At 55.3% G+C, this 70808-nt stretch overlaps 3 protein-coding genes and 1 pseudogene across 4 annotated transcripts; 2 read left to right on the top strand and 2 right to left on the bottom strand.

Annotated features, from left to right (window-relative positions):
* Positions 1-5850: 5850 nt before the first annotated feature.
* Positions 5851-6810, bottom strand: LOC311200846 (olfactory receptor 14A16-like; the record flags this gene model as incomplete). Its single annotated transcript, XM_084275151.1, has 1 exon — positions 5851-6810. One exon carries the CDS (start codon positions 6808-6810, stop codon positions 5851-5853), a length of 960 nt encoding a protein of 319 aa, XP_084131277.1.
* A 41385-nt stretch (positions 6811-48195) lies between these two features.
* Positions 48196-49122, top strand: LOC311200982 (olfactory receptor 14A16-like; the record flags this gene model as incomplete). The annotated part of the gene is made up of 1 exon (XM_084275281.1): positions 48196-49122. One exon carries the CDS (start codon positions 48196-48198, stop codon positions 49120-49122), a length of 927 nt encoding a protein of 308 aa, XP_084131407.1.
* A 6884-nt stretch (positions 49123-56006) lies between these two features.
* On the top strand, positions 56007-56978 carry LOC311200845 (olfactory receptor 14A16-like; the record flags this gene model as incomplete). The annotated part of the gene is made up of 1 exon (XM_084275150.1): positions 56007-56978. One exon carries the CDS (start codon positions 56007-56009, stop codon positions 56976-56978), a length of 972 nt encoding a protein of 323 aa, XP_084131276.1.
* Positions 56979-67104: 10126 nt separating this feature from the next.
* On the bottom strand, positions 67105-68018 carry LOC311200992 (olfactory receptor 14C36-like; annotated as a pseudogene). Its single transcript has one exon. The product of its transcript is annotated as an olfactory receptor 14C36-like (transcript).
* Between the last annotated feature and the right edge of the window lie 2790 nt (positions 68019-70808).

Below are 70808 nucleotides of genomic sequence, written 5' to 3'. Positions count from 1 at the left end.
AAAATCAGGGTCATCAACCAGCCGGTTGATACTCTCCATCCTGAGGTGTGGGATAAATGTACTAAAGTTTTAGCTGAGGAAACTATGTCCTCCGGCAGTGGGAAAAATCTGAAATCGTGGGGGAGGGTCGTGCAGGCACTCTGGAAAGCGATACAAGAGCAGGACACTTGGAGGGCGGTGAAAGAATATTTGTTGGTCACCACAAAATTGGGAATTGGGGCGGCCACACAAACTAAGCCTGCCAAGCCCAAAGATCGAGAGGGCGATACGCCGCCTCCATCCCCGAAGCCCGATCCACTCACGGAGAGTCAGGAGCAAGCTGAAACTTTTGTGGCGGGGCAGGAGCAAGCTAAAACTCTTACAGCGGGGGGAGGAGCGAGCGAAATCTTTCTGGGGTGGGCTAGCCGAGGAGGCCAGGGCTGCCACTAAGATATCAGAATCTCATCAAGTCTGCTCAGAGCCACCTCCCTATATGCTCAAAGGTGGCGCTGACAGTGGAGAAGGGCGGGGAAAGCATACTTTTGGCGAGAAAATGGAGGAAATTCCAGAGCTGCCTGGATCACGTGAAAAGGAAGGGGAAGAGAAGGGTGGGTAGAGGTAGAGAAGGAAGGGACAAGAACAAGAGCGACAGGCGGAGAGCCAATCAGAACCCACTCAAGAAAAGGGGTGGGTCAAGGGGGAGGGAACAAGGATCCACCCACAAAGATGGTGGGCAGGGTCGGAGCCTGACAAAAAGAAGGGTATCACCGGAAATGGCCAGTCAGTCGAGTTCCGGATCCGACTCGGACACTAGTCAGGGCGAGCAGCTCACAACCGATTGTGACTCAGAGGAGGAAATGAGAATAGACAAAATCATACGCCAAAATATTCGCATCCAAAATAAAAAAGAATTATTAGAGGAAAATATTCCTCTTATGGATTGGAAAAAAATACAAATTGCGTGTGCCAATTGGACCCCATCAGCCGCGTCAGCGTTCCTGGTCCGGGTGATGCCTGGGAGACAGAGGGCTCACTCACCAATAAACCCTAAGGATATACAAGCGATCGTTACAGCAATTGCGGATAAGGGGCTTAATTCGGCCATGGTCTCCACTCTCATAGATGGGGTTTTTGGAGGAGATGTCCTACTTCCCTTTGATATAAAGCAAACTTGTAGACTGATTTTTGACGGGGCAGGAATGATCGTTTTTTAACAAGAATGGGAGGAGAACTGTGCGAGGCTACTGGCCCAAGCAGTTGGGGACAATCATGCTCTGCGTGGCTCTAGCCTGCAGCGGCTAATGGGTACAGATCCAGCAATGCTTACCCCTCAGGCACAAGCACAGGGCTTACGGGCCCCTGAGGTCGCGGCAACTACTTGCGCAGCCAGAGAAGCTATTAGCGCAGTCTCTAGAGCCAGCACTAGCCCATAACCATGGGCCACAACAAAGCAGAGTGAAAGCAAAAGCTTCACACAATTTGTGGATCGCCTCCAAGCAGCAGTAGACTCGTCAGCGCTGCCTCCGGAAGCAAAAGGCCCGGTCGTAGCAGAATGCTGACGTCAGCAGTGTAATTCGGCAACCAAAGAAATTCTCCGATCACTACCAGCATGGTCAAACATTGTGGACATGATTAAGCATGTTGCGAGGGAAGAACATTCAGTTCCAATCCAGGCAGCTGTTCACGCCCTAGTAGCCAATGCAGTGGTGTGTTTTAAATGCAGTCAGGCAGGCCACATCGGGAGAAATTGCCCTCAATCTGGATACTTGTCAACAGCGCTCCCGCCGTGCCAAACTCAGCCCAGGAGACAGTGATGGGCTTGTGGAAGGAGGGGACATTTTGCCAAGGATTGCGGGGGTAACAAGCAGGGAAAATTCCGGGGGAGGGGACTGCCAGGCCGCACCCAGCCCTCTCCCGAGTGGGACATGAGGTGGCCCAACTACACCAGCCACAAATGGGGCAAGGCGTTTCCAAACTCATTGCCCCCTCAAGAAGCGACCAGTTATATAGCCCAACAACATTCCAAGCAAACCTGCCTCCACCTCAGGGACTGCAGGAACCACCCTTTGGGGACAGGACCCCAAGGTGGCCCTGGCCGTAAGATGTGATGACCCGCCAGTGGTATGGGGAGTCTGCTCCCTTTACAATGCTTTAAATGACACCACCATCCGTGTCCCCTTTTTAATTGATACTCATTCACCACAGGGCTTGGAGGACCTTCTCCCCCTACATCACCGACCTCATTGTCTGCAAAGTCCCTTACACTTTCTCACTCCTTTTTCTGGTGGCAAAAATCAGCTGCTGATTTTTATTTTCCTTCTTAAAAATATTGTCACAGAGTTGCTCTTAAAAATGCTCTGCTCCACATCGCCAATACATTGTCTCTGCCCCTCTGCCATGGCAATGCTGTTGTCCAGTTCTTCTGTGAAATCCCAGATCCTCAAGCTCTCCTGCTCAGATGCCTACCTCAGTGAAAATGTAGTCAGAGCTTGTCTAGCTTTTGGGTGTTTTGTGCTCATCGTGGTGTCCTATGTGCAAATCTTCAGGGCTGTGCTGAGGATCCCATCGGAGCAGGGACAGGACAAAGCTTTTCCACCTGCCTCCCTCACCTGGCTGTGGTCTCTTTGTTTGTGAGCACTGGTGTGTTTTCCAATCTGAAGCCCCCCTCCACGTCCTTCATATTTCTGCACCTGGTAGTGACATTTCTTCACTTAGTGGTTCCACCAGCAGTGAACCACATCATTGACAGCTTGATATCCTAAGGATCGCTTTTCAGCAGACTGCCTGGACGTATGCACTTCACTTGGCCTACAGGTTTCCACCTCTGCTTGCTCTTAGGTCTTTCAGATGATGCTCAGTCTCTGGTGTCTGCTTTGAGCTTCAGAGAGTTGGAAAACATCCCATCTTTCAGTACTCATGAACTGTTCTGGCAGGAGGTCAGTGTGTTTGTAAGCGACCTTTCTATGTATCTGATTTAAACTGTTCTGGGAGAGACTGTGAGGAAAAGTGTTGGGAGTCCCAGGAGGCCAGCTGGAGAACTGTTGGTCTCCAGGAAGAGCAAGGTTCTCCATAAAAGGTTGGATCTTAAGAAACTGCCTTTCCTGCCTGTCCAGATCTCCTTAGCAGACCGATATCCATCACAGAATGCTGCTGTCACTCCTTATATCAACTGAGCCATGCCAGAAAATACCTGTGACTGGAAAAAGCTCCTTCATGGGAAATTCCTTTGGAATCTTCATCACTAAAGACCTAACTAAAGTCCAAGTAGTTGTAGAAGTCTTGAGTTCTCTAATTTGTTTTTTTTTTTTAAATTTTGAGACATTCTTGTAAGGGCTTTCTGGATGTTAATGAGCCCCATGGTGTCTTTTCTTCTGAGTCCACAGACCTCAGATACCAAGTGGAGAGTGAAGAAACCTCTCAAGAAGTTCAGTCAGGAGTAATGCCCAAAGTACCTTGAAGCATTAACAGGCCCCACTGGGAGCCGTTACTGACAAAGCCTCCCCATGGGCTCCTTAGAGCAGAGAACTGGAGGCCATGAGGACAAACACAGGCAAAGCACAGGCAGCTCTGATGCTGAGGACACCCTGGCTTGCTCTGATGAAGCAGAAATGCCAAGTGCTGATCCCCAGCCCCTGGCCAGGGAGACTCTGACCCCCACCTGTGTCTCAGGGCTCTTCCTTGGGATGTGGGCTGTGATTCCAAGGGATGGACAGTGGTATAACAAATGGTGTCCTCCCCTGCCATGGATGTAAGGAGGCAATGATACTCCATGACTGTGAGGACAATGTGTCTCCTCTGAGGCCTCTATGGCAGGGATATCAGCTCTAGTCAAGGAGTCAAAGACCTGGCTGGCACCCTTCTCCATCTGCACCACAGCCCATACCACACTGCCCCATGCCTGTGCTGTTTCCCTGCAGGCTGTAGGCACCCAACCCCCTTCCCCACCTTGATCTCACTCCATGATGTCCCTGCCTGTGCTGCTGTTTTTCCTTCCTCATCAGCTGTTCCCACAAACACAAAGCCACCAGCTCATCCACATTTCCTCCAAGTGACTTCAAGCACCACAGCACTGCCCTCAGAGTGACATTTCTTTATCCTCATGGCAACTCTGACCTTCAAAGCTGCAGTTTCACCTTGACTTCCTTTCTTATGTTTTCTTCATGTAGCACAAGAGGGCTTCCCCAGGCTAAAGAAGCCCAGGTCTGTCATCCTCTCCACACAAGACCCCTACCCGTATCTTGGCAGACTTTCTGCCCATGTGACAGTTCCTCCCCATTCCTCCAGACCGGGGAGCCCCACACTGGGACTGGCTGCTCCAGAGGTGGCCTCACCTGTGCTGAGTCCAGATGGACCAGAAGGGCACTTGTCTGCGTGGCCACGTTCCTCCCAGTGCAGCCCAATGTGCTCTTGGCCAGATTCCTGTTCAGCACCTCTGACTGCTATGGCATCCCCTGCAATGCCCAAATTCTTCTCCTTGCAGCGACTTCCCCATCTAGTCATGTCTGAGCTGCCTTGATGTGTGGGTGTTGTGCTGGAACCTTTTGTCATGGTATCTCCCTAGAAGATTTAGAAGATTTGAGAGAGAGAGAGAGAGAGAGAGAGAGAGAGAGAGAGAGAGTGCAGCAGGGGAAGGGAGTGTGGATTTCCACCTCCCCCAACTAAGAAGGAAAACAACTCAGGAGGAACTGACTGAAACCACATTCCCCGAGTCCCTGCCCCTCCCTGTGTCACTGTGGGGTGGATGACAGGAGAAAAATCATGACTAAAGTGAAGTCTGCTAAGAAGGGAGGGATGGGGGAAGGTGCTTCAAGACCTGGTCACTCTTCTCATTACCTGACTCTGGTGTCACTGGGTGTGTAGCTGTTGTGTAATAAATTACTTTTCTTTCCTTTATTCTGTGTTGAGTCTGTTTTGCCCGTGACACTAATTGCAGAGTGATACCTCTCTGTCCTTATGTCAAATCCTAAGCCTCCCAGTACATATGTTTTCCCCTTTCTGGATGAAAAGGGGAGTGATAGGGGGATTTTGATGGGCATTTGGCCTCTAGCCAGGGCCAAACCATTTCAGTCCTCCACAGACTGTGGAGGGGCATAAAGTGCCTGTATTACACATGAAAAACATGTTAGGGAAGACATTCTGGGATGTTCCTTCTTCAGACAAAGGCAAACCCATTGATGGGGTTGCTTTTGCTCAGGGATTTTGGTCCACTTGGTGGGGGATGTGAAAGAATGGGGAAGTCCAGTGTGTACCCAAAGGGGTTGTAGTTCTAGGTAAGGATAGACAATAAATTTTTGGTGTATAACTAAATGGGTCCATGGCAGATGTTCTACATAATAGATCGGTGATGTTATGAGCGTCCCCAATACTCTGAAAATGTAAGATCTGGCCATGTTGTGGATGGTGTGGAAACAGGGGTGGATAATGTCCTGGTTCTGGCAGTCTGTCTTTGCTGTCAGACAGCACTCTGTCAGGTCAATAAGGTACCCTGTGTTAGCACTGGCTGTCAGTGTAACTGGCCAATATTATTCTACCTTCATGGTGAATTTTGTCAGCAAACTGTCCTTATCCCCTTCTGTCAAGGTGGGAAAGCATTAACATTACAGGCAAGTCCTCAATTTGTTCAGCTGATGAAAATGTTCTTGTAATTTTTTTATTAATAAAAGGGTAAAAAAAAGAGGAAAAAAATGGCTCTGTGGAAGCAGACATGATGCAAAGAAAGCACAGCTCGACATTACATGGAAGAGCAGGAGATACTGCATTAAGAATGAGATGAACGTTGACTGTGTTTTTATAGCTTAACAAAACTAGACTGAAACCAAAAAAGAACAACTAAAACCCCTATTAAAAATGAACTGATCAGGAGTTACATTTTCAGTGGTATGCAGAAGACAAGCAGTTTATTGCTGCATAGAAACATCCAGTCATGAGTTTCCACATGGCATCCTTGAGCTCCTGGTTCCTCATGCTGTAGATGAGGGGGTTCACTGCTGGTGGAAACACTGAGTAAAGAAATGCCAATACCAGGTCCAGAAATAGGGAGGAGATGGAGGGGGGCTTCAGGTGGGCAAACATACCAGTGCTGACAAACAGGGAGACCACGGCCAGGTGAGGGAGGCAGGTGGAAAAGGCTTTGTGCCGTCCCTGCTGCGAGGGGATCCTCAGCACAGCCCTGAAGATCTGCACATAGGACACCACAATGAACACAAAACACCCAAAAGCAAAACAGGCACCGACCACAAGGACTCCAATTTCCCTGAGGTAGGCATCTGAGCAGGAGAGCTTGAGGATCTGAGGTATTTCACAGAAGAACTGGTCAACAGCATTGCCATGGCAGAGGGGCAGTGAAAATGTATTGGCTGTCTGCAGCACAGCACTGAGAAACCCACTGGCCCAGGCAGCTGCTGCCATGTGCACACAAGCTCTGCTGCCCAGCAGGGTCCCGTAGTGCAGGGGGTGGCAGATGGCAACGTAGCGGTCATAGGCCATGACAGTGAGAAGACAGAACTCTGTTGCGAACAAAAACACAAAGAAGAAGAGTTGGGCCACACATCCTGTGTAGGAAATGGCCCTGGTGTCCCACAAGGAATTGGCCATGGCTTTGGGAACAGTGGTGGAGATGCAGCCAAGGTCATTAACAGCGAGGTTGAGGAGGAAGAAGTACATAGGGGTGTGGAGGTGGTGGTCACAGGCTATGGTGATGATGATGAGGCCATTGCCCAGGAGAGCAGCCAGGTAGATGCCCAGGAAGAGGCAGAAGTGCAGGAGCTGCAGTTCCTGTGTGTCTGCAAAGGGCAGGAGGAGGAACCGGCTGATGGAGCTGCTGTTGGACATCTGCTGCTGTCAGATGTGGAGACCTGTCCAAGGAGGGAAATGCAGTGAGAAATTGGGAAATGCTTCTTTGAGGAAAACTCTTTCTACTTCTCATGGAATGCCCTCATCATATCAGCACTGCGGGGCTGTCAGGACGTACCAAATCCCCACTGTCAAGGCATTTCTGGGAGCAGCTCCTTCTCCCTCCCTAACAATTTTATTGCTGCCTGGAGCTGTCCCTGGAATTACTTCTCTTTGCACATGTCACCTCCTGCTCTGTGCTCACTGACCTTATCCAAACTGCCCTGTGCTCAGCTCTGCTCTGCAGAGCCCTCCTGGCATCAGGGCACTGCCCTGGGAACCTCTGTGTGTGCAGGGCTCAGGAGAAGCTCTGACAAGTCTTAATGACCAATGAGTTTGCACTGCCTGCTGCAAAGTTATCAAGAAAAGCTCAACTCCCACTTCCCACCCAGTCACCAAGAGCAGAAAATTCAAAGCAAAGTCTCTTTACCTGTCTCCTCCAGTGAGGTCTCAGCCTCACAGGTCTCCCTCAGTGCCTACAGGCAGTGTCCCCAGCCCTGTGTGCTTGGCAGAGGAGCTGCTCCTGGGCAGAGCTGTCTCTCTGCAGAGCTGCCAGTTTGCCATGAGCTCCCTCCATCCCAGGAGCCTGGCCCAGCTCAGCTGGAGAAGACCAGTATTTCTAGGCTCCCTCCTGGTGTCTCAGGCCTCATGGGGATCATTCTATGACCTCATCTCTGAGATCATTCTGCCTGGGAGCAGAATGATCACGACAGGGAGAAATCATGCAGAGAGAAAGCTCAGGGGGAGGTCATGCAGCTGTTACTCTCACTGGCAATACAGACTTGACAACAACAATAAAATCAATCTAATTCATTTCTCAATCCAAAGAGAGCAGAGAAATGAGAACAAAACCTAAAGAAATGAAATTTTAAACACCCACCTACAACCCTCCCTTCTTATCCCAGGGTCCACTTCACTCTTTAACTCTCTACTCTCTACTCTCTCTGACTGAGAGGCACTGGGGGACAGGGAATGGGGGTTGGGGTCTGTTCATCACACATCGTCTCAGCTGCTCCTTCCTGCTCAGGGGGAGGACTCCTCACTGTCTCCCCTTGCTCCAGCATTGGGTCCCACCCACGGGAGACAGTCCTCCATGAACCCCTCCAACGTGAGTCCTTCCCACATGGCTTCAGATCATCACAGGCTGCTCCAGGGTGGGTCACTTGAACGGGGTGCCGTCCTTCAGCAACAGACTGCCCCAGCGTGGGTCCTCCACAGCCCTGCCAGCAAACCTGCTCCAGCACAGGCTTCCTATGAGGTCACAGCCTCCTTCAGTGTCCTCACATGCTCAACCTTGGGGACCTCTACAGGCTGCAGGTAGAATCACTGTTCCACATCGTCCAGCATGGGCTGTGTGGAAACACCCTCATTCACCATGGGCTTCTCCACGGGCTGCAGGGGAATCTCTGCAATGACGCTTGGAGGACCTTCTCCCCCTACATCACCGACCTTGTTCTCTGCAAATTCCCTTACACTTTGTCACTCCTTTCTCTGGTGGCAAAAAGGAGCTGCTGGGTTATTATTTCCCTTCTTAAAAATCCTGTCACAGCGTTGTGATTCACAGTGCTCTGATCACCACAGCCAATACATTGTCACTGCACCTCTGTGAGGTCAATGCCTGTGACCAGTTCTTCTGAGAAATCTCCCAGATCCTCAAGCTCTCTCACTCATGGTCCTACCTCAGTGAAATTGTAATCAGAGCATGTCTAGCTTTTGGGTGTTTTGTGTTCATCGTGGTGTCCTATGTGCAGATCTTCAGGGCTGTGCTGAGGATCCCCTCGCAGCAGGGACGGCACAAAGCCTTTTCCACCTGCCTTCCTCACCTGGCCATGGTCTCCCTGTTCCTCATCACTGCTGTGTTCACCTACCTGAAGCTTCTCTCCATCATTTGCACCTGGTAGTGACAATATTTAGTCAGTGGTTCCTCCAGAATTAAAATTTCCCATCTACAGCATGAGGAACCAGGAGCTCAATGATGCCTTTTGGAAAGTGATGACTGGATGTCTCGAAGCAGCAACAAACTGCTCACTCTGCCTATCACTGGCCATGTAGCTCATGTTAGGACCAGTCTGTATTTAGTAGGGTTTTTAGCTGTTGGGTTGGGGTTTTTTTCCCCTCCTAGTTTGTCTCAGCTTTAATAACATGGACCAGCTTCATCCCATTGCTAATGCAGTATCTCCTGGTCTTGTGTGACCCAGACACTGCGTAATGATGAGCTGTGCTCTGTTTCCATCATCTCTGCCTGAAAGGTGCACAACTTTTTCATCCTTGTTTTCCCCCTGACATTTATAAAAGTTTTACAGCAGAACCACTCAACTATGTTTCTGAAATGACAGTGCTTTCCCACTATGACAGAAGGGGAATTTCCTGGAACTGTACCAGAGAATCATAGAATCACTTAGGTTGGAAGAGACCCTTATGATCATTGAGTCCAACCAAAGCCTACCCCTGCCTAGTCCAGCTCTAGGCCATGTCCTCAAGCACAACATCTATAGGAACCTCTTAAATCCCTCCAGGGATGGTGACTCCACCACTTCCCTGGGCAGCCTGTTCCAATACTTGACTAATGTTTCAGTAATGAAATTCTTCCTGATATCCAACCTAAATCTCCCCTGGTGCAATTTGAAACCATTCCCTCTCATCTTATCACATGTTACCTGAGAGAAAACACTGGCTCTCACCTCTCTACATTCCTCCTTGCAGGTAGTTGTAGAGAGCAGCAAGGTCTCCCCCTTCAGACTCCTTTTCTCAAGGCTAAAATGCCCCAGTTGCCTCAGCTGCTCCTCAGAGGACTTGTGCTTCAAATCCTTCATGCACTTTGTTGCCCTTCTCTGGACACTCTCCAGCATCTCAGTGTCCTTCTTGTAGTGAGGGGCCCAAAACCGGACACAGCACTCGAGGTGCAGCCTCACCAGAGCTGAGGATAATGGAACAATCACTTCCTACTCCTGCTGGTCACACTGTTCCTGATCCAGGCCAGGATGCTGTTGGCCTTCTTGGCCACCTGGGCACAGTGCTGGCTCATGTCCAGCCAAGGTATCCACGGACACCCCCAGGTCATTCTCCTCCAGGGAGCTCTCCAACCACTCTGACCCAGGCCTGTAGCGTTGCCTGGGGTTATTCTGATCAAAATGCAGGACCTGGCACTTGGCCACAAGAACCCAAGAACCTCATACAATTGGCCTCAGCCCATCGATCCTGCCTGTCCAGATCACTCTTCAGATCCTACGTGTCATCCAGACAATTAATACTCCCACACAATTTGGTGTCATCTGCAAACTTACTGAGGGTGCACTCGATCCCCTCGTCCAGATCATGAATAAAGATGTTAAAGAGGACAGGTCCCAGCACTGAGTCCTGGAGAACACACCTTGTGACCTGCCACCAGCTGGACTTAACTCTGTTCACTACAACCCTTTGGGCCTGGCTGCCCAGCCAGTTTCTAACCCAGCACAGAGTGCACCCATCTAATCCATGAGCGGTTAGTTTCTCCAGAGGGGGAAATGCTTTGGCAGACAGCTTTTAAGGCTTCACTGAAATCTAGGTAGACCACATCCACAGCCTTCCCCTCATCTCCTGAGCAGCAGGTCACCTTGTCATAGAAGGAGATCAGGTTGGTCCATCACGATCTGCCTCTCCTACACCCATGCTGACTGGGCCTGATCACCTGAGTGTCCTGCATGTGTTCCATGATGGGACTCAAGATGATTTGTTCTATCACCTTCCCCAGCACTGAGGTCAGGCTGACAGGCCTGCAGTTCCCTGGGACCTCCCTCTGGCCTCACTTCAGGATGGGCGTTGCAGCTGCTTGTGGTTTTTTTCTCCTCTGTGTGATTCCCAGAGGTTCTGTGACCATCGCAGATTCGCTCGGCCCTGGTCAGCAGCACCTATGGCCTTGAATTGGCCGATGTTTGCTCTTCAGGACCTGCAGAGAGCTCCAGCTGTTCCTTACATGAGACATTTTCTGCAGCCCCAGTTCTCTCCCAGCACCCAGCTACACAAAACTGCGACACTCACAAACTCCTTACCTCACAGTCCACTTAACTCACAGTCTGTCTAATTCCTTACCTCACAAACTATCTCTCAGTCAAACTCCTGACCTCACAATCTATTTCTCAGTCAATCTTTTTACCTGACAGTCTGTCTATGAATCAATCTCTTTACCTCACAAACTCCTTAACTCAAAATCCCCTTTACCTCACAATCCCCTTACCTCAAAATCTATTAGTTACTCTCCTTACCACACAATCTATCTCATTCAATCCCCTTACCTCACAATCTGTCTGTCAATCAATCCTGTGACTTCATAATCCCCCTCTCAGTCATCATACCTCACAATCCCCTTACCTCACAATCCCCTTACCTCATAATCTATCAATCTCATTAACTCACATCTATCTATCAGTCCATGTTCTTACCTCACAATCTATCTATCAATCTCCTTACCTCACAATCTCCTTATGTCACAATCTCTCTATCAGTCCCCTTACCTCACATCTATCTATCAGTGAATCCCCGTCTACCGGCTTACCTCACTATATATCAGTCAATCCCCTTACCTCACCTTTCAATGTATCAGTCAATCCCCTTGCCTCACAATCTATCTACTAGTCACAGAGTCACAGAATTGTAGGGGTTGGAAGGGACCTCACGAGATCATCAGGTCCAACCCCCTGTCAAAATAGCTTCCCTAGGACAGGTCGCACAGGTCAGTGTCCAGAGGGGTCTTGAATATCTCCAGAGAGGGACACTTCACAGCCCCCCTGGGCAGCCTGTCCCAGGGCTCTGTCACCCTCACTGTGAAAAAGTCTTTCCACATGTTGGTGTGGAACTTCCTGTGCTCAAACTTGCAGCCATTGCCCCTTGTTCTGCCCCCACAGACCATTGATAAGAGGCTGAAAATTTTCCCCTGTGTCCTACACTTCAGATACTTATAAACATTAATAGGATCACCTCTTAACCTTCTTTTCTCAAGGCTGAATAGTCCCAGCTCACTCAGCCTTTCCTCATAGGGCAGATGCTCCAGGCCCTTAATCATCTTTGTAGCCCTTCTCTGGACTCTCTCCAGGAGATCCCTGGCTTTTTTGTCCTGGGGAGCCTAGAACTGGACACAATACTCCAGGTGGGGCCTGACCAGGGCAGAGTAGAGGGGGAGGATCACCTCCTTAGACCTGCTGGCCACGCTTCTCTTGATGCCCCGCAGGATCCCATTGGCTCTCTCAGCCACCAGGACAGACTGCTGGCTCATGGCCAACCTGTCATCAACCAGGACCCCCAGGTCCTTCTTTGCAGAGCTCCTCTCCAACAGGTCATCCCCCAGCCTGTACTGATTCCAGTGGTTATTCCTTCCCAGGTGATGATGTCAGGCACTGTTAGGAACGATCTCTTGGTAGGGACAGACATGAGTCCCAAGGTTACTGGGGCTGCTACTGGGCTGCGTGGGATGATCTCAGGACAGGAACATATTTCTGCCCTCAATCCTCTTGTTTGGGAGCTACTGCTGGACCTTTATCAGTTTAAATATGGACACTGTGAGCACACGGAATGACAGAGGCATCGTTAGGACCATTCCCTTGCCAAGGAAAGACCTGAGGGTCGTGGTTTTACCCCAGCTGAGAGCTGAGATCCAGGCAGCTGCCTGCTCTTTAAAGGAAAAGAGGAGGGGGAGAAGTGATGACCAAAAGCCTCCCCATTTCACTGGGCACTGGACGACCACTGGGCCCTGTGGTGTGCCAGGACACATCCAAGTGGCTCCATGACACAGCACGTCTGTATCTTCTCACTTTGTCGTCCTGAAATTGCTCCCTCTGATTTTCTGCTCTAATCAGCATTCAGGGAGGCACGTGTCAATGTTCTGAAGGAGTTTCATCACCCACAGCCCTTAGCAGCTTCTACTAAACCTCCAGGAATCTTCATTCTTGCCATGGCCCTCCACACTCTGTGATTTTCCCCTGGAAGCTTGTTAGTGTGCAGCCACTATCATCAGTTTATTCTTGCCTCTCAACTTCTGTACAGTTGCAGGGGGACTTTAAGGAGACACTGTCTTCTAGAAAGAGTCTTGCTGATGTTATGATGGCAGCTAACACAGGATACAGCACAAGTCCATTTCTTTCTCAGTCATGACTAACTAATATTTTCAGCATCAACAAACATTTTCATTTGACTGTAAAATGTTGCCCAAAACCCCTCCAATTTCATTTTCTAAAGATGGGCCTGGGGTCAGGGGACACAGCCAAGTAGAAGGGACCATAGGAGGCTGGGCAGGGTTTTCACTAGGGACAGGAGTTGGTGACAAGGCTCTGGGCAGGAAATTTGGCCAGGAATAAGGCCAAAGTAGGTGCTGGAGCTCTGCCAGAAAAGCCTGAGAAATTTCTTCACATTTAAAAAGATACAAGTACATTTTCACTGACTGAATATTTCCAACCAATCAACTGTTGTTTTCCACAATCAGACTAAGTTAGGAACTCGGGGGATAAGTATGAAACATAGTAGGAAAAACACACATCCTCCTGAGTCCTTGGGGGTGTCAGAACACTGTCACACTGTGCACTGAAACTTGCCTTTTGGGTATTTCCACCTGCCCTGAGGAAACCGACTGTGTCTCAAGGCCTCTTTTCAGCAGACTCTCTGGCCATGTGCCCTGTCCTTTGCTTTTGGGATTTACTCCACCCCCTGACAGTTTTTTACTCATACTTGGGGAATGTGTTTTATTTCTTTTATAACTTTTTTCAAAATGAGGAAGAATTCTGTTTCTATTCCCAGCCAGTCCTCAGGGTAAACAGGGTGGGAATTGCAGCAAAGGGGCTGCAACATTCAGCTGCAGGCTCAGTGCAGAAGCCTGATGGAGGAAAGGAGAGCAACTCCCAAGCATCCCTTGGAGACATGGTGGAGTTGGGGAGGTGTAGAGGAAGGTCATCTAAGCAGTGTGAGATATCAGGGAGACAGCTGTTGTGAGCTTTCCACACCTGCTTAGGAGATCCTCTGGTTCCCTATCAATTGGAGAAAGCTCCTGTCACTTCTGTAATTTGAAAAACTAAAAAGCCTGAAAATATTGAAACATCTTTTTTTTTTTTAATGAAGTGCTCACTGATATCTTCCACTTTAATTAGAGTCCTGAAACATCTTCAATTAGCTGTACAAGTCTTGAAACCCTGAAGAAAAGACACATAGCTCGTTAGGGCTTTTTCAATTTTAATGAGCCCCGTGGTGTATTTGGTGCTGATTCCATGAACTGCAGATCCTGTGAGGAGATAGAAGCAGTCTCTCCAAGAGTTAAGGTCAGAAGAAAAAGCTGAACTGCTGTAGAGTGTTAATTGGCCCCACTGAGGCCCATTACTGAGAAAGCCTCTCTCCTCATGAATGGGTTAGAGCAGAAAATTGGAGTCTGTGATTTAAGGTAGACTAAGGCACTGTGCAGGTGGATGTGATGCTGAGTAAAGCCTTGATGTATTTTAGCAAGCAGAAGAGCCAGCCCCACAGAAGTGGGATTCTGCCCCCTGCACTGCCTCTGGGCTCTTCCTGGGCATGTGTCACATGGGGTGTGTGATGCAGCGTGTGGTACAAGGGTACCACAGCTCCCAGCATCCTGAGGGGGTGCAAGGAAGCAATGAGGCCCCAGTTCTGTGAGATTAGTATGTTTGGTGGTTTATGCCTGGCTGGAGGCCAGACGCCCACCAAAGTCAATCTATCACTCCTCTTTTTTTGGACAGGGGAGAAAATAGATATAGAGAGGCTCAGGAGTCAAGATAAGCACAGGGAGAGATCATCCTGTAATCAACAACACGGCAAAACAGACTCAACACAGAGTGAAGGAAAGAAAACTCTCTGATTGATGACACTGCACTACACAGACAGTGACACCAGAGTCGAGTCAGAAGCTTGACCAGATCTCAAAGCACCTTCCCCCACCCCTCCCTTCTTAGCAGACTTTAGTCAGGATTTTGCTCCCTTCTCTGGTGGCAAATGCAGCTGCTTGTGTTTCTCTTTCTCCTGTATGTGATTCCCAGAGGCGCTGTGACCATCGCCAATTGGCTCGGCCTTAGTCAGCAGCAGCTCTGGCCTTGAATCGGCCAATGTTTACTCTCTGGGGTCTGCAGAGAGCTTCTGGCTGCTTCTTACAGCACCCATTTTCTGCAGCCCCCACTCTCTCCACCAGCCTCACCTCTAATTTACCCCCAAATTCTATTAATTTTTCCCAGAATTCTCATAATTTTTCCACAAATTCCTTAATTATCTTTTAAATTTCCTTAATTTACCCCAAAATTCCCTCATATTTTCCACAAATTCCTTCATTTCCCCCAAAATTCCTTTATATTCCTCCAAAACCCTCTAATTTTTCCAGCTGGGACAGTGGTTGAGTACAGAGGGGCTTCAAGACACCCGGGGGGTCCCTGCGCCTCCTCTACAAGGCCTCTGGCTTTGACTTCAGCAGCACCCACATATTCTGGGCTCACCAGGCCCCCGGTAAGGGGCTGGAGTGGGTCACACACATTAGCAACGATGGTAGCAGCACTGACTACGGGTCATCGGTCAAGGGCCGGTTCACCATCTCCAAGGACAACTCCCAGAGCACGGTGATGCTGCAGATGAACAGCCTCAGGGATGGTGACACGGCCACCTACTACTGAGCCAGAGCTCCTGGTGGTGCTACTGGTGGTGCTGGTGGTGGCCTTGACCCCATCCCTGTATCCCCACCTCCCTGGAGAACCATTTTGTCCCATTCTCGATCTCTTTTAAGTCAACTTGGAGTGTTTCTGGCCAAAATCTCCCCCAGGTTCCTTCAGAACCCAACTGTGGGGCCCACCGATCCCTTGAAGGAAAACTTGGCGGCACAAGAACAGGCTGTCCCAGGCTGTGGGAAGAGGAGTCGGCCAGGAAGGAAGCCAGCTTGGCTGAGGAGAGAGATCCAAGAAGTCGCCTCCACGTCCGTGTCCTCATCCTTCAAGGGGAGTAAGTCTGGGCTGAGCCTTTGCCATGGCTCCTGGGGTCAAGGTTTGGGTTGGGGTTTGGGGCAAATACGGCTGAGCAATGAGGGGAACGGTCAAAGGACCCAGCCATGACCATTCCACCCCAACCCTCCACTGGTCACGCCAGCCATCTGCCCTTGGAGCAACGCGTGGCCCAGCTTTGGCGTCCTGCTCCCAGCTCGGCCTCCTCCAGCTCTGTCCCAGTTCTGGGTCGCTAGGTGCTGGGAGAGAAGAGGGGCTGCTCAGACCAAGTGCTGTGCTTGGGGGGGGCTTTGACCCAGAGGTTCACTCCCTTTCCCATCTTCTTACCGTGGCTTTTACATGGCCTCTGGGAAGCTGGCAGGCTTGGGGACTCATCCTGAATCCTCGAAAAGCCAGAATCAAAGCCTCAGCAGGCCCCCAGCTGACCCTCACCCCCCGGGCAAAGGGCTGGGGGCATTTGGGGGGCCAGGGCCAGCTCCTCTTGGTCTCCCAGGCGACGCCAGGCACTGACTTTGCCCAGGTGGTGGCACGTGGTTGGCTGCCCCTTGCACCGTCACCTCTCGGCACTGTGATGTCATCACACGTCACACTCACCCTCCACTATAACTTGGGGTGTTGCGGCTGTGGGGCTGCCAGAAGGCCAGGAGCAGCCGTGGCAGCAGGAGCCATGGCTGGGTACCGCTGCAGCCACAGCTGGAGCAGCCGCCGGCAGAGACCCCGCTCCAGGCGCACCCGGCAGACACACAGCCGGAGAAGGGGGAGGCAGCCAGCTGCCAGCCACAGGCAGCAACACCAAGGGAGGCCATGGAAATGGGGGCCTGTCCCCAGGCGTTGTGGGATGTCCTGGGGCTGCGGGCGGTGGGCGACGCAAGGGTGGCCGGGCAGCAAGGAGCGAGGCAGGGGACTCACAGATTCCCTTTTTACCCAGGGCGCCGCTCTGTCCTGCGCCGCTGCACCCCCATGCAGAGGAGGAGGAGGAGGAGGAAGGCACTGTAAGTGCAGCGCCCGCAGTCTCCTGCAAATAATTTGACTAGTAAAGGCTGAGGGAAAGAAGGAATTCAGGACCTCAGCCTTGTCCTCATCCCTTGTCACTCCTGTTCCCCCTGCGTCCAGTCAGGGCTGGAGATTCCCCTTGACCCTCCTGTTCCTGTTCATCTCCCTAGAGAAGGACTTTGATTCTCTGGTACAGAACTGGCCAGGCTGAGTCCCAGTTGGGCTTCAGCCCTTCTGACTTTCTCCCCATGTGATCTCCCCACATACGGCCGGTCAGGTAAGGCCCAGTCAGCAAGGCGGCCGGTCAGGCAAGGAGACCGGTCAACATGGCGGCCAGTAAGGCAAGGAGACCGGTCTACATGGTGGCTGGTCAGGCAAGGTATCAGGTCAGGTAGGCAGCTGGTCAGGCAGGGAGGCCGGTAACCAAGGCAGTTGGTCAGGCAGGTGTATGGTCAGGCAAGGTGGCCAGTGAGGCAGGGAGGCCGGTCAAACAAGGTGTCTGGTCAGGCAGACGGCAGGTCAGGCAAGGCGATCGGTCGCTGAGGCGGCCGGTCAGTGACGGTGGCCAGTGAGGCAGGTGGCCGGTCAGTGAGGCAGCCAGTCACTAAGGCAGCAGGTCACTCAGGTGGCCGGTTGGGCAAGGCGGCCGGTCAGGCCAGGAAGCCAGTGTGCATGGTGGCCACCTGACCCGCCACCTGACGTGACCTGTCACCTCCCCTGACCCACCGTGAACAGCACCTATGGAGACAGCTCAAAGGTTTTCTGTCAAACTAAAGCCCTCAGAGCCACAATGCTAGGGGCTGCTTGTGGGCTGCCTGGGGAGGTTTCAGGCCAGCTATGTCTTTCAGTCCTGGCTCCTTTGGTTTGGGAGTTATTGCTGGACGTTCGGCATGTTTTCAAGGGAGCACTTCTGAGGCCGTGAACAGCAACTACAGAGAGAGCTCGAAGGTTTCCTGGCAAACAAAAGCCCTAAGAGCCGCCTACCTGACCTGAACGGCGGCCTTGCCTGACCAGCCGCGTAACCTGACTGGGCACCTTCGCTGACCTGACCAGCCGCCTTGCCTGACCTGACCAGCTGCCTTGACCGACTGGCCGCCTGACCTGACCTGCATGGCCGCCTGAACCGACCGGCCGCCTTGTCCAACTCGATAGGCCGCCTGCCCGACCGGCCGCCTGAACTGACCGGCTGCCTTACCCGACCTGACCAGCTGTGCGATCTGACTGGTCCCCCTGTCCTACGGGCCGCCTGACCTGACCTGACTGGCCGCCTGAGCTGACCGGCCACCTTGCCCAACTGGCCACTTGATCTTAGCTGACAGGCCTCCTGACCTGACCAGCCGCCATGCCCGACCAGCCTCCTTGACCGACCTGACAGGCCAACTGACCATCCGCCTCTCCCAACCTGACCGGCCGCCTGCCCGACCTGCCCGGCCGCCCGACCCACCAGACTGTCCACTGCCCGACCAGCCTCCTGACCTGACCGGGCTCCTTGCCCGACCTGACCGGCCGCGTACCCGACCGGCCACCCTACCTGACCAGCCACCTCGCCCGACCTGACCGGCCGCCTGACCTGACCTGACCCAACTGGCGGCCTGACCTGACCGGCCGTCTTGCCTGACCTGACCGGCTACGCGATCTGACCGGCCACCTGCCCGAACTGACTGGCCGTGTGACCCGACCGTCCACCTGAACTGATTGGCTGCCTTGCACGACGTGACCGGCTGCCTCCCTGACTGGCTGCCTGGCCTGAACTGACCAGCCACCTGACCTAACCACCCGCCTCGCCCGACCTGACCACCCGCCTGCCCGACCGGGCCGCCTGACCTCACCTGACCGGCCACCTGACCTGACCGCCCGCCCGAACTGACTGGCCGCCTGCCCCACCTTACCGGACGCCTGCCTGACCTGACCAGCCTCCTTGCCCAACATTACCGTCCGCCTGACCAACCCGCTGCCTTCACGACCTGATCGTCCGCCTGAGTGACCGGCTGCCTGTCCTGACCGGCCACCTGACCTGACTGGCTGCCTTGCTCTTCTTACTGGCCTCCTACCCGACTGGCTACCTGACCTGACCTGACCAGCCGCCTGACCTGACAGGCCTCCTTGCCCGCCTTGCCAGACCAGCCACCTGACGTGACCGGCCGCCATGCCTGACTCGATGCCTGACCTGACCTGACCGGCCTCCTGACCTGACAGGCTGCCTGCCTGACCAACGGCCCGACCTGTCCGGCCATCTTGCCCAACCTGACTGGCTGCCTGCCCGACCTGCTGCCTAACCTGACAGGACTCCTTGCCTGACCTGACTGGCCGCGTGATCTGGCCTGCCGCCTGCCAGAATTGACCGGCTGCCTTGCCCGACCAGCCGCCTGACCTGACCGGCCACCTCGCCCGACCTGACCTTCCACCTGACCTGACCAGCCGCCTGACCTGACCTGATCTGACTGGCCACCTTACCCGAATTGACCAGACGCCTGCCCGACCTGACGCCTTGCCCGACCTGACCGGCCACCTGCCCGACCGGCATCCTGACCTCACCGGTCGCCTTGCCCGACCTGACATGCCGCCTGCCCAACCAGCTGACTCACCTGAGCGGCTGCCTTGCCCGACTGGCCGCCTGACCTGACCTGACTTTCCACGTGACCTAGCAGTCCGCCTTGCCTGACCGGCCACATGACCTGACATGACCAGACACCTGACCTGACTGGCCGCCTTGCCCAACCTGATCGGCTGCCTACCTGACCGGACGCCTAACCTGACCTGACCTGACCGGCCGCCTGACCTGACCTGATCTGACCAGCCACCTTACCCGAATTGACCAGATGCCTGCCCGACCAGCCGCCACACGTGACCGTACAACTCTCCCGACCTGACTGGCCACCTGACCTGACCGGCCGCCTGACCTGACCTGACCTGACTGGCTGCCTGACCTGACCGGCTGCCTCACCTGACCTGTCCGGACCGGCCACCTTGCCCGAACGGACCAGCTGCCTGACCTGACCTGACCTAACCTGACCGGACGCCTGACCTGCCCATCCGCTTGACCTGACCGGCCGCCTGACCTGACTTGACTTGACCGGCCGCTTGACCTTTCCGGCCACCTTGCTGGACCAGCCGCCCCACCTGACCGGCCGCCTTCCTGACCTGAACGGCCGCCTGACCTGACTGGCCTCTCTGACCGGCTGCCTTTCCCGAACAGCCGCCTGACCTGACCTGACCAGCTGCTTGACCTGACCGGCCACCTTGCCTGACAGGCTGCCTCCCCGACTAGCCGCCTGCCTGATCTGACCGGTTGTCTTCCTTTACCTGACTGGCCACCTGACCGACCGACCACCTGACCTGACCTGACCTGACTGGCCCACTCCCTGACTGGCCACCTGACATGACCTGACCTGACCTGCCGCCTGACCTGTCCAGATGCCTGACCTGAACTGACGTGACCGGCCGCCTGACCTGATAGGCTGCCTTGCCAGACTTGAATGGCCGACTACCTGACTGGCCGCCCGACGTGACTGGCCGCCTTCCCAGACTTGTCTGGTCGCCTGCCTGACCGGCTGCACTACCTGACCGGCTGCCTTGCCGGACCGACCAGCTGGCCTGACCAGCCGTCTTCTCTGACCTGACTGGCCACCTGTCCAACAGACGGCCCAACCTGACCAGCCACCTAGCTCGACGTGACCGGCCTCCTGCCCGATCGGCCCCACGGCGTGACGAGCCTCCTTCCTGATTGGCTGCCTGACCTGACCAGCTGCCTTTCCTGACTGGCCGCCTTGCCCGACACAACCGGCTGCATATCCAACTGTCCGCATTCCCCGACCGGCCGCCTGCCTGACCGGCAGCCTGACCTGACCGGATGCCTAACCTGACCTGGCCAGAATGGCCACCTGACCTGACCGTCTGCCTTGCCTGACCTGACCGGTCGCATGCCCGACCAGCCTCCTTGACCGACCTGACAGGCCAACTGACCATCCGCCTCTCCCAACCTGACCGGCCGCCTGCCCGACCTGCCCGGCCGCCCGACCCACCAGACTGTCCACTGCCCGACCAGCCTCCTGACCTGACCGGGCTCCTTGCCCGACCTGACCGGCCGCGTACCCGACCGGCCACCCTACCTGACCAGCCACCTCCCCCGACCTGACCGGCCGCCTGACCTGACCTGACCCAACTGGCGGCCTGACCTGACCGGCCGTCTTGCCTGACCTGACCGGCTACGCGATCTGACCGGCCACCTGCCCGAACTGACTGGCCGTGTGACCCGACCGTCCACCTGAACTGATTGGCTGCCTTGCACGACGTGACCGGCTGCCTCCCTGACTGGCTGCCTGGCCTGAACTGACCAGCCACCTGACCTAACCACCCGCCTCGCCCGACCTGACCACCCGCCTGCCCGACCGGGCCGCCTGACCTCACCTGACCGGCCACCTGACCTGACCGCCCGCCCGAACTGACTGGTCGCCTGCCCCACCTTACCGGACGCCTGCCTGACCTGACCAGCCTCCTTGCCCAACATTACCGTCCGCCTGACCAACCCGCTGCCTTCCCGACCTGATCGTCCGCCTGAGTGACCGGCTGCCTGTCCTGACCGGCCACCTGACCTGACTGGCTGCCTTGCTCTTCTTACTGGCCTCCTACCCGACTGGCTACCTGACCTGACCTGACCAGCCGCCTGACCTGACAGGCCTCCTTGCCCGCCTTGCCAGACCAGCCACCTGACGTGACCGGCCGCCATGCCTGACTCGATGCCTGACCTGACCTGACCGGCCTCCTGACCTGACAGGCTGCCTGCCTGACCAACGGCCCGACCTGTCCGGCCATCTTGCCCAACCTGACTGGCTGCCTGCCCGACCTGCTGCCTAACCTGACAGGACTCCTTGCCTGACCTGACTGGCCGCGTGATCTGGCCTGCCGCCTGCCAGAATTGACCGGCTGCCTTGCCCGACCAGCCGCCTGACCTGACCGGCCACCTCGCCCGACCTGACCTTCCACCTGACCTGACCAGCCGCCTGACCTGACCTGATCTGACTGGCCACCTTACCCGAATTGACCAGACGCCTGCCCGACCTGACGCCTTGCCCGACCTGACCGGCCACCTGCCCGACCGGCATCCTGACCTCACCGGTCGCCTTGCCCGACCTGACATGCCGCCTGCCCAACCAGCTGACTCACCTGAGCGGCTGCCTTGCCCGACTGGCCGCCTGACCTGACCTGACTTTCCACGTGACCTAGCAGTCCGCCTTGCCTGACCGGCCACATGACCTGACATGACCAGAGACCTGACCTGACTGTCCGCCTTGCCCGACCGGCCACCTTGCCTGACCTGACCGGCCGCCTGACCAGCCGCCTTGCCCAACCTGATCGGCTGCCTACCTGACCGGACGCCTAACCTGACCTGACCTGACCGGCCGCCTGACCTGACCTGATCTGACCAGCCACCTTACCCGAATTGACCAGATGCCTGCCCGACCAGCCGCCACACGTGACCGTACAACTCTCCCGACCTGACTGGCCACCTGACCTGACCGGCCGCCTGACCTGACCTGACCTGACTGGCTGCCTGACCTGACCGGCTGCCTCACCTGACCTGTCCGGACCGGCCACCTTGCCCGAACGGACCAGCTGCCTGACCTGACCTGACCTAACCTGACCGGACGCCTGACCTGCCCATCCGCTTGACCTGACCGGCCGCCTGACCTGACTTGACTTGACCGGCCGCTTGACCTTTCCGGCCACCTTGCTGGACCAGCCGCCCCACCTGACCGGCCGCCTTCCTGACCTGAACGGCCGCCTGACCTGACTGGCCTCTCTGACCGGCTGCCTTTCCCGAACAGCCGCCTGACCTGACCTGACCAGCTGCTTGACCTGACCGGCCACCTTGCCTGACAGGCTGCCTCCCCGACTAGCCGCCTGCCTGATCTGACCGGTCGTCTTCCTTTACCTGACTGGCCACCTGACCGACCGACCACCTGACCTGACCTGACCTGACTGGCCCACTCCCTGACTGGCCACCTGACATGACCTGACCTGACCTGCCGCCTGACCTGTCCAGATGCCTGACCTGAACTGACGTGACCGGCCGCCTGACCTGATAGGCTGCCTTGCCAGACTTGAATGGCCGACTACCTGACTGGCCGCCCGACGTGACTGGCCGCCTTCCCAGACTTGTCTGGTCGCCTGCCTGACCGGCTGCACTACCTGACCGGCTGCCTTGCCGGACCGACCAGCTGGCCTGACCAGCCGTCTTCTCTGACCTGACTGGCCACCTGTCCAACAGACGGCCCAACCTGACCAGCCACCTAGCTCGACGTGACCGGCCTCCTGCCCGATCGGCCCCACGACGTGACGAGCCTCCTTCCTGATTGGCTGCCTGACCTGACCAGCTGCCTTTCCTGACTGGCCGCCTTGCCCGACACAACCGGCTGCATATCCAACTGTCCGCATTCCCCGACCGGCCGCCTGCCTGACCGGCAGCCTGACCTGACCGGATGCCTAACCTGACCTGGCCAGAATGGCCACCTGACCTGACCGTCTGCCTTGCCTGACCTGACCGGTCGCATGCCCGACCAGCCTCCTTGACCGACCTGACAGGCCAACTGACCATCCGCCTCTCCCAACCTGACCGGCCGCCTGCCCGACCTGCCCGGCCGCCCGACCCACCAGACTGTCCACTGCCCGACCAGCCTCCTGACCTGACCGGGCTCCTTGCCCGACCTGACCGGCCGCGTACCCGACCGGCCACCCTACCTGACCAGCCACCTCCCCCGACCTGACCGGCCGCCTGACCTGACCTGACCCAACTGGCGGCCTGACCTGACCGGCCGTCTTGCCTGACCTGACCGGCTACGCGATCTGACCGGCCACCTGCCCGAACTGACTGGCCGTGTGACCCGACCGTCCACCTGAACTGATTGGCTGCCTTGCACGACGTGACCGGCTGCCTCCCTGACTGGCTGCCTGGCCTGAACTGACCAGCCACCTGACCTAACCACCCGCCTCGCCCGACCTGACCACCCGCCTGCCCGACCGGGCCGCCTGACCTCACCTGACCGGCCACCTGACCTGACCGCCCGCCCGAACTGACTGGCCGCCTGCCCCACCTTACCGGACGCCTGCCTGACCTGACCAGCCTCCTTGCCCAACATTACCGTCCGCCTGACCAACCCGCTGCCTTCCCGACCTGATCGTCCGCCTGAGTGACCGGCTGCCTGTCCTGACCGGCCACCTGACCTGACTGGCTGCCTTGCTCTTCTTACTGGCCTCCTACCCGACTGGCTACCTGACCTGACCTGACCAGCCGCCTGACCTGACAGGCCTCCTTGCCCGCCTTGCCAGACCAGCCACCTGACGTGACCGGCCGCCATGCCTGACTCGTTGCCTGACCTGACCTGACCGGCCTCCTGACCCGACAGGCTGCCTGCCTGACCAACGGCCCGACCTGTCCGGCCATCTTGCCCAACCTGACTGGCTGCCTGCCCGACCTGCTGCCTGACCTGACAGGACTCCTTGCCTGACCTGACTGGCCGCGTGATCTGGCCTGCCGCCTGCCAGAATTGACCGGCTGCCTTGCCCGACCAGCCGCCTGACCTGACCGGCCACCTCGCCCGACCTGACCTTCCACCTGACCTGACCAGCCGCCTGACCTGACCTGATCTGACTGGCCACCTTACCCGAATTGACCAGACGCCTGCCCGACCTGACGCCTTGCCCGACCTGACCGGCCACCTGCCCGACCGGCATCCTGACCTCACCGGTCGCCTTGCCCGACCTGACATGCCGCCTGCCCAACCAGCTGACTCACCTGAGCGGCTGCCTTGCCCGACTGGCCGCCTGACCTGACCTGACTTTCCACGTGACCTAGCAGTCCGCCTTGCCTGACCGGCCACATGACCTGACATGACCAGAGACCTGACCTGACTGTCCGCCTTGCCCGACCGGCCACCTTGCCTGACCTGACCGGCCGCCTGACCAGCCGCCTTGCCCAACCTGATCGGCTGCCTACCTGACCGGACGCCTAACCTGACCTGACCTGACCGGCCGCCTGACCTGACCTGATCTGACCAGCCACCTTACCCGAATTGACCAGATGCCTGCCCGACCAGCCGCCACACGTGACCGTACAACTCTCCCGACCTGACTGGCCACCTGACCTGACCGGCCGCCTGACCTGACCTGACCTGACTGGCTGCCTGACCTGACCGGCTGCCTCACCTGACCTGTCCGGACCGGCCACCTTGCCCGAACGGACCAGCTGCCTGACCTGACCTGACCTAACCTGACCGGACGCCTGACCTGCCCATCCGCTTGACCTGACCGGCCGCCTGACCTGACTTGACTTGACCGGCCGCTTGACCTTTCCGGCCACCTTGCTGGACCAGCCGCCCCACCTGACCGGCCGCCTTCCTGACCTGAACGGCCGCCTGACCTGACTGGCCTCTCTGACCGGCTGCCTTTCCCGAACAGCCGCCTGACCTGACCTGACCAGCTGCTTGACCTGACCGGCCACCTTGCCTGACAGGCTGCCTCCCCGACTAGCCGCCTGCCTGATCTGACCGGTCGTCTTCCTTTACCTGACTGGCCACCTGACCGACCGACCACCTGACCTGACCTGACCTGACTGGCCCACTCCCTGACTGGCCACCTGACATGACCTGACCTGACCTGCCGCCTGACCTGTCCAGATGCCTGACCTGAACTGACGTGACCGGCCGCCTGACCTGATAGGCTGCCTTGCCAGACTTGAATGGCCGACTACCTGACTGGCCGCCCGACGTGACTGGCCGCCTTCCCAGACTTGTCTGGTCGCCTGCCTGACCGGCTGCACTACCTGACCGGCTGACTTGCCGGACCGACCAGCTGGCCTGACCAGCCGTCTTCTCTGACCTGACTGGCCACCTGTCCAACAGACGGCCCAACCTGACCAGCCACCTAGCTCGACGTGACCGGCCTCCTGCCCGATCGGCCCCACGGCGTGACGAGCCTCCTTCCTGATTGGCTGCCTGACCTGACCAGCTGCCTTTCCTGACTGGCCGCCTTGCCCGACACAACCGGCTGCATATCCAACTGTCCGCATTCCCCGACCGGCCGCCTGCCTGACCGGCAGCCTGACCTGACCGGATGCCTAACCTGACCTGGCCAGAATGGCCACCTGACCTGACCGTCTGCCTTGCCTGACCTGACCGGTCGCATGCCCGACCAGCCTCCTTGACCGACCTGACAGGCCAACTGACCATCCGCCTCTCCCAACCTGACCGGCCGCCTGCCCGACCTGCCCGGCCGCCCGACCCACCAGACTGTCCACTGCCCGACCAGCCTCCTGACCTGACCGGGCTCCTTGCCCGACCTGACCGGCCGCGTACCCGACCGGCCACCCTACCTGACCAGCCACCTCCCCCGACCTGACCGGCCGCCTGACCTGACCTGACCCAACTGGCGGCCTGACCTGACCGGCCGTCTTGCCTGACCTGACCGGCTACGCGATCTGACCGGCCACCTGCCCGAACTGACTGGCCGTGTGACCCGACCGTCCACCTGAACTGATTGGCTGCCTTGCACGACGTGACCGGCTGCCTCCCTGACTGGCTGCCTGGCCTGAACTGACCAGCCACCTGACCTAACCACCCGCCTCGCCCGACCTGACCACCCGCCTGCCCGACCGGGCCGCCTGACCTCACCTGACCGGCCACCTGACCTGACCGCCCGCCCGAACTGACTGGTCGCCTGCCCCACCTTACCGGACGCCTGCCTGACCTGACCAGCCTCCTTGCCCAACATTACCGTCCGCCTGACCAACCCGCTGCCTTCCCGACCTGATCGTCCGCCTGAGTGACCGGCTGCCTGTCCTGACCGGCCACCTGACCTGACTGGCTGCCTTGCTCTTCTTACTGGCCTCCTACCCGACTGGCTACCTGACCTGACCTGACCAGCCGCCTGACCTGACAGGCCTCCTTGCCCGCCTTGCCAGACCAGCCACCTGACGTGACCGGCCGCCATGCCTGACTCGATGCCTGACCTGACCTGACCGGCCTCCTGACCTGACAGGCTGCCTGCCTGACCAACGGCCCGACCTGTCCGGCCATCTTGCCCAACCTGACTGGCTGCCTGCCCGACCTGCTGCCTAACCTGACAGGACTCCTTGCCTGACCTGACTGGCCGCGTGATCTGGCCTGCCGCCTGCCAGAATTGACCGGCTGCCTTGCCCGACCAGCCGCCTGACCTGACCGGCCACCTCGCCCGACCTGACCTTCCACCTGACCTGACCAGCCGCCTGACCTGACCTGATCTGACTGGCCACCTTACCCGAATTGACCAGACGCCTGCCCGACCTGACGCCTTGCCCGACCTGACCGGCCACCTGCCCGACCGGCATCCTGACCTCACCGGTCGCCTTGCCCGACCTGACATGCCGCCTGCCCAACCAGCTGACTCACCTGAGCGGCTGCCTTGCCCGACTGGCCGCCTGACCTGACCTGACTTTCCACGTGACCTAGCAGTCCGCCTTGCCTGACCGGCCACATGACCTGACATGACCAGAGACCTGACCTGACTGTCCGCCTTGCCCGACCGGCCACCTTGCCTGACCTGACCGGCCGCCTGACCAGCCGCCTTGCCCAACCTGATCGGCTGCCTACCTGACCGGACGCCTAACCTGACCTGACCTGACCGGCCGCCTGACCTGACCTGATCTGACCAGCCACCTTACCCGAATTGACCAGATGCCTGCCCGACCAGCCGCCACACGTGACCGTACAACTCTCCCGACCTGACTGGCCACCTGACCTGACCGGCCGCCTGACCTGACCTGACCTGACTGGCTGCCTGACCTGACCGGCTGCCTCACCTGACCTGTCCGGACCGGCCACCTTGCCCGAACGGACCAGCTGCCTGACCTGACCTGACCTAACCTGACCGGACGCCTGACCTGCCCATCCGCTTGACCTGACCGGCCGCCTGACCTGACTTGACTTGACCGGCCGCTTGACCTTTCCGGCCACCTTGCTGGACCAGCCGCCCCACCTGACCGGCCGCCTTCCTGACCTGAACGGCCGCCTGACCTGACTGGCCTCTCTGACCGGCTGCCTTTCCCGAACAGCCGCCTGACCTGACCTGACCAGCTGCTTGACCTGACCGGCCACCTTGCCTGACAGGCTGCCTCCCCGACTAGCCGCCTGCCTGATCTGACCGGTCGTCTTCCTTTACCTGACTGGCCACCTGACCGACCGACCACCTGACCTGACCTGACCTGACTGGCCCACTCCCTGACTGGCCACCTGACATGACCTGACCTGACCTGCCGCCTGACCTGTCCAGATGCCTGACCTGAACTGACGTGACCGGCCGCCTGACCTGATAGGCTGCCTTGCCAGACTTGAATGGCCGACTACCTGACTGGCCGCCCGACGTGACTGGCCGCCTTCCCAGACTTGTCTGGTCGCCTGCCTGACCGGCTGCACTACCTGACCGGCTGCCTTGCCGGACCGACCAGCTGGCCTGACCAGCCGTCTTCTCTGACCTGACTGGCCACCTGTCCAACAGACGGCCCAACCTGACCAGCCACCTAGCTCGACGTGACCGGCCTCCTGCCCGATCGGCCCCACGACGTGACGAGCCTCCTTCCTGATTGGCTGCCTGACCTGACCAGCTGCCTTTCCTGACTGGCCGCCTTGCCCGACACAACCGGCTGCATATCCAACTGTCCGCATTCCCCGACCGGCCGCCTGCCTGACCGGCAGCCTGACCTGACCGGATGCCTAACCTGACCTGGCCAGAATGGCCACCTGACCTGACCGTCTGCCTTGCCTGACCTGACCGGTCGCATGCCCGACCAGCCTCCTTGACCGACCTGACAGGCCAACTGACCATCCGCCTCTCCCAACCTGACCGGCCGCCTGCCCGACCTGCCCGGCCGCCCGACCCACCAGACTGTCCACTGCCCGACCAGCCTCCTGACCTGACCGGGCTCCTTGCCCGACCTGACCGGCCGCGTACCCGACCGGCCACCCTACCTGACCAGCCACCTCCCCCGACCTGACCGGCCGCCTGACCTGACCTGACCCAACTGGCGGCCTGACCTGACCGGCCGTCTTGCCTGACCTGACCGGCTACGCGATCTGACCGGCCACCTGCCCGAACTGACTGGCCGTGTGACCCGACCGTCCACCTGAACTGATTGGCTGCCTTGCACGACGTGACCGGCTGCCTCCCTGACTGGCTGCCTGGCCTGAACTGACCAGCCACCTGACCTAACCACCCGCCTCGCCCGACCTGACCACCCGCCTGCCCGACCGGGCCGCCTGACCTCACCTGACCGGCCACCTGACCTGACCGCCCGCCCGAACTGACTGGTCGCCTGCCCCACCTTACCGGACGCCTGCCTGACCTGACCAGCCTCCTTGCCCAACATTACCGTCCGCCTGACCAACCCGCTGCCTTCCCGACCTGATCGTCCGCCTGAGTGACCGGCTGCCTGTCCTGACCGGCCACCTGACCTGACTGGCTGCCTTGCTCTTCTTACTGGCCTCCTACCCGACTGGCTACCTGACCTGACCTGACCAGCCGCCTGACCTGACAGGCCTCCTTGCCCGCCTTGCCAGACCAGCCACCTGACGTGACCGGCCGCCATGCCTGACTCGTTGCCTGACCTGACCTGACCGGCCTCCTGACCCGACAGGCTGCCTGCCTGACCAACGGCCCGACCTGTCCGGCCATCTTGCCCAACCTGACTGGCTGCCTGCCCGACCTGCTGCCTGACCTGACAGGACTCCTTGCCTGACCTGACTGGCCGCGTGATCTGGCCTGCCGCCTGCCAGAATTGACCGGCTGCCTTGCCCGACCAGCCGCCTGACCTGACCGGCCACCTCGCCCGACCTGACCTTCCACCTGACCTGACCAGCCGCCTGACCTGACCTGATCTGACTGGCCACCTTACCCGAATTGACCAGACGCCTGCCCGACCTGACGCCTTGCCCGACCTGACCGGCCACCTGCCCGACCGGCATCCTGACCTCACCGGTCGCCTTGCCCGACCTGACATGCCGCCTGCCCAACCAGCTGACTCACCTGAGCGGCTGCCTTGCCCGACTGGCCGCCTGACCTGACCTGACTTTCCACGTGACCTAGCAGTCCGCCTTGCCTGACCGGCCACATGACCTGACATGACCAGAGACCTGACCTGACTGTCCGCCTTGCCCGACCGGCCACCTTGCCTGACCTGACCGGCCGCCTGACCAGCCGCCTTGCCCAACCTGATCGGCTGCCTACCTGACCGGACGCCTAACCTGACCTGACCTGACCGGCCGCCTGACCTGACCTGATCTGACCAGCCACCTTACCCGAATTGACCAGATGCCTGCCCGACCAGCCGCCACACGTGACCGTACAACTCTCCCGACCTGACTGGCCACCTGACCTGACCGGCCGCCTGACCTGACCTGACCTGACTGGCTGCCTGACCTGACCGGCTGCCTCACCTGACCTGTCCGGACCGGCCACCTTGCCCGAACGGACCAGCTGCCTGACCTGACCTGACCTAACCTGACCGGACGCCTGACCTGCCCATCCGCTTGACCTGACCGGCCGCCTGACCTGACTTGACTTGACCGGCCGCTTGACCTTTCCGGCCACCTTGCTGGACCAGCCGCCCCACCTGACCGGCCGCCTTCCTGACCTGAACGGCCGCCTGACCTGACTGGCCTCTCTGACCGGCTGCCTTTCCCGAACAGCCGCCTGACCTGACCTGACCAGCTGCTTGACCTGACCGGCCACCTTGCCTGACAGGCTGCCTCCCCGACTAGCCGCCTGCCTGATCTGACCGGTTGTCTTCCTTTACCTGACTGGCCACCTGACCGACCGACCACCTGACCTGACCTGACCTGACTGGCCCACTCCCTGACTGGCCACCTGACATGACCTGACCTGACCTGCCGCCTGACCTGTCCAGATGCCTGACCTGAACTGACGTGACCGGCCGCCTGACCTGATAGGCTGCCTTGCCAGACTTGAATGGCCGACTACCTGACTGGCCGCCCGACGTGACTGGCCGCCTTCCCAGACTTGTCTGGTCGCCTGCCTGACCGGCTGCACTACCTGACCGGCTGCCTTGCCGGACCGACCAGCTGGCCTGACCAGCCGTCTTCTCTGACCTGACTGGCCACCTGTCCAACAGACGGCCCAACCTGACCAGCCACCTAGCTCGACGTGACCGGCCTCCTGCCCGATCGGCCCCACGACGTGACGAGCCTCCTTCCTGATTGGCTGCCTGACCTGACCAGCTGCCTTTCCTGACTGGCCGCCTTGCCCGACACAACCGGCTGCATATCCAACTGTCCGCATTCCCCGACCGGCCGCCTGCCTGACCGGCAGCCTGACCTGACCGGATGCCTAACCTGACCTGGCCAGAATGGCCACCTGACCTGACCGTCTGCCTTGCCTGACCTGACCGGTTGCATGCCCGACCAGTCGCCTGACCTGACCGGCCACCTGACGTGACCAGACCGGCCGCCTGACTTGACCGGCCGCCTTGCCTGACCGGCCAGCTTATCTGACCGGCCGCCTGATGTGACCTCTACCTGACCGTCCGCGTGACCTGACCGACCGCCTTCCCAGAGTTGACTGGTTGCCTGCCTGACCGGCGAGCTGATCTGACCGGCTGCTTTGTCCGACGGGACCGGCAGCCTCTCTGACCAACGGCCCAACCTGACTGGCCCCCTTGCTCGATGTGACCGGCCTCTTGCCCAATCAGCCCACCGACGTGACCGGCCTCCTACCCGATTGGACGCCCGACCTGACCGGCCACCTTGCCCAAATGGCTGCCTTGCCCAACCAGACTGGCCACCTACCCGACCGGCCACCTTGTCCAACAGGCCACCTGCCTGACAGGCCACCTACCTGACAGGCTGCCTGACCTGACCGGCCACCTTGCCCAACCTCACCGGCCACATGACCTGACTGGCCACCTTGCACAACCTGACAGGCCACCTGACCTGACTGCCCATCTTGCTTGACTGGCCACCTGCCTGACCTGACTGGCCGCCTGACCTTACCTGACTGGCCGCCTGACCTGACCTTACCTGACTGGCTGCCTGACCTGACCTGACCATCCGCCTGCCTGAATGGTCGCCTTGCCAGACTTGACCAGCAACCTGCCTGACCGGCCGCCAGCCCTGACCGGCCACCTCACATCACCGGCCAACTTACCTGACCGGCCATCTTGTCAGACTTGACCGGTCGCCTGCCCGACCAGGCACCCGACTTGACTGACTGCCTGACTGGCCGCACTACCTGACCAATCGCCTGACCTGACCGGCAGCCTGCCCGACCTTATCGGCCGCCTTCCCAACCGGCCGCCTAACCTGACCGGCTGACTTGCCCAACTTGACAGGCTGCCTGTCCGACCAGCTGCCTGAACTGAGTGGTGGCCTTGCCCGACATGACCGGCCGCCAGCTCGACCGGCCGCCTGCCCGAACGACCGCCTGACCTTTCCGGCCGCCTGACCTGACCTGAGTGGCCGCATGACGGTCAGGTCGGGCAAGGCGTCCGGTCAGGACAGGTGGCCAGTCAGGTCAGGTAAGGCGGCTGGTCAGATCAGGTCAGGCGGCCAGTCGGGCAATGCGATCGGTCAAGTCAGGACGCTGGTTGGGCAAGATGGCCGGTCAGGTCGGGCAGGCAGCACGTCAGGCCGGGTAAGGAGGCCATTCGGGCACACGGCCAGTCAGGTCGGGCAAGGCGGCTGGTCATGTCGGGCGGCCGGTTGGGCAGGCTTCCAGTCAGGTCGGGCAAGGCGGTCGGTCATGTCAGACGGCTGGTCAAGCAGGCGGCCGGTCGGGCAAGGGGGCCAATCAGGATGGCAGACGGTCTGGTCAGGTCAGACGGCCAGTCAGGTCAGGTCAGGTGGCCAGTCGGGCAGACGGCTGGTCAGGTTGGGCATGGCAGCCCGTCAGGTCAGGAATCCGGTCAGGTCAGGTCAAGTCACTCAGCCGGTCAGGTCAGGTGGCCGGTTGGGCAAGGTGGCCTGTCAGGTCAGGTTGCCAGTCAGTTCAGGCAAGGCGGCCGGTCAGGTCAGGTCATGCGGCCAGAAGGGAGAGTCGACCAGTCAGGTCAGGTGACCAGTCGGGCAAGGCGACTGGTCAGGTCAGGCTGCAGGTCGGGAAGGCGGCCGGTCAGGTTGGTCAGGCGTCTGGTCAGGTGGGGCAGGCGGCTGGTCATGTTGGGCCGTCGGTCGGGCAGGCGGCCAGTCAGATCGTGCAGGCGGCCAGTAAGGTCAGGTCAAGTGGCCGGTTGGGCATGGTGGCTGGTCAGGTCAGGTCAGGCGGCTGGTCAGGTAGGGCAAGGCGGCCAGGACTGAAAGACATAGCTAGCCTGAAACCTCCCCAGGCGGCCCAAAAGCAGCCCCTAGCATTGTGGCTCTGAGGGCTTTGGTTTGCCAGGAAACCTTTGAGATATTTCCATAGGTGCTGTTCACAGCCGCAGAAGTGCTCCACAGTTGCTGTTCACGGCGTGTCAGAGGAGGCGACAGGTCACGTCAGGCGGCGGGTCAGGTGGCCACCATGCACACTGGCTTCCTGGCCTGATGGGTTGCCTTGCCCAACCGGCAACCTGAGTGACCTGCAACCTGGCAGGTACCTCCCAGGTTCCCGGCCCAACGAAAGCCCCCAGAGCCAAATGGAGAGGGGCTGCTTGGGGGCCCCCTGGGGCCCCTTCAGGCCAGCTAGGTCTTTGGGTCCTGGCTCCTTCGCTTTGGGAGCAGTTGCTGGACGTTGGGCATGTTGGCCGGAGAGTTCTTCTCGTGCCGCGGCCTGCCACCTGGCAGGTACCTCCCAGGATCCCGGCCCAACGAAAGCCCCCAGACCCAAATGGAGAGGGGCTGCTTGGGGGCCCCCTGGGGCCCCTTCAGGCCAGCTAGGTCTTTGGGTCCTGGCTCCTTCGCTTTGGGAGCAGTCGCTGGACGTTTGGCATGTTGGCCGGAGAGTGCTTCTCGGGCCGCGGCCTGCCACCTGGCAGGTACCTCCCAGGTTGCCGGCCCAACGAAAGCCCCCAGACCCAAATGGAGAGGGGCTGCTTGGGGGCCCCCTGGGGCCCCTTCAGGCCAGCTAGGTCTTTGGGTCCTGGCTCCTTCGCTTTGGGAGCAGTCGCTGGACGTTGGGCATGTTGGCCGGAGAGTGCTTCTTGGGCCGCGGCCTGCAACCTGGCAGGTACCTCCCAGGTTCCCGGCCCAAGGAAAGCCCCCAGACCCAAATGGAGAGGGGCTGCTTGGGGGCCCCCTGGGGCCCCTTCAGGCCAGCTAGGTCTTTGGGTCCTGGCTCCTTCGCTTTGGGAGAAGTCGCTGGACGTTGGGCATGTTGGCCGGAGAGTGCTTCTCGGGCCGCGGGCTGCAACCTGGCTGGTACCTCCCAGGTTCCCGGCCCAACGAAAGCCCCCAGACCCAAATGGAGAGGGGCTGCTTGGGGGCCCCCTGGGGCCCCTTCAGGCCAGATAGGTCTTTGGGTCCTGGCTCCTTCGCTTTGGGAGCAGTCGCTGGATGTTGGGCATGTTGCCCGGAGAGTGCTTCTCGGGCCGCGGCCTGCCACCTGTCAGGTACCTCCCAGTTTCCCGGCCCAACAAAAGCCCCCAGACCCAAATGGAGAGGGGCTGCTTGGGGGCCCCCTGGGGCCCCTTCAGGCCAGCTAGGTCTTTGGGTCCTGGCTCCTTCGCTTTGGGAGCAGTCGCTGGACGTTGGGCATGTTGGCCGGAGAGTGCTTCTTGGGGCGCGGCCTGCAAGCTGGCAGGTACCTCCCAGGTTGCCGGCCCAACGAAAGCCCCCAGACCCAAATGGAGAGGGGCTGCTTGGGGGCCCCCTGGGGCCCCTTCAGGCCAGCTAGGTCTTTGGGTCCTGGCTCCATCGCTTTGGGAGCAGTCGCTGGACGTTGGGCACGTTGGCCGGAGAGTGCTTCTTGGACCGCGGCCTGCAACCTGGCAGGTACCTCCCAGGTTCCCGGCCCAACGAAAGCCCCCAGACCCAAATGGAGAGGGGCTGCTTGGGGGCCCCCTGGGGCCCCTTCAGGCCAGCTAGGTCTTTGGGTCCTGGCTCCTTCGCTTTGGGAGCAGTTGCTGGACGTTGGGCATGTTGGCCGGAGAGTTCTTCTCGTGCCGCGGCCTGCCACCTGGCAGGTACCTCCCAGGATCCCGGCCCAACGAAAGCCCCCAGACCCAAATGGAGAGGGGCTGCTTGGGGGCCCCCTGGGGCCCCTTCAGGCCAGCTAGGTCTTTGGGTCCTGGCTCCTTTGCTTTGGGAGCAGTCGCTGGACGTTTGGCATGTTGGCCGGAGAGTGCTTCTCGGGCCGCGGCCTGCCACCTGGCAGGTACCTCCCAGGTTCCCGGCCCAACGAAAGCCCCCAGACCCAAATGGAGAGGGGCTGCTTGGGGGCCCCCTGGGGCCCCTTCAGGCCAGCTAGGTCTTTGGGTCCTGGCTCCTTTGCTTTGGGAGCAGTCGCTGGACGTTGGGCATGTTGGCCGGAGAGTGCTTCTCGGGCAGCGGCCTGCAACCTGGCAGGTACCTCCCAGGTTCCCGGCCCAACGAAAGCCCCCAGACCCAAATGGAGAGGGGCTGCTTGGGGGCCCCCTGGGGCCCCTTCAGGCCAGCTAGGTCTTTGGGTCCTGGCTCCTTCGCTTTGGGAGCAGTCGCTGGACGTTGGGCATGTTGGCCGGAGAATTCTTCTCGTGCCGCGGCCTGCAACCTGGCAGGTACCTCCCAGGTTCCCGGCCCAACGAAAGCCCCCAGACCCAAATGGAGAGGGGCTGCTTGGGGGCCCCCTGGGGCCCCTTCAGGCCAGCTAGGTCTTTGGGTCCTGGCTCCTTCGCTTTGGGAGCAGTCGCTGGACGTTGGGCATGTTGGCCAGAGAGTGCTTCTCGGGCCGCGGCCTGCAACCTGGCAGGTACCTCCCAGGTTCCCGGCCCAACGAGAGCCCCCAGACCCAAATGGAGAGGGGCTGCTTGGGGGCCCCCTGGGGCCCCTTCAGGCCAGCTAGGTCTTTGGGTCCTGGCTCCTTCGCTTTGGGAGCAGTCGCTGGACGTTGGGCATGTTGGCCGGAGAGTGCTTCTCGGGCCGCGGCCTGCCACCTGGCTGGTACCTCCCAGGTTCCCGGCCCAACGAAAGCCCCCAGACCCAAATGGAGAGGGGCTGCTTGGGGGCCCCCTGGGGCCCCTTCAGGCCAGCTAGGTCTTTGGGTCCTGGCTCCTTCGCTTTGGGAGCAGTCGCTGGACGTTTGGCATGTTGGCCGGAGAGTGATTCTCGGGCCGAGGCCTGCAACCTGGCCGGTACCTCCCAGGTTCCCGGCCCAACGAATGCCCCCAGACCCAAATGGAGAGGGGCTGCTTGGGGGCCCCCTGGGGCCCCTTCAGGCCAGCTAGGTCTTTGGGTCCTGGCTCCTTCGCTTTGGGAGCAGTCGCTGGACGTTGGGCATGTTGGCCGGAGAGTGCTTCTCGGGCCGCGGCCTGCAAGCTGGCAGGTACCTCCCAGGTTCCCGGCCCAACGAAAGCCCCCAGACCCAAATGGAGAGGGGCTGCTTGGGGGCCCCCTGGGGCCCCTTCAGGCCAGCTAGGTCTTTGGGTCCTGGCTCCTTCGCTTTGGGAGCAGTCGCTGGACGTTGGGCACGTTGGCCGGAGAGTGCTTCTTGGACCGCGGCCTGCAACCTGGCAGGTACCTCCCAGGTTCCCGGCCCAACGAAAGCCCCCAGACCCAAATGGAGAGGGGCTGCTTGGGGGCCCCCTGGGGCCCCTTCAGGCCAGCTAGGTCTTTGGGTCCTGGCTCCTTCGCTTTGGGAGCAGTTGCTGGACGTTGGGCATGTTGGCCGGAGAGTTCTTCTCGTGCCGCGGCCTGCCACCTGGCAGGTACCTCCCAGGTTCCCGGCCCAACGAAAGCCCCCAGACCCAAATGGAGAGGGGCTGCTTGGGGGCCCCCTGGGGCCCCTTCAGGCCAGCTAGGTCTTTGGGTCCTGGCTCCTTCGCTTTGGGAGCAGTCGCTGGACGTTTGGCATGTTGGCCGGAGAGTGCTTCTCGGGCCGCGGCCTTCAAGCTGGCAGGTACCTCCCAGGTTGCCGGCCCAACGAAAGCCCCCAGACCCAAATGGAGAGGGGCTGCTTGGGGGCCCCCTGGGGCCCCTTCAGGCCAGCTAGGTCTTTGGGTCCTGGCTCCTTCGCTTTGGGAGCAGTCGCTGGACATTGGGCATGTTGGCCGGAGAGTGCTTCTTGGGCCGCGGCCTGCAACCTGGCAGGTACCTCCCAGGTTCCCGGCCCAACGAAAGCCCCCAGACCCAAATGGAGAGGGGCTGCTTGGGGGCCCCCTGGGGCCCCTTCAGGCCAGCTAGGTCTTTGGGTCCTGGCTCCTTCGCTTTGGGAGCAGTCGCTGGACGTTGGGCATGTTGGCCGGAGAATTCTTCTCGTGCCGCGGCCTGCAAACTGGCAGGTACCTCCCAGGTTCCCGGCCCAACGAAAGCCCCCAGACCCAAATGGAGAGGGGCTGCTTGGGGGCCCCCTGGGGCCCCTTCAGGCCAGCTAGGTCTTTGGGTCCTGGCTCCTTCGCTTTGGGAGAAGTCGCTGGACGTTGGGCATGTTGGCCGGAGAGTGCTTCTCGGGCCGCGGCCTGCAACCTGGCAGGTACCTCCCAGGTTCCCGGCCCAACGAAAGCCCCCAGACCCAAATGGAGAGGGGCTGCTTGGGGGCCCCCTGGGGCCCCTTCAGGCCAGCTAGGTCTTTGGGTCCTGGCTCCTTCGCTTTGGGAGCAGTCGCTGGACGTTGGGCACGTTGGCCGGAGAGTGCTTCATGGACCGCGGCCTGCCACCTGGCAGGTACCTCCCAGGTTCCCGGCCCAACGAAAGCCCCCAGACCCAAATGGAGAGGGGCTGCTTGGGGGCCCCCTGGGGCCCCTTCAGGCCAGCTAGGTCTTTGGATCCTGGCTCCTTCGCTTTGGGAGCAGTCGCTGGACGTTGGGCATGTTGGCCGGAGAATTCTTCTCGTGCCGCGGCCTGCAACCTGGCAGGTACCTCCCAGGTTGCCGGCCCAACGAAAGCCCCCAGACCCAAATGGAGAGGGGCTGCTTGGGGGCCCCCTGGGGCCCCTTCAGGCCAGCTAGGTCTTTGGGTCCTGGCTCCTTCGCTTTGGGAGAAGTCGCTGGACGTTGGGCATGTTGGCCGGAGAGTGCTTCTCGGGCCGCCGCCTGCAAGCTGGCAGGTACCTCCCAGGTTCCCGGCCCAACGAAAGCCCCCAGACCCAAATGGAGAGGGGCTGCTTGGGGGCCCCCTGGGGCCCCTTCAGGCCAGCTAGGTCTTTGGGTCCTGGCTCCTTCGCTTTGGGAGCAGTCGCTGGATGTTGGGCATGTTGCCCGGAGAGTGCTTCCTGGGCCGCGGCCTGCCACCTGGCAGGTACCTCCCAGGTTGCCGGCCCAACGAAAGCCCCCAGACCCAAATGGAGAGGGGCTGCTTGGGGGCCCCCTGGGGCCCCTTCAGGCCAGCTAGGTCTTTGGGTCCTGGCTCCTTCGCTTTGGGAGCAGTCGCTGGACGTTGGGCATGTTGGCCGGAGAGTGCTTCTCGGGCCGCGGCCTGCAACCTGGCAGGTACCTCCCAGGTTCCCGGCCCAACGAAAGCCCCCAGACCCAAATGGAGAGGGGCTGCTTGGGGGCCCCCTGGGGCCCCTTCAGGCCAGCTAGGTCTTTGGGTCCTGGCTCCTTCGCTTTGGGAGCAGTCGCTGGATGTTGGGCATGTTGCCCGGAGAGTGCTTCCTGGGCCGCGGCCTGCCACCTGGCAGGTACCTCCCAGGTTGCCGGCCCAACGAAAGCCCCCAGACCCAAATGGAGAGGGGCTGCTTGGGGGCCCCCTGGGGCCCCTTCAGGCCAGCTAGGTCTTTGGGTCCTGGCTCCTTCGCTTTGGGAGCAGTCGCTGGACGTTGGGCATGTTGGCCAGAGATTCTTCTCGGGCCGCGGCCTGCCACCTGGCAGGTACCTCCCAGTTTCCCGGCCCAACAAAAGCCCCCAGACCCAAATGGAGAGGGGCTGATTGGGGGCACCCTGGGGCCCCTTCAGGCCAGCTAGGTCTTTGGGTCCTGGCTCCTTCGCTTTGGGAGCAGTCGCTGGACGTTGGGCATGTTGGCCGGAGAGTGCTTCTCGGGCCGTGGCCTGCCACCTGGCAGGTACCTCCCAGGTTCCCGGCCCAAAGAAAGCCCCCAGACCCAAATGAAGAGGGGCTGCTTGGGGGCCCCCTGGGGCCCCTTCAGGCCAGCTAGGTCTTTGGGTCCTGGCTCCTTCGCTTTGGGAACAGTCGCTGGACGTTGGGCATGTTGGCCAGAGAGTGCTTCTTGGGCCGCGGCCTGCCACCTGGCAGGTACCTCCCAGTTTCCCGGCCCAACGAAAGCCCCCAGACCCAAATGGAGAGGGGCTGCTTGGGGGCTCCCTGGGGCCCCTTCAGGCCAGCTAGGTCTTTGGGTCCTGGCTCCTTTGCTTTGGGAGCAGTCGCTGGACGTTGGGCATGTTGGCCGGAGAGTGCTTCTCGGGCCGCGGCCTGCCACCTGGCAGGTACCTCCCAGTTTCCCGGCCCAACAAAAGCCCCCAGACCCAAATGGAGAGGGGCTGCTTGGGGGCCCCCTGGGGCCCCTTCAGGCCAGCTAGGTCTTTGGGTCCTGGCTCCTTCGCTTTGGGAGCAGTCGCTGGACGTTGGGCATGTTGGCCGGAGAGTGCTTCTCGGGCCGCGGCCTGCCACCTGGCAGGTACCTCCCAGGTTCCCGGCCCAACGAAAGCCCCCAGACCCAAATGGAGAGGGGCTGCTTGGGGGCCCTCTGGGGCCCCTTCAGGCCAGCTAGGTCTTTGGGTCCTGGCTCCTTCGCTTTGGGAGCAGTCGCTGGACGTTGGGCATGTTGGCCAGAGAGTGCTTCTTGGGCCGCGGCCTGCCACCTGGCAGGTACCTCCCAGGTTCCCGGCCCAACGAAAGCCCCCAGACCCAAATGGAGAGGGGCTGCTTGGGGGCTCCCTGGGGCCCCTTCAGGCCAGCTAGGTCTTTGGGTCCTGGCTCCTTTGCTTTGGGAGCAGTCGCTGGACGTTTGGCATGTTGGCCGGAGAGTGCTTCTCGGGCCGCGGCCTGCAACCTGGCCGGTACCTCCCAGGTTCCCGGCCCAACGAATGCCCCCAGACCCAAATGGAGAGGGGCTGCTTGGGGGCCCCCTGGGGCCCCTTCAGGCCAGCTAGGTCTTTGGGTCCTGGCTCCTTCGCTTTGGGAGCAGTCGCTGGACTTTTGGCATGTTGGCCGGAGAGTGCTTCTTGGGCCGCGGCCTGCAACCTGGCAGGTACCTCCCAGGTTCCCGGCCCAACGAAAGCCCCCAGACCCAAATGGAGAGGGGCTGCTTGGGGGCCCCCTGGGGCCCCTTCAGGCCAGCTAGGTCTTTGGGTCCTGGCTCCTTCGCTTTGGGAGCAGTCGCTGGACGTTGGGCATGTTGGCCGGAGAGTGCTTCTCGGGCCGCTGCCTGCCACCTGGCAGGTACCTCCCAGGTTCCCGGCCCAACGAAAGCCCCCAGACCCAAATGGAGAGGGGCTGCTTGGGGGCCCCCTGGGGCCCCTTCAGGCCAGCTAGGTCTTTGGGTCCTGGCTCCTTCGCTTTGGGAGCAGTCGCTGGACGTTTGGCATGTTGGCCGGAGAGTGCTTCTCGGGCCGCGGCCTGCAACCTGGCCGGTTCCTCCCAGGTTCCCGGCCCAACGAATGCCCCCAGACCCAAATGGAGAGGGGCTGCTTGGGGGCCCCCTGGGGCCCCTTCAGGCCAGCTAGGTCTTTGGGTCCTGGCTCCTTCGATTTGGGAGCTGTCGCTGGACGTTGGGCATGTTGACCGGAGAGTGCTTCTCGGGCCGGGAAGGATTAGGAATGATCCCTTGGTAGGGACAAACATGAGTCCCAAGGTTACTGGGGCTGCTATTGGGCTACCTGGGATGGTTTCAGGACAGGAACATATTTCTGCCCTCAATCCTCTTGTTTGGGAGTTACTGCTGGACATTTATCAGTTTGAAATATGGACACTGTTAGCACACGAAATGACAGAGGCATCGTTAGGACCATTCCCTTGCCAAGGAAATCCCTGAGTGTCGTGGTTTAACCCCCGCTGAGAGCTGAGATCCAGGCAGCTGCCTGCTCTTTAAAGGAAAAGAGGAGGGGGAGAAGTGATGACCAAAAGCCTCCCCATTTCACTGGGCATTGGACTACCACTGGGCCCTGTGGTGTGACAGGACACATCCAAGTGGCTCCATGACACTGGACGTCTGTATCTTCTCACTTTGTCATCCTGAAATTGCTCCCTCTGATTTCCTGCTCCAATCAGCATTCAGGGAGTCACGTGTCAATGTTCTGAAGGAGTTTCATCACCCACAGCCCTCAGCAGCTTCTACTAAACCTCCAGGAATCTTCATTCTTGCCATGGCCCTCCACACTCTGTGATTTTCCCCTGGAAGCTTGTTAGTGTGCAGCCACTATCATCAGTTTATTCTTGCCTCTCAACTTCTGTACAGTTGCAGGGGGACTTTAAGGAGACACTGTCTTCTAGAAAGAGTCTTGCTGATGTTATGATGGCAGCTAACACAGGATACAGCACAAGTCCATTTCTTTCTCAGTCATGACTAACTAATATTTTCAGCATCAACAAACATTTTCATTTGACTGTAAAATGTTGCCCAAAACCCCTCCAATTTCATTTTCTAAAGATGGGCCTGGGGTCAGGGGACACAGCCAAGTAGAAGGGACCATAGGAGGCTGGGCAGGGTTTTCACTAGGGACAGGAGTTGGTGACAAGGCTCTGGGCAGGAAATTTGGCCAGGAATAAGGCCAAAGTAGGTGCTGGAGCTCTGCCAGAAAAGCCTGAGAAATTTCTTCACATTTAAAAAGATACAAGTACATTTTCACTGACTGAATATTTCCAACCAATCAACTGTTGTTTTCCACAATCAGACTAAGTTAGGAACTCGGGGGATAAGTATGAAACATAGTAGGAAAAACACACATCCTCCTGAGTCCTTGGGGGTGTCAGAACACTGTCACACTGTGCACTGAAACTTGCCTTTTGGGTATTTCCACCTGCCCTGAGGAAACCGACTGTGTCTCAAGGCCTCTTTTCAGCAGACTCTCTGGCCATGTGCCCTGTCCTTTGCTTTTGGGATTTACTCCACCCCCTGACAGTTTTTTACTCATACTTGGGGAATGTGTTTTATTTCTTTTATAACTTTTTTCAAAATGAGGAAGAATTCTGTTTCTATTCCCAGCCAGTCCTCAGGGTAAACAGGGTGGGAATTGCAGCAAAGGGGCTGCAACATTCAGCTGCAGGCTCAGTGCAGAAGCCTGATGGAGGAAAAGAGAGCAACTCCCCAGCATCCCTTGGAGACATGGTGGAGTTGGGGAGGTGTAGAGGAAGGTCATCTAAGCAGTGTGAGATATCAGGGAGACAGCTGTTGTGAGCTTTCCACACCTGCTTAGGAGATCCTCTGGTTCCCTATCAATTGGAGAAAGCTGCTGTCACTTCTGTAATTTGAAAAACTAAAAAGCCTGAAAATATTGAAACATCTTTTTTTTTTTTAATGAAGTGCTCACTGATATCTTCCACTTTAATTAGAGTCCTGAAACGTCTTCAATTAGCTGTACAAGTCTTGAAACTCTGAAGAAAAGACACATAGCTCGTTAGGGCTTTTTCAATTTTAATGAGCCCCGTGGTGTATTTGGTGCTGATTCCATGAACTGCAGATCCTGTGAGGAGATTGAAGCAGTCTCTCCAAGAGTTAAGGTCAGAAGAAAAAGCTGCACTGCTGTAGAGTGTTAATTGGCCCCACTGAGGCCCATTACTGAGAAAGCCTCTCTCCTCATGAATGGGTTAGAGCAGAAAATTGGAGTCTGTGATTTAAGGTAGACTAAGGCACTGTGCAGGTGGATGTGATGCTGAGTAAAGCCTTGATGTATTTTATCAAGCAGAAGAGCCAGTCCCACAGAAGTGGGATTCTGCCCCCTGCACTGCCTCTGGGCTCTTCCTGGGCCAGTGTCACATGGGGTGTGTGATGCAGCGTGTGGTACAAGGGTACCACAGCTCCCAGCATCCTGAGGGGGTGCAAGGAAGCAGTGAGTCCCCAGTTCAGTGACATTGGTATGTGTGGTGGTTTTGGCCTGGCTGGAGGCCAGACACCCACCAAAGTCGATCTATCACTCCCCTTTTTAGTTGGACAGGGGAGAAAATACATATTGAGAGGCTCAGGAGTCAAGATAAACACAGGGAGAGATCATCCTGCAATCAACGACACGGCAAAACAGACTCAACACAGAGTGAAGGAAAGAAAACTCTCTGATTGATGACACTGCACTACACACACAGTGACACCAGTCAGATAATGAGAAGTGTGACCAGATCTTAAAGCACCTTCCCCAACCCCTCCCTTCTGAGCAGACTTTACTTTAGTCAGGTTTCTGCTCCCTTCTCTGGTGGCAAATGCAGCTGCTTGTGTTTCTCTTTCTCCTGTATGTGATTCCCAGAGGCGCTGTGACCATCGCCAATTGACTTGGCCTTGGCCAGCAGCAACTCTGGCCTTGAATCAGCCAATGTTTACTCTCTGGGGCCTGCAGAGAGCTTCTGGCTGCTGCTTACAGCAGCCATTTTCTGCAGCCCCAATTCTCTCCCAGTACCCAGCTACTCAAAAACTGCGACACTCCACCCCTGACCTCTGAAAAACACATATATGAATATTGTTCTTTAAATCCCCATCCCAACAGAAATTCTCTACAGTTATTACACCCTCACCAGGAGCTTGTGGAAAACTTGGTGCCAGGAAACTGGGGTCCTGTAAATTCAGTGACCTGGGAAACCAGAAGCGTGGGAAACCCGGGTCCTGGGGAACTGAGGGCATGAGATGCCAGGGTGATGTGAAACTAGGGGCGCAGGACACCAGTGGCACGGGACCATGGGGTGTGGGAAACTATGGGCACAGGAAACAGGGTTGCCAGGAAACTGGGGTACTAGGAAACTGAGGGTGCAGGAACCAGGGTGGCCAGACCATGATGTGCTAGGCAACTGGGGATGCAGGAAACCGATGTGCCAGGAAACCTGTGTGACAGGCAAGAAACCAGTGTCCTGGAAAACCAGTGCCCTGGGAAACCAGTGGCCCGGGAAATCAGGGCCCAAGAAACCAAGTGCTCGTGGAAAACGTGGTGCCAGGAAACGGGAGTCCTGTAAATTCAGTGACTTCGGAAACAAGGTGTGTGGGAAACCTGGGTGTTGGGAAACCACATGGCGTAATTATACCTCAAACAAGGTATCAAGGTCTTTCAATGTTCCTGTTGCTTTACCTAGAGGGGTATTGTTGTCTGAAATCAAGGCTGGATTGTATTGTTGTGGTAGTTATTGTAGTTGTGTTAATAATGCTGCCCTGAATTATCTCTCTGCTGCAAAGGGCACTGCAGTGGATAATAAAGGTGATTTCTGTAGCACAAATACAAAAAGGGGGAGTTGTGGAGGACTATGGAGGGCCTGTAGAACCCTTGGTTGAGAATATAGAGCTGGGCCTTGAAGATATTAAAGTGTACCCTTGAGAAAGAGGAAGTGTAGAACATCCAGAGAAGTAAACCTTTTTAAGGAATTTGCTGACCACAGATAAAGGAACCTGGCAAGAGATAAAGCTTGTTAGTGAAGTTAAAAATGTCAACCAATTGCATGATAGCATCTACCTGAGAGACCATTAGCAAAAGGACACGTGTAGTAGAAGCATATAAAAATAAGGATACAGAAATAAATTGGGTCCTTTTAGTTTGTGCACCAGGAGACCTCTTGTATGTGTCATTTGTCTGTCTCAACAGTGACAGGGCCCAAAAGGCAAAGTGCTGGGTCCTGCACTTTGGTCACAGTAACCCCAGGCGATGCTATATGCCTGTGGCGGAGAAGATGGAGAGGTCCCTAGAGAAGCAAATGACCTGGGAGTGTTAGTGTAAAGCCAGCTGAACTTGAGCCAGCACTGTGCCCAGGTGGCTAAAAAGGCCAATAGCATCCTGGCCTGGATCAGGAATAGTGTAACTAGCTTGAGTAGGGAAGGGATTTCCCATTATTCTCAGCTCTTGTGAGGCCACACCTCAAGTACTGTGTCCAGTTTTGGGCCCCTCACTACATGAAGGACGTTGAGATGCTGGAGTGTGACCAGAGAAGGGCAATGAAACTGGTGAAGGGTTTGGAACACAAGTCCTGTGAGGAGTAGCTTGAGGGAACTGAGGCATTTTAGTCTTAAGAAAAGGAGGCTGAGGGGAGATCTTATTGCTTTTGACCTACAAGTGGGTGTAGAGAGGTGGGGATTGTTTTCTTACGTGAGATAATAAGCAATAGGATGAGAAAAATCACCTGTTCAAGCAGGTGGAGGCACCTGAAGGAGGCTGTGACCTCCTAGGAAGCCTGTGCTGGAGCAGGTTTGCTGACAGGACAGTGGACGAACCACACTGGGTATGTCTGTTGCTGAAGGACAGCACCCCATTAAAGTGACCCACCCTGGAGCAGTTGGTGATGGTCTGAAGCTATGTGGGAAGGATTCATGTTGGAGTTCTACGCTGCAGTAATGATCATTAAACTCTTGCCCAGAAGGGCAGACAGGTTAATTCCCAGGAAGACCCAGAAGTGCAGGAGCTGCAGCTCCCATGTGTCTATAAAGCCCATGAGGAGGAACTGGCTGATGGAGCTGCTGTTGGACATCTGCTGCTGTCAAGTGTGGAGACCTGTCCAAGGAGGAAAAGGCAGTGAGATGTTAGGGAACTCTTTGAGGAAAACCTTTTCCAATTCACATTGACTCTCGGTTGGACATTTGGACATTGAGCTGCTGTTGGATATTTGCTGCCTCTGGGCATGGAAAAGTGATGCAGGAGGAAAGGAGAGAAGTAAGGAGAGGAAAACTAAAATGTTTGATTTCTCTCACATACACCCAGGTGTACATCAGGAGCAGAAGCCTCTCCTTTGGGCTACCAAAGAGTCATTCCTGGTCTTCAGTTTTGGGTATGGGCAAAAGGGGGTGAACAACACTGACACAAATTCTCCATCAGATGAGAGACTTTGTCATGGGGAAGGGGATCTTGGAAACTTGCCTCCAACCTCAGTAATTCCCATGGGAGCTGGGACTAGCAGCTCCCAGGAAGAAGGTGCCTGTTGTGTGCCCATCAGAACTGGTGCTATAGGGATTCCCCCTGCCCCTTCCAGCCCCAGGGCAGCAAAGCAAGGATGAGGTGCCTGGTGTGACTCGCCTGACTCCCTTCCTTTCACAGGCGGAAAGAATCCCCTCCCTGTCCCTGCCTGGGGGTCCTGTCTCACATGGAGACAAGGAAAGGTGATTCTGCTGTCCAGCTCTGGTTTCATCAGGAGAAAGGACTCTGATGGACAGAAGGATTTCTCCCCAGCCAAGGGAGGGAACATAAGAGATGAGATTGTAGAGCAATCCCCATGAGGCCTGAGGCAGCAGGAGGGAGCTTAGAAGAACTGCTGTTTTCTTCTGAGCTGGGCTGGACTCCTGGGACAGTGGGAGCTCATGGCAACCTGTCAGCCCTGACAAGAGACAGCTCTGCCCAGGAGCAGCTCCTCTGCCAAGCACACAGGGCTGGGGACACTCCCTGTAGGCACCAAGGGGAGACCTGTGAGGCTGAGAGAGCTGATGGATGCTGAGAGCTCAGTGGAGGAGAAATCTCCACAGCACTCTGCCTGGTATGTCTGTGGGTGCAGGGCAATGCAGGTTCTGTTCCTGGAGGGATCTCCTAAAGCTGGGACATGGGGCAGTGTGTGGGGTCTGTCAGGAGGACAGGTTCTCTATGGGACCAGAAAGTGCTGCCTGGAAGGGATGCCCTTCTGCCCCAGCAGAGGGACAGGGCAGGACAGCTGTCTTCTCCTGGGCATGGCTGAGGGGTGCCCAGGGCTGTCCTTGAGAGCAGGGTCCCTGCGTCCTGGGGGCTGTGTTCTGGGGCAGGGACTCTGCTGCTGCCAGGGTCAGCACTCAGCCTGCCTGGTGGGTTTTACGCAGGAATAGAGAAGGGCCTGTGGGTTGAAGGAATGAAGAGCAGCCTAAGGTCCTTCTGCAGTAAGACAGTGCTGCCTGGGTCAGCTTTGCTCCCAGCTCCCGCCGATCCTTGAGAAATTGCAAACAGACTTTGAGGAACAACATCAAGGAATCATTTTCCCTTAGGTAGATTCTTTTCCTCTCCTGTGGGCTGTGCTGAGTGTGGGAGATGAGAACTTATTTCTCCCATCAAGAATCTGCAATGAAAACTTGATTCTCTTGAAGATGTTTGAGCTTCTCCTGATCCTTGCACACACAGAGGTTCCCAGGGCAGTGCCCTGATGCCAGGAGGGGTCTGCAGAGCAGAGCTGAGGACAGGGCAGGTTGGATGAGGTCTGTGAGCAAAGAGCGGGAGGTGACATGTGCGAAGAGAATGAGCTGCAGGGACAGCTCCAGGCAGCAGAGACATTGTCACAGAGGCACAAAAAAGGAGCTGCTCACAGAAATGCTGTAGCAGTCAGGATTTGGTACCTCCTCACATCCCTCACAGTGCTGATACTTTCCCACAGCCATCTCCTGGTTTATGTCCTCCCAGCAAAAACTCTGATGCAGAGTTCCAGGGTTTCAGGCTGAATCTTCTCCTTCGCAGCCCAACCAGCAGTGAGGTGAAACCCCTGAGTGCCTGTCTGTCTGTCCCTGTCCTTCCAGCCTTGGCTGGAGTATTTCTCCAGTTTCACCTCCTGTTCTTGTTACCTTTGTCCCACCATTACCTGGGGCTCTGGGCATGTCCATTGGTGGGGCTGGCAATGAGGTAACCCTCACTTTCTGGACCCCCATCTGTAGGACTGAGGACTGGATTCCTCGCCTCTCTGTGGGGTCCAGTTTCTTTTACAGACAACATCAGAATGTGATCGCAGAGCGTCCAGCACAGGGCAGCTGAGACCAGGGCTGATGGACAGAGCAGCTCTCCCCACTCTGCACTCAGGGGAAGGTTTCACTGGCACTGCAGCAGCAATGTCAGGGAGTTCTGAAAGAAGAAACACTGCTCAGTATCAGTCAGGAGAAAACCAAAGCTCCAAAGCTTTGCTCTGCCCTCTGGTGAAATTGGAGTGACAGTGCTGAAAAGCTCCTTCCTGTCCACAGGGGATTTAGTCTGAGATCACACCATCCTTCTATTTCCTGACTGCTGCCAGGAAGGACTGAGTTCTCGAGAGCCACAGCTGACCCTGCTCAAGCCAGCACAAAGAAGACCTCCCAAAAGGGACCTGCCAGGAATTTTCCCGGATAAAGTGAGTCAATCTGAGGGTATTCCCTAATAACTGTAATAGGTGTTCCTCAAAGACTATTTCGCTAACTTCTCACTGTTCCTTTTCCTCCTCTGTCAGGTCTCCACACTTGATGGCCGCAGATGTTCAACAGCAGCAGCTCCATCAGCCACTTCCTCCTCCTGCCCTTTGCAGACACACGGGAGCTGCAGCTCTTGCACTTCTGCCTCTTCCTGGGCATCTACCTGGCTGCTCTCCTGGGCAATGGCCTCATCATCATCACCATAGCCTGTGACCACCACCTCCACACCCCCATGTACTTCTTCCTTCTCAACCTCTCTCTCACTGACCTTGGCTGCATCTCCACCACTGTTCCCAAATCCATGGCCAATTCCTTGTGGAACACCAGGGCCATTTCCTACACAGGATGTGTGGCTCAACTCTTTTTCTTTGTATTTTTGATCTCCACAGAGCTCTGTCTTCTCACAGTCATGGCCTATGACCGCTACGTTGCCATCTGCCACCCCCTGCACTACGGGACCCTCCTGGGCAGCAGAGCTTGTGTCCACATGGCAGCAGCTGCTTGGGTCGGTGGGTTTCTCCATGCTGTGCTGCACACAGCCAATACATTTTCACTGCCCCTCTGCCATGGCAATGCCCTTGACCAGTTCTTCTGTGAAATCCCCCAGATCCTCAAGCTCTCCTGCTCACATTCCTACCTCATGGAAACTGCAGTCATTACGTTCAGTATCTTTTTATGTTTTGTGTGTTTTGTGTTCATTGTGGTGTCCTATGTGCAGATCTTCAGGGCTGTGCTGAGGATCCCCTCGCAGCAGGGACGGCACAAAGCCTTTTCCACCTGCCTCCCTCATCTGGCTGTTGTCTCCCTGTTTCTCAGCACTGGCATCTTTGCCTACCTGAAGCCCCCCTCCATCTCCTCCCTATTTCTGGACCTGGTATTGTCATTTCTTTACTCGGTGTTTCCACCAGCAGTGAACCCCCTCATCTACAGCATGAGGAACCAGGAGCTCAAGGATGCTTTGTCGAAACTCATGACTGGTTGTTTCTAAGCAGCAAAAACCATGTCATCTTCTTCTGCATATCACTCTCCATGTAACTCACATTAGGACTAGTGTTGTAGCTTTTTTAGTTGTTTCATTTTTTCTTCTACTATATCTAAGCTATAATAACATGGTGCACGTTCATACCATTCCTTCAGTATTTCCTGCTTTTGTGGTTCTCAGAGTGCATAATGACGAGCTGTGCTCTCTTTGCATCATGTCCGCCAGCAAAAGGCCACTTTATTTCCTTTTTTCTTTTTTTTTTTTATTACATTTATAAAAAATTAGCAATCACATATTCCTCAGCTGAATCACTTGACTCCTTGAATGAAATGGCAGTGCTTTCCTACCATGACAGAACAGGAATTTTCAGGATTGGTACCCATGGCAGCAGAAGAAATACTCACCTTCCCCTGCACCTGCATTACCGCTTCCTTTCTGTTTCATCTCTCTCATCATTCAGGTGTTTCCACATCTCCTGATAACATGGCCATGCCTAAGGACATCTTTTCAGAAGACTGACTGGACATATGGTTACAGATTTCCACCTCAGCTTTCTCTTTGGTCATTCAGATGCTGCTCTGCTACCTGCTTTCTGCTTTAAGCTTCAGAGAGTTAGAAAATGTCCCATCTTTCAGAAGTCTAGTGAACTGTTCTGTCACAAGTTCAATGAGTTGATAAGTGACCTTTCTATGTATCTAATTAAAACTGTTCTGGGAGACAATCTCCTCTGAAAGTTGACCCCCTTCACATGCTGCTTGGCCGAAACAGGCAGCTGAGGAGAGAGATTTCATGGTTATTAAACTGTGTCATGTTTAACTGATGTTTGTTGTCAGACAAATCTGTCTGTGCATGTGAGAACAGATGATGCCAGGAAAAGTGTTGGGAGTCCCAGGAGGCCAGTGAGGGAACTGCTGGGCTTGGGGAATGTCATGGTTTCACCCCGGCTGAGGGCCAAGATCCACGCAGCTGCCTGCTCCTTAAAGGAAAAGAGCGGGGTCGGGGGGGGGGGATGGAGAAGTAAGGGAAGGGAAAGGGAAGGGGCAAATAACCCCAAAACCAAGAAACTAAAAGGCTTGTGCGTTGGGATAAGGATAGTTTACTAAGATAACAGAAAGACACAATGTAACAATGCTAACAGGACTTTAGAGCAAAAATATATGAAGCTGTTGATACACAATGCAGTTTCTCACCAAACCACACAACTCAGGCCGTGCCACCCAGAGCCGTCCCAGAACCCGACCGGCCCCCAAGAACCGCGCGTCCCGGAGCCGCCCTCGGCCTTCCTCCCATCAGCCCCCGATATCCTGGGCAGGACGTAACTGGCTGGAATCCTCTCTTTGGTCAGCTCGGTCACCTGTCCTGGCTTCGCCCCTCCTTTCTCATGAAGAGCTGAGAAAGTCCTTGACTGTCTGACAGCAACTAAAAACATCAGGGTGTTATCAGCAGTACTCCCATTTTAACACTCAAACACAGCATTCCATCCGCTGTTACAAATGAAGTTAACTCCATCCTGACCAAAACCAGGACATTATCCACTCCTTATTCCATACCATTTACGTCATGACCAGATCCAACCATTTCTTTTGGGTGCAACCAGTTTCGTGTTTCAGACACACATATATGTATGTACACATGTATACTCACACATGTGCATACAGGCATTATTCTGGTGGAAAACATATAGGTTCAAAAATACATTATTGTTTTCACCCAAATGAGCCCTCTCCTCTCTCAATAATTATTGTCCAGGTGTGTGGCTGGAAGAGATCTAAGTGGAGCATGGTGTAGCTCTCCAGAAGGAGAGAAAAATCTCAGAGCCTCCTGAAGAGTACCCCTGCTGCTGAGAAGATGAAATACCCCGTGACTTGAAGCAACCGAGCCCACGAGTGAGGCAGAGGTGTAAAAACTGTGGAGGACAGAATCCCAATATCGGAATAATGCGCAAGTCTCGGGGGAGCTGCCCTAGTGCAAACCCCGGCTTAACATTGCCTCAGGAACACACCCACCCAGGAAAAGAAAAAGGGGGACTAGAGGGCAATAAATGTGACCAAGTAAAAACCTTGTAGGGAACTGAGACACCTCCACCTGTCCTGGCTGACTTTTTTGACTATGGTATGTATCTGGGGACTTTGTGTAGCCTTGGGAGAAGTGTGTTGTATTTATGCAGATCATACCTGCATTGTTAGAGATACCATGGCCAAACTTAGAGAAAGATTGGAAAAGAGACGGCGAGAAAGAGAATCTCAACAAGGCTGGTATGAATCATCATTTAACTATTAATATTAGGATTAACATTTGGCCTTTGCATTTTTAATACATTAATAGAAGCAACAATCTCATGTTAGTATGAGTATAAATATGGGCCTCTAAACGATGATGAAAAAGTTGAAACTCTTATACTAAGCCACCAAGAATTACAACGGGTTACTGAAGAAAATGGTGATTAAAAGAAAAAGGGGGGATTGTGATAGATGAGCCTTTGTTACTGCATGTACCTTGAAACAGGTTGTAACATTCTGATTTTGTAAGAATGATTGTGTAACATATATTGTAAGTTGCTAACGAAGCATAAAATTGAGTTATAGGTAACTTAGAAGTAGAAACCATAGAAATCAAGTAGCCAATGAATGAGCTTGCTGTTAAAGATGACCAAATATGGGAGAGGGGTCAACTAAGGGACAAGTGAGGAAGAGGAGCGACTTCATCCTGTTGACCACCAGGAGGTAGAAAACGACCCTTTAACAACAACTGGTGCATGTGCAGAAAATCAAGTGGAAGCCTCAATGAAACAATCAGGACCCAGAACTAAAAGACTATAAAAACCTAAATTTGGATGGGGACCATGCGTGCCGTTGGTAGAGCTGAGAGTATCCAGCTGCCCAGTGCTGCTTCCTTATTGCCGCCTGCTAAATTAATAAAATTAAGTTTGTAACTGAATTAACTGGTTTCCAACTGGTGATTAGGAAACCCACAATTACAGACATTACATTAATTTTTAAGGATTATGGATATATCTTTACGGGCTGCTAGCTATGAACAAGAGATCTGTTGTGGATCACTTGGGAGAAGATTGAAGGCAGCTGACTTGAATATTTGCTTGGAAATTGTCCAAAGATTTTCCTCTTGAACTGCTTCTGCTGAGCGTGTGGTTAATTAGACAACAGAGTAACACAGTGTTAAGGATCCTATTTGCATATGCTATGAGGATGTTTGTATTTCATTTGCCTGGGTTTCCTGATTAGCTGGCAGTGACTGACAGGCCTTTCAGTGAAGAATGTTTCCCTATTCTCCTCTCTAAACCTTCCCTGGTGCAGCTCGAGTCCATTTCCTCTTGTCCTATAGCTTATTCCTTGGGAGAAGAGCCCGACCCCCATCTGGCTGCACTTTCCTTTCAGGTGGCTGTGGAGAGTGAGGAGGTCTCCCTTCAGCCTTCTTTTCTTCAGTTCCCTCCACCGTTCCTCAGCAGACCTGTTCTCTGGAGCTTTCACCAGCTCTGTTGCTCGTCTTTGGACACACCTCAGCACTTCAATGTCTTCCTTATAGTTTGGGGCTTCCTTCTTCTCCCCATCCCTATCTTCAAGTTCAGGGGGCTGGATCCCCAGAGGACAACTGGCCTTCCTGCGAAAGACTGAGGCAAAGCAGGCATGAAGTACCTCAGCCTTTTCCTCAGCCTTTGTTTCCGCTGGTTCCAATAAAGGATGGAGAATCTCCTTGGTCCTCCTGTTAATGTATTTATAGAAACATTGTTATTGTCCTAACAATTGTCCCAGCATTTAAAAAAAAGGTCTCTACCTCTCTCATACCAACCAATGCTTCACCTATTAAGGCTCATCATTTTCCTGCTCAAGGGAGAGGGTGCCAGTGGCACACGCTGCCTGCCATCCTCTGGTTCTGTCTGGGGGACTGGAAGAGGACATGAGGATGTGGGATGGAGAACCTCTCTGGAGACTAGAAGCTTGGGTACAAGGAAAAGAACCAGCCAAAAGGCGTTCATGCAGGAGAACCAGCACTCCAGTGTGGGTGTGGCAGAGCAGAAGGGCTGATCTTACTTTCGACCCTGATGAAGGGACTTCTGCTTTGCAGTTATACCCTGCTTACAGGTGCACCCTCGCATATTGAGGGGGAACATCAGGGGTGGAAGGCTGCTCTATGGAGGCCTCCATGCTGAGTCACAGAAACTGCTGAAGGAGAAGGTGAATCAAGACAGTTGGCAGAGGTGAAAACATCCCACTGGCTTGTGCATGCTGAGCTTAGACAAGAGGAATCCCACCATCCCGTGGGCCTGTGGGGTGCTTGGGGAGAGCTGAACCTCACCCAGTCTCCAGATTACTCATTAGAGAGAAGATACCAGATGGACATTGCTGAATCCCTGTCACTGCTGTGCAGCCCAACCTGGCAAAGGGACAGGGAGAGGGATGAAATTAGGGCAACATTTAAACCTCTCAGAGCCACCCTGATTCTCCCTTTTCCTGGCTGTCATTGCTGCCTCCAGTTTCCTGTTCTGTCTCCCAGCGTTGCCCTGTCAGTAATGGCCTCGGGGGGACCCATTAATAATCCAAGAAACTTTGGAGTTTTTATCTGACTTTGACTGCCTGAGATGTTTCATCAGCATCCTCTCAGGGCCAGAAGTTCATGAAGTCAGCTTCAAACCCACCAGAGAGGTCATTGCCTGTCATTGGCTGGTCCTCTGCTGCTGATCTCCTGGGAAGAAGGGAGCTCATGGCAAGCAGGCTGTGCTGCACAGAGACAGCTCTGCCCCGGAGCAGCTCCTCTGCAGGTCACAGCAGGGCTGAGGGTTCTGCCTGCAGGCACCGAGGGCAGAGCAGTGAGGCAGAGAGAGGTTAAAGGCAGTCAGGAGTGGGAGGATGACTAAGAGCTCACTGAAGGACAAGTCTTCAGAGCCCTTGACACGGTAAGTCTCTGGGTTCACAGCAATGCAGATGCCGTTCCTGGAGGCACCCCCTCAGGCTGGCACAGCCCAGAGCTCACAGGATCCGTAAGGTGGATTCCAGGTCCAGAGGAAACTTTTAATGCCTGTGAATCCAGGGGAGCAGCCAGGGGTGCCCAGGGGTGCCCTTCAGAGCAGGGTCCCTGAATCCCAGGTGCAGTGTGCCCTGTCAGGGACTCTGCTGCCTTCCAGGGTCAATGCTCAGCCTGCCCTGGGAGCTCTTCATAGCACTGTAGGGAGAAGCTGTGGCTGGAAGGAGTGACCACCTGGAAGGGCAAGGCAGGGTCCTTCTGCTGTTCAAAGGGTGTTGTGTGTGTCCAGGCTGCTCACAGCTCCAGATCACCCCTGGGACGTTTCACAAGGCACTTTTCAAGTAGCACATCGAGGCAGGGACTACATGGAATGAAAGGAGCTTTGCAGGGTTGGCTCATTCTTTTTCCTGCTGGAGTGGTCCGAGGAAGTGGTGACAGATGTGTCAGGTTTGTGCAGGACATGGTGACTCCCACAGCATTGTAGTGCAGATGCTGAACAGGTTTTTAAAGGCACTTGATAATGTCCCTTTGCTGTTTACTCTGCCTACAGAAAATATTAACATCAAATTTGTGGTCTCCTCAGTGTTTATCTGCACTTGCAGCCCAGAAGGCCAATCACATCCTGCACTGCATCTGAAGCCAGCAGATTGAGAGCTGATTCTCACCCTCTACTCTGCTCTGGTGAGACCCTAGCCACATCCAGCTCTGGAGCCCTCAGCATAAGAAGGACTTCTTGGAGCGGGTCCAGGGGGTGGCCACAAGGATGATCAGAGAGCTGGAGCACCTCCCCCACAAAGACAGGCTGAGAGCCTGAGGGAGTATACAGCCTGGAGAAGAGAAGGCTCAGAAGAGACAGTATAGTGGCCTTCCAGGGGACCAACAGGAAAGGTAGGGGCGGACGGTTTGTGAGGGCATGTAGTGATAGGATGAGGGGCAATGGCTTTAAACTGAGACACTCAGAAGAAGTTCTTCACTCTGAGGGTGGTGAGACAATTGAACAGGTTGCCCAGAGAGGTGAGGGAGGGCCCCAACCCTGGAGACGTTCAAGGTCAGACTTGAAGAAGCTCTGAGGTCCCTGATCTAGTTAAAGAAATCTGTGCTTACTGCAGGGGGGTGGGACTAGATGGTTTTTATGGTCCCTTTCAACCTAACAGATTCTATGATTACAGAATCATAGAATAACCTGAGTGGGAAGGGACCCTTAAGGATAATCAAGTTGGACTCCTGATTCTGTGACTCTATGATTATCTGCTCTCCCCATTAAAACCTTCTCTCACAGAGCTGCTCTGGGTGGTGTTGTGATGTCAGGAGGTGTCTGTATGGCAGGGCTGAGCACTCAAATGTGGGAAGGGCAGGTCTATGTCTGAAGACATCTTCAAGGCAGCACAGGCATGAGCACAGGGCAGCTGGGTGGCAGAATAATGGACACTGAAGCTCTCCTCACTCTGTGCTAAGCTGTCAAGAACTGAGCCCTTTTGCCTGCCCTGTCTCAAGCCTCTTCCCATATTACATAATAAAATGAGGATTCCTACCCCTCAAAGGAAACCTCACCAGATGTGATGGTGGAAAATAGAAACCACAAACAAAATCCTTTTAAGGACATGCTCAGCCTCTCATCTGCAGCCCGCTCTCTTCTGAGTCATGAGTGCAGAGACAGAGCTTTTCCTTAAAGGCTGACTGCATCTGGAATCAGTTGTGAACATGGGAGATGTCACAGACCAGCTCCACATACCCACTGCAGCTGAGCAAAGCTGCCTCCTCAGCTCCTACAACACACTCAGCCAACATAAACCAAACGATTGTCATTTGGGGGTGTTTCTGTGAAAAGGGGTGTGGCTTTGCTCAGAGTCTGTCCTAATATTTTCTGTCATTTCCTTTTTATATCCAGATACCATGCCATGAAACTGCTGATGTCCAACAGCAGCTCCATCAGCCAGTTCCTCCTCCTGGCCTTTGCAAACACACAGGAGCTGCAGCTCCTGCACTTCTGCCTCTTCCTGGGTATCTACCTGGCTGCTCTCCTGGGCAATGGCCTTGTCATCACTGCTATAGCCTGTGACCACCACCTCCACACCCCCATGTACTTCTTCTTACTCAACCTCTCCCTCCTCGACCTGGGATCCATCTCCACATCTGTTCCCAAATCTATGGCAAATTCCCTGTGGGACACTAGGACCATCTCCAACATAGGATGTGCTTCTCAAGTCTTTTTCCTTTACTTTCTGATCTCAGCAGAGTATTCTCTCCTCACCATCATGGCCTATGACCGCTACGTTGCCATCTGCCAACCCCTGAGCTATGGGACCCTCCTGGGCAGCAGAGCTTGTGTCCACATGGCAGCAGCTGCCTGGGGCGGTGGCTTTCTCTGTGCTGTGCTGCACACAGCCAATACATTTTCAATTCCTCTTTGCCATAGCAATGCTGTTGACCAGTTCTTCTGTGAAATCCCACAGATCCTCAAGCTCTCCTGCTCAGATGCCTACCTCAGGGAGCTTGGGATTATTGTGGTTCATGCCTGTTTATCTTTTGTGTGTTTTGTGTTCATTGTGTTATCCTACGTGCAGATTTTCAGGGCTGTGCTGAGGATGCCCTCTGCACAGGGACGGCACAAAGCCTTTTTGACCTGTTTCCCTCACCTGGCTGTTGTTGGCTTGTTTATCAGCACTGTCATTTTTGCTCATCTAAAGCCAAATTCCACCTCTTCTCCATCCCTTGACCTGGTGGTGGCTGTTCTGTATGCAGTGGTACCACCAGCAGTGAACCCCCTCATCTACAGCATGAGGAACCAAGAACTGAAGAAGGCCATTAGTAAAGTGATTTCATCACAGTTTCTCAGACTTTATAAACCTGTCTTCACAGGTGACTGCCAGGATATCCAATAGAAGGCCTTTACTATGTTTCTTTATCATTATCATTATCATCAAAGTTGTCAATTAGGTGTTTTTTATGACAATAAATGTGTCTTTTACGATGCTAAATAAATGTTGAGATTCATCCAACTTCTTCTGAGGAATGAATGGTCTCTCCTGCATTCTTATTAAAATCAGTTCCTGACTATTAGCTGTATGATATTCTCATCAGAGTGTGTCAGTTTGGGGGGTGAATATGTGTGGGAGCTTTGGTGGCCTGGTCAAGTGGGGCAGGCTGGAGGAGATACCAGGATCCAGAAAGACCCAGGGCTGTGGTGGCCTGGTGTGAGTAATGGCCCCAGGTCTGTGCAGGTCACCTGGGTAGACCAAAAGCCCAGGCCCACACTGGACTTCACCCACACCACATGTGGCTGTTGTGGTGGGTAAGTGCTGCAGGGGATGCACTGACCACTGGTCATCATCTCACCAACCAGCCTGAGAGGGGACTGGTGCAGTTGCTCACCTCAGTGTGTGTCAAGTCCCTGCCAAACACAGATATCTTCAGGTAACTCCAGCTTCCCCCCAGGGGGTTGTTCTTGGCACTTTTATAGGTGGGATAGCACTGGGTATGTGCCACAGTGACCATTCGCCATCTTCCCTCTCACCACATGCCAATGCTTCTGAAGATAATAGACACGCTGGAACAGATGAAGGAAGTAGTGCCACAGAATCACAGAAGGATGGGAGTATAGATCATCTAGTCCAACCACACTGCCAGAGCAGGATCATCCAGACTAAATCGCACAGGAATGCATCCTGGTGGGGTTGAATGTCTCCAGAGAAGGAGACTCCGCAGCCTTTCTGGGCAGTCTGTTCAAGTGCTCTGTCACCCTCACAGGGAAAAAGTTTCTCCTTACATTCACATGGAACTTTCTCTGCTCCAGCTTGCACCCATTACCACTTGTACTATCACTGGGCATCACTGAGAAGGTCCTGATTCCATTCTCCTGACTCTCACCCTTTATAGATTTATAAACATGAATAAAGTCAGCCCTCAGTTTCCTCTTTTCCAAGCTCAAAAGAACCAGCTCCCTCAGCCGTTCCACTCCTTTAACCATCTTGGTGGCCCTGTGCTGGACTCTTTCAAGGAGTTCTCTGTCCTTCCTGAACTGAAGGGCCCAGAACTGGACACAACATTCCAGGTGCAGTCTCACCAGGGCAGAGGAGAGCAGAAGAAGGACATCTCTTGACCTACTAACCACACCCATTCTAATACACCCCAGGATGCCACTGGCTTTCATGGTCATCCTGCTGTCCACAAGGACCCCCAAGGCCCTCTCACCTACACTGCTTTCCAACAGGCCAGTCCTCAACCTATATTGGTACCTGAGGTTGTTCTTCCCCTGATGAAAGACCCTATACTTGCCCTTGTTCAATGTCATTAAACTTCTCCCTGCAAGTAGTAGTGCAAGGAACAACTCCAAATATACAAGAGAATTGTGGGGCAATCTCAGTCCTGCCCTGCTGTCGTGCACTGGGGAGCTGGAAGAAGATTCCTGAACTTTGACCCAAATGAAGTTCACCCTGATGAAGTTTGTGGGTTATACAAAACTCAGCAGGGTAAGTAGACACTTGGGAAGGGATTGCCACCTGCTAGGACGACATGGACAGGCTGGAAGAGAAGGAAAGGTCAAGTATATGGTCTAGGAGTTGGGAAAGCATAATCCAGGAGCGCAGCAGTGACTGGGATCCACCTGGCTGGAGAAGAGCTCTGTGGAAAGGGACCTGGGGGTTCCTGTGAACAAGCAGCTCACTAGGAATAAACAGAGTGCTGCTGCAGCAAACAGCTCTGAGGTGCCTCAGCATGGGGATCACCAGCAGACATAAAGAAGTCACTGTTCCACTCTACTCAGCACTTGTCAGGACCCACCTGGACTTCTGGGTGCAGTTTTGGTCGCTGCTCTAAAATAAATAAGTTATGTCCAGGCTGGAGAAGGGTCCAGAGAAGGGCCACAAAGATGACCCAAGGCCTGGGCAGCCTGCCATCTGAGGAAAGGCTGAGGGAGATGGTCTTGTTCAGCCTTCAGAACAAAAAGGCTTAGGGAAGACCTCACCAAAGAAGGTCCCTTCTACAAAGAAGGGAGAGACTCCTGTTTTTCGAAGAAATCACACGCAATAGCTGAGGAGTAATGGGTGCAAGTTCCTCCTGGAGATTCTCACAGGACACAGGGAAAACCTTTTACCCTGAGAATAATCAGCCTTTGGCATCATCTCCCGTGGGAAGTGGTGGATTCCCCAACATCAGATGTTTATAAGATTCAGTGGGATATGGTGTGGAGCCAGCTGGTCTGTGTGGTGCTTTTCTTTAGATTGAGCACTTGCCAAAAATGGTTGGACCAAATGATCCTTGTGTTCCCTCCCAACCTGGTAGTATGTGACTCTATGAGTCTATTAATATCATTGCTGTCCTGGAGAGGCTTCTGGAGTGGTTGAGACCTCCTAGTCTAACTGGATATGTATGTTCCTTGCTGAGCAGGGCTTGCACAGCATGAAGGGCTTTTGTCTAATTCTGCTCCAGAAATGAGTCAACTGGGAGTGCACAGGTGCCTGGAAGGGAAAAGAACAGGCCCAGCTGACCATAACTGACCAATGGGATTATCCATACTGTATGACTGTAGGAGTGAGCCTACTTGTGTGTTTCACTTGTCTACAAAGTTGGCCTTGTTGTGACCAGGAGAGAATTTTCTTTCTAGCAGTGGGTGGAACGCTGTGTTTGTGAGTTCAGATGAGAGCAGTGCTGATAACACAGGGATGGTTTAGTTGTGTCCAAGCTGTCAGGGGCTATTCAGTTGTTCATGCTGGCCTACTAATGAGAAGTCGGGGGGCACCCAGGCAGCTTGGGGGGACACAGCCAGGACAGGTGACTCAAACTGGCCAAAGAGTGTACTCCATGCCAATTATGTCACACTAAGATGATGATGCAGGCTGGTGGGGGGGATCATACAGATCCAGGGCGTGCAGTTTTGGGGACTGTCCAGGTTCAGGACATCTCTGAGTTGTGCAGTTCAGTGAGAAACTGCATTGTGCAGCACTAGTTTTCTATATTTTGCTACAAAGTCCTATTGTTGTTTCACTCCCTCTGCTGTCCCAGTAACCTCTCACAGAATCACAAGGTTGGAAGAGACCTTTAAGATCATCAAGTCCATCTGTTCCCATCCTAAGCTGAACCATATCCTTGAGCACCTAATCTACCCTTTTTTTAAACACACCCAGGAGTGGGGACTCAGCCCCCTACATGGGCAGCCTGCGCCAGGCCCTGACAACTCTACCAATAAGAAATATTTTCTTAACATCTGAGCTGACCCTGCCCTGGGGAAGCTTGAGGCCATTTCCCCTTGTCCCATCTCCTGTCCCCTGGCTGAAGAGACCATCACCCACCACTATGCACCCTCCTGGCAGGGCAGTGTAGGCAGTGACAGCACACTGACATAATTTCCCTGTCGAAGGGGCTGGTTGGGGAGGGGTGGTCATGGCATGGTGCCACACTCTGTTATTGTTGGGTTTGCAAGGTACTCTGTGCTGTCACTGGGTGTGAGTGCAATTGGGGCTGTTATTGTTCCCCTTTTATGGTGCTTTTGTCAGTAAACTGTCCTTATCCCAACCCACAGAGGCTCTGTCTGTTTCTCCTCCGGGAGTGAGCGAGCAGCATGTGGTGCTCAGCCATTGTTTGGGGCTGAAGCACCACAGATTCCAAGCCACAAGCAGTGAGCTTCTCTAGGACCAGGTGTTTGGAATCGGTGTCCAAGGCCTTGCTAAAGTCAAGGTAGACAACATCCAGAGCCCTTCCCTTGTCCAAGAAGCAGGTCACCCTGTCATAGAGGGAGATCCGGTTGGTCAAACAGGACCTGCCCTGAACGCAAGTTGACTGGTCCTGATCACCTGGGGGTTCTTGATGAACTGGATAATGCTGCTCAGGATGATCTGCTCCATCAGCTTCTCCAGGACTGAAGTTAAACTATCAGGGTCTGTAATTTCCCTGATCATCCTTCTGTCCCTTCTTAGATAGGGGGTTATGTTGACTGATTTCCAATCTGCTGGTACCTCTCCAGTCATCCAGGACTGATGGAAAGTGGCTTGGTGAACCCCCCTTGCCAGCTCTTTCAGCACCCTTGGATGCATCCCATTCAGCCCCACAGATCTGTGCACATCTCTGTGGTGCAGCAGGACCATCTCCTCCTGGATTGAGGTGGGGTCATTCTGCTCCCTGTCCCTGTCTCCTAGCTCAGGGAATTGGATTCTCCCTGTACAACTGCTCCTATTACTAAAGACAGTGGCAAAGATTTCATTAAGCATCTCAGCCTTGTCCTCATATTTTGACAATGTTTCCTCCTGAATCTGATAGGGGATGGAGGGTCTCCCTGCTCTTTCTTTTATTTAAATGGAGGACAGATGAATTTCTAGCTGGGCTTTGGACCCACAGTGAGGAGAAACTCTCATCCTGTTGTTCTTCACTAAGCATTACACACCCTACACTGCCCCAGGAAGAGCCTGAGCAATGCCTGAGGGACAGGACCTGTCTTCTCTGGGGCTGGGGGTCAGGGCTTGGCCTTTCTGCTTCACCAAAACAACCCAGGGCTTGCTCAGCATCTCAGCTGCTTGTACATTGCCTTTGCCTACCAGCCAACATGGCCTCCAATTACCTGTTCTAACGAGTCCCTGGGGAGGCTCAGCCAGCAATGGCTCTCAGAGGGACTCATTAATACTTCAGGTACTTTGGCTTCTACTTTTGACATGGAGTTTCTTGTGTAATTTCCTCTCAGTACCTGAGCTTCAAGGACTCAGCACCAAATGCACCCGAGGGCTCATTAAAAGTAAAAGGCAAGCCCTAATGAGCTATGTCTCTTCATGTAATTACCTTCAAGTTATCACCATTGAAGCTGTTTCAAAGGGAGCTCAGAGTAAAATTGATTTCTTTTTAAGGGTGTAGGTTATTATTTTCACTGTAGAGGAGAGGTGACAACCTCTGACTGAGATTGATCCAGGGTGCCTCCTAAGGAGGTCTGGACTGGTCCAAAAAAGGGTCCCTTGAGGCAGTGGGGACAACCTTGCTGCACATCTCCACAAGCCCACCATGACTCTCACCAGCCAACTGGGACTTGCATCCCTTGTCCTTACATCAGGTCTCTCTGCTGCACTCCACAGTGGGGCATTACAGCCCCTCTGTACCAGCTCCCCTGCTTTCCTTAGAGAACTGGCTGCACACAGGCAGTGCAGAGGGAGTTATTTTCCCACCAACAGAAGAAACCTGACAAGATTCACCATTAAATTAAACACTCCTCACCCTATGCCAAGTGCAATCTCCCACCAGTGAGGTTCACCTGTCACAAAGCTTAACCCTGTGAGAGATGTTCTAGTGAGGAAGGAGACTGTGAAATCACCACAACTCAAGAGCTGGCTAAAGACAGAATGAGTCAGACAACTGCCAGAAAGGCAAGGGTTTAACTCCCTGAAAGAGCAGCAGCTGGATGGTTGAGAGGTGTCTGAATGGTCCAAGGGGAAGTAGAAGGGAAATTTTGAGAGCAACCAGAAGCACTGGTGTGCAGATCCACTGTTGGAATGATGATTTCAGACACGGACAATTGACTTTAGACAGGTAGAAATATGTGACAGACAGGGATGATTAAATGCACAGCTGTTCTGTTTCTGGTCAGGCAAGAGTTCACCTCCCCAAGCAGCCAGCAGTGGTGACCTGAGTTAGTACAGCTGAGCTGAGTGTGCCCAGGCTGTTTTTCACACCACCTGACATCTCTCCCCCATCAAAGTGGCTGGTTGGGGAGGGGCACTCTGGGGTTCCTTAAGGGCAGTCTGAGTGTGGCTGGGGCATTTGGTTGATCCTTGCATTGTGCAGCACCTTGTGATCCTTTGGTCAGTAAAGTACTCTCTGTTATCACTGGATGTGAGTTTAGTTTTTGATGTGCTGTTATCATTTTTTCACAGTGATTTTGTCAGTAAACTGTCCTCCTCCCAGCCCACAGAGAGTCTGTCTGTTTCTCCTCCAGGAGTGAGCATTATAACCTGATCCTTGTACATGAGGGAGCTGGAAGAAATGAGAAAAGATTTCAGCTGCCTTCCAGGGGAGCACATCATCCCCTGGCTACTCTGATGCTGGGACAATGGGGCACACAGCCTGGAATTCGAAGGCAGGGAGGCCAAGGAGCTGGGATCCCTGTTCAGAAAAGGAGTCTTTGACAAGGTGATTGGAAAGAAGTCTCAAGCCCTCAGCCTCTGGAGGTGACTTCTGTCAAGTGTGGGGGAAAGGTACCCATTCAGTGAAGATGTCATGTGTTGGCCAGGCAAGTGCATGACCACAGAGCAGAGTATGCAGTGTTTGAGGGGATCAGCCATGTGAGAGATGAATTACTAATATCCTGATGATCTGCAGCTACCCACCAATCCTGATGAAGTCCCATGTTCCTCACCCATGTGGTGTAAGTCTGTGTGGAGTGCACCAGCATCATATGCCAACTGCCTGGCAGTAATAGATTGGGGAAAGGGAGAAGCACCGAGAGTGGCTGAGGTGTCTGGCCAACTCCATCTATTTAAAGAAAGTCTTTGTTCCTCCCTTATCTCAGCCATCTGAAGTAAGCCTTCCCCTGTTCCAGTAAAAAGTACACACCAAGAGGTATCCATTCTCTCTGCATGACCATGGTGAAGACATGAGGAGGTGAGATGGGAAACCCACCTCCAATCCTGAGTGAAGAAGCTGCAAGGGAAAAGTTACAAAAAGAGATTTCTCCAGGAAAAATGCTGCACCAGCTTCCAGTAGTCAGCCCACCAGTCTGTCATTGTGCTTGTGATCCTCTTGAAGGGACTGCTCAGCCTTTTTTTGCAAGAAGTGAACAGCTAATATGATGAACAAGATTAGAGGGCAAGTTTGCAGAGGTAAAAGCCATCCAGCTGGCTTTAAACATTGCCAGATGAGAAAAGTGGCCAAAATTCTACCCCTATCCTCACTCCTGGATGGTGGCCAATGCCCTGTGGGAGTGGTTGCAGCAATGGAAACAAAGCAACTGGGAGTGCAGAGGCAAACCCATCTGGCCATGATGTAGATGATGTGCAAAAAGGGGTGGATAGTGTCCTGGTTCTGGTCAGGCCACAGTTATCTCACCTGTGCTGGCTGCTTGGGGAGGTTGAGTTAGCCCTGGCTGTTTTCCACACCACCTGACATCACTTCTCCATAAAGGAGCTGGTTTGGGCACCACTCCTGGGTGCCTCCAGGGCAGTCTGAGTGCAGCTGGGGTGTTGGGTTGGTCCTCCTGTCCTGCAGCACTCTGTAATCCTCAGGTGGGTAAGGTACTCTGTGGTCTCACCGGGTATGAGTGTCATGGGCTGTTTATTGTTCTAGTTTCATGGTGCTTTTTTCAGTGATCTCTCCTTATCCCAACCAACAGAGGCTCTGTCTCTTTCTCCTCTGGGAGTGAGCCTGTGGTGTGTGGTGCTGAGACACTGTTTGGGGCTGAACCACCACAAGCATTTACAGCACTCTCTCCTCTTTTTATTGATTTTCTATCATGTCCTGTAATGCCTCTTGCTGAGGCACCACAAGTCAGCTGAGGCTTCTACACTCACACATTAACCACTGACACATCGGAGCTTCACTCCCAGCAGATCCTGGCAAAAACCCTCCGTGGTTTTACAAAGAGAAACCTCAAGAACATTTTCCAACCTGAGCTGACCTGCTCCTTCTGACCTTGTGATGTTCTGCATCAGGGGATAACCACAACAGGGGGTAGAACCAACACATCGTCCTGTTTTGTGACCAATCCAGCATTGGTGACCTATGATAATTTATTCATTGCTGCCCAGTGCTTGCACAGCATCAAGGCCCTTCCTGATTCACATGCTGCTCCACTAGAAAGGAAGCTCAGGGAGCACTGGTTGTTGTGAGGGAGGACTGCCAGGGCAGCTGACGCCAGCTTCCCAAAAGAATCTCCCATGCACAATGACATCATCAGCGAGAAGGGTTATACCTCAACACCCACACATCAAGGGAATTCAGACATGACTGGTGGAGCAGCAGTGCCAAGGAGGAGGCTTTGGGCGTTCTGAGGGATGCCACAGCAGCCAGGGCTGCTACACAGGAATGTTGCCATGAGCACATTGGTCAGCACTGGGAGCACTACGGCCACCCAGGCAAAGGCACTCACTGTCAATTTGACTCAGCACTGGTGTGGCAACTAGAAGAGTGTCCAGGAGATGGGGGGGGTCCCCAGTCAAGATGAGTGTGGAGGAACAGTCACGAGGTTGAAAGAAATTCTGCCAAGATAGGGTTAGGGGTCTTGTGTGGAGAGGCTGTGAGACCCGGGCTTCTTTAGCCTGGGGAAGGGGAGTCAGAAGAGAGTATAGGGGTAGCTCCAGAGAGATTGAAATTTCCTTTTCAAATTAATGGCAATTAAAAATAGAGGTGCAGATGGGTTATAAGCATGGAGAAATGCCATTCTGAGGGTAATGCTGTGATGCTTGGAGTTACTTGGAGGAAGTGTGGATGACCTGGTAGCTTGGTTTGTCTGGGAACAGCTGGCAAGGAGGGAGAGACAGCAGTACAGGCAGGGACATCGTGGGGTGAGAACAAAGCGGGGGAAGGGGTTGGGTGCCTGCAGGGAAACAGGCACAGGTGTGGGGCAGAGTGAGATGGGCTGCGGTGCAGAAGGTGGGGGGTGTTGGCCAGGCTGAAAGCAACTGACAGAAACGAGGTCTTTTCCCCCTTGGCAATGGTTGATGTCCCTGCAGAGGCCTCAGAGGCCTCATGGCCATGGAACATTATTGCCTCCTTGAACTCAACCTAGGGAGGCATCCATGTGTCATACCCCTGTCCTACCCTTGGCATCACACTCCCCACATGCCATGTAAGAGCTCTGAGACACAGGTGAGGGTCAGGATCTCCCTGCCCAGGGGCTGGAGGTCAGCACTTGGCATTTCTGCTTCATCAGACCAAGCCAGGGTGTCCTCAGCATCAGAGCTGCCTGCCCTGTGCCTGTGTTTGTCCTCATGGCCTCCACTTGTGAGGTGTAAGATGTTCATGGGGAGGCTTTGTCAGCAATGGCTCACAGTAGGGCCCATGAATACTTCAAGGTACTTTGGGCATTCGTTCTGACTTTGACATTTTGAGAGGTTTCTTCACTCTCCACGTAGTATCTGTGGTGTGTGGACTCAGAAGAAAAGACACCATGGAGCAAATGAAGAAACCATTTTGAGAGGTTTCTTCACTCTCCACGTAGTATCTGTGGTGTGTGGACTCAGAAGAAAAGACACCATGGAGCAAATGAAAATACAGAAAGCCTTAAAAAGCATATCTCTTCAAGTGCTTTTCATAAAAATAATCCAGAGTTCTACAAATAATTGGATTACAGTTAGGTATTTAATGATGAATATTTCAAAGGAATATTACAATGGAGGATATTTTCCCTTTCACAGGTATTTCCTGTCATGGCTCAGTTGATGGAAGGAGTGACAGCAGCATTCTGGGATGGATATTGGTCTCATTTTCCAACTCTCTGGAGCTCAAAGCAGAAACCAGAGAGATGAGTAGCATTTGAGTAACCAAATAGCAAGTGGAGGTGGAAACCTGTGATCAAAGTAAAGTGCACATGTCCAGCCCATCTGTGGAAAAGATGTTCTTAGTCATGGCTGTATCATCAGGACAGGTGGAAACACCTGAATTATGGGGGAGATGAAAGAAACACCCTGGAGGTAATGCAGGTACAGGGACAGGTGAACATTTCTTCTGCTGCCATGGGTCCCAATCCTGGAAATTCCCATTCTGTCATAGTGGGAAAGCCATTCCAGACAAGTGATTCAGCTGATGGAAATGTGAGGTAAATTATTTAAAAATTTATGGGGAAATAAAAGAAAGAAAAAACTGTAGCCCTTTGGAGGCAGATATGATGCAAGGAGAGCACAGCTCGTCATTACTCATCATCTGGGTCACACAAGACCAGAAGGTGCTACGTTTGAAATGGGATGAACATGAAACATGCAATTACATGACAGTCAAAATAGAAGGAAAAAACCCCAACAACTAAAACCACTACAGAATAAAGGCTGGTCATAATGAGTTCCATGGGCAGCAATATGCGGAAGATGAGCAGTTTATTGTTTCTTAGAAACAACCAGTCATCAGTTTCCACATGGCATCCTTGAGCTCCTGGTTCCTCATGCTGTAGATGAGGGGGTTCATTGCTGGTGGAACTACTGAGTAAAGAAATGCCAACACCAGGTCCAGAACAAGGGAGGAGATGGAGGGGGGCTTCAGGTGGGCAAACATACCAGAACTGACAAACAGGGAGACCACAGCCAGGTGAGGGATGCAGGTGGAAAAGGCTTTGTGCTGTCCCTGTCCTAAGGGGATCCTCAGCACAGCCCTGAAGATCTGCACATAGGACACCACAATGAACACAAAACACCCAATACCTAAACAGATACCAAACACAATGACTCCAATTTCCCCGAGGTAGGCATCTGAGCAGGAGAGCTTGAGGATCTGGGGGATTTCACAGAAGAACTGGTCAACAGCATTGCCATGGCAGAGGGGCAGGGAAAATGTATTGGCTGTGTGCAGCACAGAATAGAGAAACAGGCAGCTGCTGCCATGTGGACACAAGCTCTGCTGCCCAGGAGGGTCCCGTAGTTCAGGGGGTGGCAGATGGCAACGTAGCGGTCATAGGCCATGACAGTGAGAAGACAGTACTCTGTAGAGATAAACAATACAAAGAAGAAGAGTTGAGCCACACATCCTGTGTAGGAAATGGCCCTGGTGTCCCACAAGGAATTGGCCATGGATTTGGGAACAGTGGTGGAGATGAAGCCACTGTCAAGAACAGAGAGGTTGAGGAGGAAGAAGTACATGGGGGTGTGGAGGTGGTGGTCACAGGCTATGGTGCTGATGATGAGGCCATTGCCCAGGAGAGCAGCCATGTAGATGCCCAGGAAGAGGCAGAAGTGCAGGAGCTGCAGCTCCCGTGTGTCTGCAAAGGGCAGGAGGAGGAACTGGCTGATGGAGCTGCTGTTGGACATCTGCTGCTTCCATCAAGTGTGGAGACCTGTCCAAGGAGGAAAAGGCAGCTAGTTGAGGGAACTCTTCCTTCTTGAAAACCTCTTCAATTCTAATAGAATACCCTCAGATTGACTCTGCATTAAGGACAAGTTTTGTCAAGTCCCTTTTGGGAGGTCTGCTTTGTGCTGACTTGAGCGTGCCACTGCTGAAAGGAGGGTCAGCTGTGGCTCTCGAGAACTCAGTCCTGACAGTCAGCAGTAAGGAAATAGAAGGCTGGAGTGATCTCAGACTAAATCCCCTGTGGATAGGAATGAGCTTTTCAGCACTGTCACTCCAATTTAACCCCAGAGCAGAGCTTTGAAGCTACAAATGGGAGTCCTGAAGTGAGGGGAAGCTCAGTGCCAGCACCACCAATGGATGTGCCCAGAGTCCCAGGTATGGTGGGACAAAAGCAGCAAGGACGTGAGGAGGAACAGCAAGAAATGCTGCAGCCAAGGCTGTAAGGACAGGGACAGACAGAGAGACACTCAGGGGTTTCTACTCACTGGGGTTGGGCTGCCAAGGAGAAGACTCAGTATGAAATCCTTGAACTCTGGGTGCAGTTTGTGCTTGGAGACAGAAACCAGGCAGTTGCTTCGGGAAAGTTGCAGCACAACAGGAGATGTCAGGGACGTACCTGACGGATACCTGTTAGGGAGCTCCTTCTCCCTACCTGACAATGTCTCTGCTGCCTGGAGCTGTCCCTGGAGCTGATGCTCTTTGCCCATGTCACCTCCTGCTCTGTGCTCACAGACCTCATCCAAACTGCCTAGTGCTCTGCTCTGCTCTGCAGACCCCTCCTGGCATCAGATCATTGCCCTGGGGAACCTCTGTGTGTGCAGGGCTCAGGAGATGCTCTAACAAGTCCTAATGACAAATGAGTTTGCACTGCCTGCTGCAAAGTTATCAAGAAAAGCTCAGCTCCCACTTCCCACCCAGTGCACAGGAGCAGAAAATGCGTCAAGCTTAGCGAGCTTTAAATTGATTGGATAATATAAAACCGTCAGAAGGCTTTTTACAGGTTACTGATGTCGTCAGGGTTAAAGGTTATCTTCACACCGCAGCTGCAGTTACACCGTCAACACAATGGAATGCTCCTCGCTTCATGATGTTTTGAGACGTCCCGTTCTTCGGGTCTCCCACAGCCTTCACAGCCTTCACAACTTTCGTCCGACCAAGGCTATCAGATCTTGGTCGCTTGCTCCACTGTGCAATTTCGCAGCTGCAGAATCATTGTCTGCTTTTCCCACATCTCCCCCGTTCTGTTGAACAACAGAGGTTCCCACTGAGCCCCGCGCCCGAGCCCTTGATACATGACCGGTGCTACGATTTTTTGTGCCATTTCCAAGTCCCCTTCCCGTAACGCTTGCCGTTTGATTTTGGTCCATACGTTGTGCGGGTCAGGGGGGAACAAATCAGGCTCATCCTCTGGGTCCGAAGGACCAGGATCAAAGGGGTCGTCTTCAGGAGGGTAATTTACTAATCCCCCTTTATTTGAGGATGGCTTTGGCACTAATGAAGGGTCGGTTTCAGAGGAGGGAGGCAGTTCCGGTGGGGCTGAAGGAGCGACAGGGGAATCGTCCCCGTCAGAGTCTTTTCCAGGCGATTGATTCGCTCTATTAGAGCGCTCTTGCTCTTTTAAAGTTTCAAATATAATTCTCCACCAAGGGAGCAGTTTTTGCGCCTGGGGGTCACCCTTTGTGGCTCCGTCCCAAAGTTTAACACCTACGGAGTCCCATATATCCGTTAGTGGGGATTTTAACCTGGACCCACTTCAAGGTGCATTTAAGATCGTGACCCGAAATAGTCTTATCATGTCGAAACTTGCCCTCCCATCTGGATTACCCGCAGCTCACCTCTCTTCCCCGAGGGATTGTTTGCCGGCTCCTGCTTCCTTTCAGCAGCGTACTCTGTAGTTCTGCGGGAGTTGCGACCAGCTGCCAGATAGGCAGTTCTCCAGTTCCTTGGAGTGCCGAGTCGTCCGGTCCGCTTAGGATCGAATCACGTCCTCCGGTCCGTTTTGGATCGAATAACGTCGGGGTCACCATTTGCCGCAACTGAGAGACGGGACACCGCTTAATGTAAGCAAGTGATCGGTTTATTGCACACATACAGCAGCTTATATATTTTCTAAGTGCGTCAAGCTTAGCGAGCTTTAAATTGATTGGATAATATAAAACCGTCAGAAGGCTTTTTACAGGTTACTGATGTCTTCAGGGTTAAAGGTTATCTTCACACCGCAGCTGCAGTTACACCGTCAACACAATGGAATGCTCCTCGCTTCATGATGTTTTGAGAAGCCCCGTTCTTCGGGTCTCCCACAGCCTGCACAGCCTTCACAACTTTCGTCCGACCAAGGCTATCAGGCCTCCCACAACTTTAGTCCGACCAAGGCTATCAGATCTTGGTCGCTTGCTCCACTGTGCAATTTCGCAGCTGCAGAATCATCGTCTGCTTTTCCCACAGAGGGGCTGCTTGGGGGCCCCCTGGGGCCCCTTCAGGCCAGCTAGGTCTTTGGGTCCTGGCTCCTTTGCTTTGGGAGCAGTCGCTGGACGTTGGGCATGTTGGCCGGAGAGTGCTTCTCGGGCCGCGGACTGCAAGCTGGCAGGTACCTGCCAGGTTGCCGGCCCAACGAAAGCCCCCAGACCCAAATGGAGAGGGGCTGCTTGGGGGCCCCCTGGGGCCCCTTCAGGCCAGCTAGGTCTTTGGGTCCTGGCTCCTTCGCTTTGGGAGCAGTCGCTGGACGTTGGGCATGTTGGCCGGAGAGTGCT

This window comes from Gallinula chloropus, assembly GCF_964237585.1.
Source record: "Gallinula chloropus genome assembly, chromosome: 25".
Lineage (NCBI taxonomy): Eukaryota > Metazoa > Chordata > Aves > Gruiformes > Rallidae > Gallinula > Gallinula chloropus.
This window is presented reverse-complemented; position numbering and strand designations above follow the sequence as displayed.